The following is a 72,089-nucleotide window of genomic DNA, read 5'->3' on the forward strand; positions in this document are numbered from 1 at the left end:
ACCTAATGACGTATACCATCCAAAAGCCGGTCCTGTAAGTGATTGCGAGAAGAATCTTACTCGCAACGGATCCAATACGGAAATCATACCCAATTGTGCCAAATATCGGCTCACATGTTTGATAGAACTAGAACCTTCTGCCCCACTGAATTTGGTAAACTCGGGGAGCCGATATTTAGGCGGCAATGGGATTAGATCATAATCGCTTGGATACGGCTTACTATAGCCGATTGCTCTCCTTTTTGGTAATATGCCAAACTGATCCCTCAGGATGGCGCTGATTTGCTCCACTGTTTGTGACCCAGGGGCCGAGTGCATACTGTCGTGACTCGACCCGGTAGCATAAGTTGCCAACCACGCTTGTTTGTCCGCGTCGGCTCCAGAAACCCCTCCAACTACCTTCTGCGCAGCATGTACTGGGTTATTGCTGTCCGGTATGTATGCACACATGTAACCATGTGGGATTTCCTTGGGTGGCTCGCTGAAGAACTGGTGATCCATGGGATCACCTCCCACTTTATAAACCACATAAGCTGGAGCGCCATGTGATTCTGCAGCTGTAAGTGCATAAGGCAATGGAGGTCTGGTCTGGAACGGTAATTCTCCCTTATGACTGCCCAAAGTAGGCCCAGTTGGAGAATGCTGATGCTTCATAATTTCTTGGACGACTCGCAAAGCTACACACTCGAAAGCGTTGACCAAACTTTCAGAATGCCCGGTGCAATGAATGAGCCACCGCATAATTTACCTCCTGCGCAAAGCTCTGGTACGATCTTCAGAAGGGGTAGACAGATCTACTCCATCAATAGCACCCTCAGGTGAAAACCCTCTCCACCTGACACCATGGTTGCGAGTCCTTTCAAAAGAGCTGATGAGATCGGCTTCCAATTGAGTCTTGATTTTGTCGTATCTTTGCTTATGCTCGGCAGAGAGCTCTTCATAAGTGATTGGATCGTCTCTTGCCATCCTGCTGTCCGCAGTTGATGAAGTCAACGGTGATGATGATGTCAATGAAGATGGTGATGACGAAGTTGATGAAGATGGTGATGACGAAGTTGATAAAGATGGTCCCACCAGGCGTGCCAGAATGTGTTGTCGATCGAAACCCACCGGCGAGCAACGACAGGCAACACGAGGAGCCGGGAGGCTTCTGGGACGGCTGGTGGGCCCCGGTCCCTCAGTCAACGACCCAGCGATCTGGTGCACACCCTAGCTTGGAGTCGCTAGGCGTGCCACCTGATCCTGCACCCGATCAGGAAGGTGTGACGTGTTAAATTCCTGTAAGCACAGACACTTGTAAAGGTTAGTCCCGAGCCGTGATCGGCTCATCGCTCCTCCTCGGTATCGGCTATGAAGAGCCGATTGCATCAGTACCGGATCGGATCTTTGGGACAGGCCAATATATATATAATAATGAAACAAATCTTGCTTCATGAATATCAATCTAATCCAATCTACGATAACTAAGCCCTCACTGCACGATCGGAACATCCTACATGTGATTGAGCCTAACGAATACGCAAAAGCATCGAAACAAACAACCTAAACAGAGATCCTAAAAACAACCAAGAGCCGATTCCTAGAGAAACCTCTACTTAAGCTACGATCCGATACTAAACGTACTGCCGGAACTTTCAACTCGTTTGCAAGGCCTAATCGTGCACATATCGAGCTAAATCTCTAATAGATAGAAACTAGCCATAACAGATTGGATCTATTAATAAAAACAAAGCAAGATGCAACCATCGTATCCATGATCGAACATGATGATTGCGAAGCGCACATGAGCAACGAACAGAGCAGGATCGGGATATAAAGAGATTAATGTTACCCTATGCGCGCTATGATAACTAGTGCTACTCGCCATCTACAAGGCTTTAGAACGAGCAACACATGAAACAAATGAGCAAGGGTAATGCTGCCCCGATCACGCAGAGCATGATCGGGACCGCATGGCACTTACCCGATGAAAACCCTGGAACAGGGGACGCGATGCGCCGTAAGTGTTGATGAACGATCTCTCTTCCTTGTTTATTAGTGGTACATATTTATAGTCCGTAGACTTGTTCTCTTTAACTAACCCTAACCACGACATGAATCCTAACTGCCTATATCTAAATTTACAACGGCCTTTCTGGCCTCAACCACCCGCATAGGGTCCGATTCGCAAGCTTATCGTAATTGTCTTCTAGGCCCATCTTGCTCCATGGCCCACTTCCGGCCCGGTCAAATTATGGTGATAACAGCACTGTAGCTTCCGCACACACTGTAGTAGCGCATGCCTCAACTCTTGCGCAGCAGACCATAATTACCCCTGGCTCACGCGCACGGCGCGGGTGACGTGACTGCACACCTTCTGCCCGTGCGCAAAGCATAGTGGTGTGACGCGCCGCCTTGGTAACAGGGGGCTTACCGTGGTGTCAGCACACCTGCCCAACGTGTCAGTGGGCAGACCATGCCCTGTCTGGGCACGCGCAGCCCACCTACTCGCACTTAATGCGGTTGTTGGGCTGGCATCCCACGGAAGGCCATCTGCCACCGGACGTGTGGCAGAGTTCGCCTAGCTGCTGCTTCCTCAGTGGCACGTGGCGGCACCGGACCTCCTTCCCGGGGAGGGGAGGTCCGGGCCCCGAGGCTGGCCCAGGTGCTTAGGCCCATAGGGGCCTGGCTCCCACACGTGGCAGCACCGGACCCCCCCCCCTTCCGGGGGGTCCGGGCCCATGGAGGCCATTCCTGAGCACCTGTCCTCGAGGGGTACGTGGAGGCGCCAGACCTGTAAGAGGGGAGGCCCGGAGACCATGTCTCCAGCTGTTAGGCCCGGGCCAAGGACGCGGTCACAGATAACCTCATGCCCATCTGGTTGGACACTCTGTCAGATGAATCTCTAGCAGACAAGGCTCGCGACATGCAGATCTCGTCGTAGCGGACCACCACGGCCTTCTGCCTGTTGAGCCGCCCCTTGGCGACGATCGAGGAGAGGCGGCCGAACATGTGGTGGAGTGTGTCCACCACGATACGCTTGGCGCACACAGTGGAGCCGGACACCCTAGCAGGAGGTACCCCTGTCCGTATGTACCGACAGTCTCCCTATTATATTTGCATGAACCCAAGCATAACCATTGTTATAAATAAGATTTCTGATTAATTTCTTAGAAAATATATACCATTAATGATATCTAAAAATATTTGTGTTACATATGCTTGATAATTTTTGTTTGCTTAGTATTGTTAATGAAGTAACATTTCTCACTTTCGTTAATGAAGTAGCTAGTTTGAGAAAATGAGAGATGCTCGAAGTTGGATGTATGATGGTTGGAGAAGTAATGGAATGCCTACGAGAGAGTGGATGGTCAACACATCAGCTTTTGTTGATCATGTATTTCCTTGTCTCCTAGCGGTGATTTGGCAAAGTTTCCATGTAACAAGTGTCAGAATTGTTCTCATCAAGTCAAGATTGATATGGAGTGTCACCTCTGCAAGTTTGGTACGAGCATGGGGAGTCACAGGAGCAGGAGCCATACAACCTAGTTGATAGCTTTGAGGAAAACGAAGATAGGATGGATGCAATAATGGATGATTTTATCCAACAGGTTGAGAATGCTGCTGAGGTACTAGAATATTTTGGTCTGCTTGCATCATCAATAGAACCATTACATGGGGCCACTACTTTATCATATTATCATAGCTTTTTGCTGTGACATGGTTAATGGCTATTAAGTCGAAGTACAACTTTTCAGTAAGTTGTTACAATAAACTTGTTGACTTAATTTTGGACATGCTTCTGAAACCTCACAAGTTTCCAAAAGACTTTTACTACTCAAAGAAGATATTAGCTGGTTTAGGGATGCCGTATCAGAAAATCCATGTGTGTGATAACAATTGCATATTATTTTGGAAGAAAAATAAAAATCTCAAGTACTGTTCATTTCGTAAGAAGTGCAGATACAAGAAGATGGTGAACAAAGATGGAAATGTGCAGATAACAAGTGTGCCCATTAAGGTGTTACGGTACCTACCTTTGAAACCAAGGCTTCAATGGTTGTACCTATCTCAGAAGATTGCAAAACATATGAGATGGCACAAAGAGGGAATTCGTAATAATACAGGTCCTCGATCATTATGATCCAAGTTTTGCAAAAGACCCCCAGAATGTGCGTGTTGGGTTGGCCACTGATGGCTTCACTCCCTTTAACTCAAATGCTGCCCCCTACTCATGTTGGCTAGTGATTAGAGTTCCATACAATCTTCCACCATCATTATGCATGAAGGATGAGTATGTGTTCTTGACGCTCATTATACCTGGGCCTGACAATCCCGGTAAGCGTTTGAACATGTTCATGCAACCATTGATTGATGAGCTGCATGACTTGTGGAATAGAGTTAGGACATATGACAGCAGTAGGAAGGAATACTTCAATATGCGGGTAGCATTTCTTTGGTCTATTCATGATTTCCCTGCATATGGAATGTTCTCAAGATGGAGCACGCACGGTCGTCTATGTTCTCCGGTATGCATGGGTGATATAGATGCTTTTCGTTTGAAATATGGTGGCAAATTCTGCTTTTTTGACTATCAGCGTCGGTTCTTGTCTCATGATCACCCATTTAGGAGTCAAAGAGATGTCTTTCGCAAGGACACAATCATTACTAAGAGTCCACCCAAGCGTTTGACCAGTCAGGATATTGTAGCAAGCCATTGTCGATTAATTGCCACAGATGATGGGTTTGAAGGGGTCAAAGAGGAGCATAATTGGACTTATATAGATGCCATTTGGAGCCTTCCTTATGCTACTGCTCTAATAATCTAGATGTAATGCATCAGAGCGTAATGTTGCAGACAGTATAATTAGTATGGTTTTTATTTCAAAGATAAGACTAAAGATAATTTGAAAGCTCGGCAAAACTTAGCTGAAATATATATTCGGCCAACCCTTAATCTGAGAACCAATCAAGCTGGACATATGGGGAAGCCACGTGCTAAGTATTATCTTAAGCCTGCAGAGAGGAAAGAGGTTCTTTTCTGGCTCAAGAACCTAAAATTTCCGGATGGATATGCAGCTAATTTGAAACGGGCAGTGACCATTTTATCTGGAAAAATGAATGGTTTGAAGAGTCATGATTACCATATTATTATGGAAAGGTTGTTGCCTGTGATGCTGCGTGGGTACCTCCCTGAAGAAATTTGGATAATGTTGGCTGAGTGAAGTTTTTTCTACAGGCAATTATGTGCAAAAGAAATTAACAAAAATACAATGAGAAAACTGAGTAAGGAAATACTTGTCTTAGTATATAAGATGGAGAAGGTGTTCCCCCGGGTTTCATGAATGTAATGCAACACTTGTTAGTGCATTTGCCTTATGAAGCTAAGGTCGGTGGCCCCGTACAATACAGGTGGATGTACTTGTACAACGAGACTTAAAGAGGCTTAGAGCAACCACCGGAAATAAAACACGAGTGGAGGGATGCATTGCCGAGGCATTCTATCTCAAGGAGATCTCATACTACACGAGCACATATTTTGCAAAAGAAAATAACATTAATGCTCATATACCACGCTACCACACCTCGCATGAGATACCGCGGAGCAATCTCAAGTTGTTTCAGTGGACTGGTAAGGCCGTCAGTGCTAGTTTGGTAATTCTTTTGTATAACTAGCAATGCTCAAATTTTCTTATATATAAGGACTATATACATTTAACTTTGTCTATAATCAGGATTCGACGAGTAGTCATCCTTGAGGAGTTTCTGGCAGCCCGTCCACGCCACCATCGACAGCGCGTAACATTTCTGGAGGTGACGGCGGCAGCGGACATAATATTAACCCTCATTGATTTGTGCTTTTGCGTTTCGTTGACATATATATGTCATTTAGACTATGGATTTCATGATTGCATGTATTGGATGTATTTCATAATTGTGTGATGATGTATTTCATGATTGTGCTTATGGATGGCTATTTTTTTGTTAATTAACTGTTATTTGTAATTCTGGAAAACTATGAAAAATGTAGCAGTTATTTTTTTAGCAGGCGCCCAGTATTTTCGTCGGCCAGGTGGCCGACGAAAATACTAGAGCGTATCCAATATTTTCGTCGACTAGGGAAGCTGACGAAACTAACTACACTATTTTCGTCGGTTGTCGAGACCGATGAAAATACATATCTTTTTCATCGGCCAGTGCAGCTGACAAAAATATTGCGTCTATTTTCGTTGGCTTCATTGGCCGACAAAAAGATATGTATTTTCGTCGCTTGCCGACGAAAATGCGTTCATTTTCGTCGATTTTATTCTATCGGCCTATTTTCGTCGGCCGACCGACGAATATATATATTTTCGACGGCTTTCTGGCTATTTTCGACGGTTTCTGGTTGACAAAATTAAGCTATTTTCTTGTAGTGTTGTAGCAAATAAAAGAGCCAAAACCTTATGGCTACTGTACCTTGCAAATATTATATTATTTTCTACTACAAGTAGGATTTCCATCCATCTTATGGCTGCATGCAAACATCTTATGCATGGCTCCCGGCCCAGTACGTGTAGATCAGCTGCCGGCACCCTTATTGCGACATGAGCGCACTATTATATCAGTCAGGAGGTCCGCGAGCATGCTCTTGATGGCCTCCGAGATGGGGAAGAAGCTGAGGACACCGCTGACCACTCTACCCATTTCCTGCTCCTCCTGCTGCTTGTTGAAGCGATCTAGCACTACAGGAAAATAGTGTAATTTCGTCGGCCAGAAACTGACAAAAATAGCCCGAAAGCTGTGATATCCAGGTAGTTAGATAATTAGATGTTAAGTTTGGGTATAATATATGTAAGCAGGATATAATGTATACAAGTTGTATAAAGCAGTAAGGGTATATTTGTAAATTATGAATTTTATAAATTCTTATGTGCAAGTGTGTGAAAATGTGCATAAGTATCAAATTTCAGTTGGCTATAGAAAAGAAAGAACAAAGGTTAATAAAACATTAAGGAAAATAGACTTTTTATGAAATTAAGGACCTTTGTGTAATTAATACAAACATATAAGGATTTACATGTGAAATGGTAAAAAGATAAAAGTAAAACTTAGTTTTACCTAAGGACTAAAGTGTAAAAAGAACTAGTAATGATTGCTGCAGGAAAATTTGCAAAAGAGACCCTAAGCATTAAAGCATTAGGTTTGAATTACAAGACAAAGTTTATAATTTGAATGGTGCTCTAAAGTTTAAAATAAAACTATATTCCTTGAGATTTTGAACTTGAACCTTAAAGCAGTTTTGTAGGATTTAAAATTCTCTACAACTTTGCTTTAGACACCTTTTTCATTAGACTTTTCTATCAATGGGAAATCTTAGTTTACAGAGGGGTCCCTGGAATTTTTGGAATTCACAAACTAGTCCTCCTGACATCTCTCTGCTTCTTCCTCCTCTGGCCGCGCCGCTTCCCCCTTCTGCTCGCCCTGCCACCGCCGCTCACCGCCGGCACAGACCACCCGAGCGCCACCTCCAGCTGCCACAACCTCCCACGCGTCATCCCCTCCCGGTCTCGACTTCTTTCCCCTCCCCTCCTGGCCTCACGCGCGCCCGCCACGACGTCCCCGAGCCATCTCCGGCCGCCACCTCTTCGCCGTCGTGGACAGCTCGCTGCAATGCCTCAACTTCCTCTCTCTCGCGCGTAGCAGCACTACATCCACACCCACATGCTGTTCTGCTGTCTCCCGCGTCCAATTCCTAGTAATCGAGCTGTATTTCGTCGCCGTCATCTTCTTTCTCTCCGGCCGCGCACAACCCGCCCGTGGGCAGCCCACACCGGACCACCTTCGCCTCAATCACCACCTGCACAAGCTTTCCCACAGTCCACTGGTGCTCCTCGACCACTCGTGGCCCTCCAATTTCCATTGAAAACTCGTCGCCGACGAGCACCATCCGCCGCCGCCCTCGGCCTCACCGTGGGCAGCACCCCTCAAGCAATCCCGAGCCACCACATCACCCTAAACAGCACCACATCATCGCCCTGAAGCTATACGACCCATCCATTGATCCTCTGGTGCACCACAGTGCCTACCCGACGATCGCCGGCGTTCCCCCTCGTCGCCGCCGCCTCTGTCTCCGTCGGTCCCCTTTAATCCAGCACGATTTCTTCCAATTGTTTGCACGGACACGTTCCCCGGGACTCACTGGTTCTCGTGCACAGGTTGGCTGCCGACGTTCATCGCCGGAGCACCCTCGTCGCCGTTGACTCCTCCGCCGCCGCCTCGGGTCCTCATCGGGATCCCTCTTTCCGGCCGTTCCAACCCTCGACACGTGGTGCATAAGGACCCTCGTGAGCTCCTGTTCCTTTTCCTCTCCTTGGACCTCACCGCCGGTGACCGCCACCGCCGGAACACGGCCGTCCCTATCTCACTCTGTTCGGGTTCACGGCCAGGGACTTCGGGTTAGAAGAAATAGAAGTACAGGGGGTTTCTTGCAAAGCCCTAGACTCAGTTGAATAGTGCCGAGGGACCTCCTTATGTAATTTTTGCTGTCAACTTAGAAATACCATATCTCTTTAAGGAAAAATCGTAAAATGGTAAACTAAATTTTATTGGAATCTTTAGACAAAGATCTGTAACTTTTCTTTAAGGGTCGACTTCGGTTTTTGAATGATTAATGACTTAATTTAAATACCAAAGTTAATTGCTTGTAGACTTAAGAATTACATAGTAATTCATAGAAAAATGATAAATTAGTAAAACCAGTGTCAATAATTTTCTTTTAATATGTAGAATGGAAGAAAAATAATTAATCTTGTGCTCTAGTAATATTTTCTTATTGTATAGATTTTGTTAGAAATAATGTGTAGTTTACATAATATAATTAATAAACACACTTTCATATGTTCAAAAATCATGAAAAATATATTAATGTCCTATTTTGTTTTATTGCCACATATTATTAAATTTTTAACTAAAAATTAGGTGTTGATTAAAATAAAGATAATATGTTTGGTTTATAAAGTAATGGTAGCTTAAAATTCAAATAAATTGTGAGGTCAATATATAAAGCCTTTTAATATAAATGTTAGTAGGAACCACACCACCTGTTGCCCTATGATACTAATTGAACACTTAACCTAGCTAAATTTGTTGTTTAATGAATCTAAGTAAACTTATTAGTGCTCAATAAATGACTGCCCAGTACAGGGTAATTACGAAATATATCAAAATAGAATGTTATTTATATTGGATTGCAACTTTATCAGGAAGTAAAATAAAACTAAAGGCATTCCATAACTTATAATTTGCATCTCATGTAGACTCGACCACTCTCGCTGACGGGGATTATCAACTAATCCCGGAACAAGAAGAAATCTTTTCAGAAGACCCCGGGACTCTTGGCGCAGATTTTTCTGAAGCCCCGAACCAAGGTTCGGAAGATAATAGTTTGACTAACCCCAACCCTGCTAGCGAAGGCAAGCCCCGGACATAACCCTACTTTACTACACTGCAACCTATATTATTTACATATATTTATATGCATTAAGTTCTTAGGAGTTGTTTGGAAAACTTAGTTGCATTACTCCAGGAACCAATGTATTGAACACTAGAACTCGAGTCCGACTAGCTGCTCTGCTTATAGGACCGGTAGAAGTCGAGTGATTTCCTGTCACTCGCGCGATATAGGAATTGTAATGTTTACATTCCTGTTATCACTATAAGGATGCCGGACGGGAGTTTTATGAGGTATCATGGTCAAGATGATACCCCGTCTGAGTTGATGAATTGATAAGGTCGCAGTGTGTGGTAGTGGTGGTTAAGCGTTTGAAAGTACTAGCCACATGCCGTGAAATATGGTAAGCGGTAAGCCTAGTAACCGATCGGCCCGAGGAGTGGACATACCTCCCACCACATGTATTTGCTTCTTTTGGTTACTTTGTTCGACGTGTAGGCATATGTGTTGCTGGGCAACCAGGAGTACGGGTTTTGTAGTCGCGCTACAGACGTACGTCCTGCACTTTTGTAGTGTATATGACCTGCAGTCGCTTGTGGTGGATCTGATCCACGAGTCGGAATGAAAGGCAAACGGTTGCTTCAGAACAACCCTGTGGTGTTCCAAGCGTGTGTGTTAGGTTTACCTTGCAAGGGTTGAATCTCGATTCAGAATCGTCCGCCTCTCACGATGTATGAGACTGCTTATCCCCTTTATCACATAGAGTAATAAGAGCAATTATTTGATTATCAAAGATGATGTTTGAGTAAAGATTCTACCATGTTTGGATAGTTATAGGTGCTTACCTAGAATGGTTAATTCAACTAGAACCTGAAAACTAAAAATTGAAAATAAGGATCTACTCTTTGTTGCTTTTCAGCTGAAAACCCTACCCAAAGCTAAAAACCAGCATGAGTCTAGTTATGGGCTAAGATATACCCAATTCCGGGTAAGTCTTGCTGAGTATTAGTATACTCAGCCTTGCTTTGTTGATTTACTTCAGGTAACCCTTCTGATGAGCCAGCGTTCATTACACCGTGGCCTTACCCTATGCCTGATGGTTGGTCCGTGGAATGGGATCCGTCCCCGGCCAACATAGACCCCGCCGAGTGATATTATGCCAGGGCTAGCATAATATCTGTAATGACGCCGTGTATATTGACTCCGCTTTTCAAATTCCGCTGCTTTAACCAAAAACTCGAACTTGTGTTGTAATAAACTCTCCTTAGTAAGAACAAATGTTATTTTGTATATTTTTGTAATATAACTGCCTGTGGTGTAAATTATTTTGGCATTGTATCTCTGGACTCACCTTCGTGTGAGGTACCTTGTTGGATCCTGCGTTAGGTGGTTCATCGGGACGTTACCCGACAGACCAATAGTTTTATACCGTTTGAAGTGCGAGGTAGCCCTTTATTGAGGACTCGCGTACTTGAGCCGGTATAATTCAGGTTGGTTCTGCCACAGCTGGTATCAGAGCTAACAAGTGTACCCCGGAGATATAATTAGCCTTAAAGAGTAATTTTTAGTATAAAATTTCATTAATTAAGTATTTGCGAACTACGTTGGTTCGTTAAGGATTATGTATAGTACCTAAGCCCTAGGGTAATACTATTATGGGAATTAAAGGTGGCTGTGATATATATATATATGACTAACTTCCAGCATTACTTTTCAGTTGAAACTTACTTTCATGCATAATTCAACTTTACAATTATGTAACGACATCTTCGATCGGGAGGTAAGAAGGTAAGAATCCTCAGCCAACTGAGGGAGCTTGGCCTTCCTGTCGGTGATGCGAACCGAACGCTGTTTCTCAAGCAGTGGCCTACTTGAGATGCTGCCAATGTATCAATTTCGATTGATTACATTGGGAGTATATGGTTCGGCGCAGGGTATGGCGATCGCTGTTCATACCCCCGCATTTTGCGGTACCCCCGTGAATACGTTATCCAACAACGTATGTTAATGTTGTCTGTACGGCGGTAATTGTACAGATGCTGTTTCTATAGTGAACAGTAATGAATGGGGACGCTTTCATGACATGCTGGCATGAAAGGTTCATTGGATATATATACATGCATTGTGGTTTTCTGCAGGTACACTAACCACGATTCCGAAACTAGGACGGATAGGGTTTATCGACTAGTTAATAGGGAGAGACGTATTTATATTGTGCCACCGTAACTAATCACGTAAGACCAAGATTACTTGGCAGTTATTTTTAGTTGTGAGATCGCTTAGTACGTGCATGCATAAATCCTTTAATCAACTAAATTGAATGTTTAAATTAATGCTTCCTAAGGAATAGGCAACATGTTGGTATTTCTTAATTTGGGTAAGTAAGAATCCTTAGTTAGGTATCTTAGGCATCCATCTGATTTCCAGCCTTTGCTGTTATCAGAATTAGCTATCTTAATCCATTTTACCTTGTAAACTTTCTCAACAGGGTAAAAATATCTTACCATTTGCATTATTGTCGCAGATGGCTGCTCCTCCTAGTACCTTTTGGGATTAGGAGGGGCACTTTCACACCAATGGTTTACATTGGGAAGGATTTCCTCGCCTTTTGTGGGAATCCTTGAGTATGTTTCATTATACAGAGCCTCCTCTGTATGATGGGGTAGAGTATCGTGAAGAAGGAGTTCCCCGCTGCAGGGTTAAGATGATGATTCCTCAACACCCTTTCCGCTCCTTATGGCCTCCCATAGAAGTGGAAGTGGTTGGATATCGTCTAGTGGATACTCTTGAAACTGCTGCTTTAGAAGCTATCAAACTCTTTTGCAATCAGCATCCAATTGAAGTTGCCGCATATCCTATTGGGTTATTTCCTACCATAGACCAGGGTAATTCGGACTGGGATTTTCGGACAAATCATCTTGGTCATTTGCTAGGAGATATAGCTGAAGAAACCGTCCGTATTGTTACCAGGTTTATGGATGTGCAATACCGTTACCAGATGCTACTGCGTCATGGGGTAAGTCAGATAACTGGTGTGGCTCAAAGCCACTATCGGAATGCTGATCACCAAGTAACCCAAATAGAAGAGTTACAAGCTTTGGTAACGCAAAAGGATGAAATTATTGCAGCTAGAGATGAAACAATTCTTCATCGTGAAGATCAGATCATTGAGAGTGATCATCTTATCACTCAACGTGACGCTGTTATAGAATTTCTACAAGAGCATATTCATGATCTGATGCTCGAAGCGGATGATGCCCAGGCTCATATTGAAGAATTGCAGCAGCAACCCATATTCCCCGCTATACCTATAGTACCTGAAGAAGAAGAAGAAGAAGACCCAGAGGAGATTGAGGGTATCTCTGAGATTGACTCTGAGCATGGGGATCCAGTTCTTAGTCCCTATCACTCTTCTTCTGGCAGTCAATCTTCTGTAGGCAACTTTGACGATTTTTAGTTTAGTAAATCGTCGACTATCTAGATGTAACCTATGGGGAGTGTAATAACTTAAGGAGTGTGTAATTTAGCTAGATCTCATGCCAATTGTTGTAACATAGATGGCCTGCGTAGAGATCTTTCGGATGTACGATGCGGAAAACAAAAGAACCAATATTGTAATATAAGTTTCCTGTTTTATCATCTTGTTCATTATCCTTATGATTCTGAAATGAGATGATTGAATGGAGTATGTGATTTGTTTATATTTTCTGAAATCAGGAGTAAGGCTATATGGTTAATGATGGACATCTCCTTTGTTTCAGATGGTTGGAGCCACACGCGGAACACCGGAAGGTTTCCGGACTGATCAGGCCAGCGGTTCTCAACAACCGCCACCACCTCCTCCAAACCTTGCCGAAGTCATGGCTCGGCAAACGGAGCTGCTTAACCTGCTGGTACAAGCCCAGCAAAACCAGCAGCATCAATTCCGAGGAGGCCGTGATGATCGCAATCCTCCTGTGGCTAGTTACCAAGATTTCCTCAGTACCCAGCCGCCTTTCTTCAGTAAGGCCGAAGAACCATTGGATGCCGATGCCTGGCTCCACATTATTGAGTCGAAGTTCGCTCTCCTGACCATACCATGTGCGGATTCTAGCAAGGCTTCTTTTGCTGCTCAACAATTTCGTGGTGCTGCTAGAATCTGGTGGGACAATTTCTATGCCATGCAACCTGCAGGGCATGCCATCACATGGGATGAATTCCGGGTCGCCTTCCGAGCGCATTACATACCCGCAGGGTTATTGGAGCGAAAGCTTAACGAGTTCCTGGCTCTTACCCAAGGTGCCAATACAGTTTTGCAGTACGCACAGAATTTCAATCATCTGTGCCAGTATGCAGGGTATCATGCAGATAATGATACCAAGAAACAAGACCGTTTTCGCCGGGGCCTGAACACCAAACTCAAGGAACGCCTGAACCTTGTGAAGGCAAATACTTTCAGTGAGTTGGTCAACATGGCCTTAACTCAAGAAGACTGTATTGTGGCGCATTCTGCCGAGAAGAAGCGGAAAAACCCTGCTGGACCCTCGAGTACTCAACCACCGAGGTATCGGGTTGTTTCCAATACGCAGCCCAGGGCACCACAGCGCAATGCTCCTACGGGAAGATTGGTTTTTAGGCCGCCTCAGCAGCAAGGAAGGTTCAGACCTCCTGTACCCCCGCAACAAGCACAACAATCTGGCCAACGGCCAAATGTTCCGCAAGTGCCACAGAGGGGCAACAACTATCGCTGCTACAATTGCGGAAGTGCGGATCATCTCATCCGAGATTGCCCGCGGCCTAAGAAATCCAATCAAGGGCAAAGCTCCACCCAGGGGAACCAGAATAAGGGCAAGAAGCCGGTGATGCAAGTCCGTCAAGGACGGATTAACTTCACCACTCTTGCAGAACTTCCAGATGGAGCTCCTGTCATGTCGGGTACATTTTCTATTCACCACCAACCAGTTGTTACTTTATTCGATTCCGGAGCAACACATAGCTTTATTAGTAACAACTGTGGAACCCGACTAGGACTTGATTCTTGTCCTATCCAGGGGTCATATATGATTTCTACCCCTGGCGGAAATATTACTTCTAATCAAATAGTTAAAAGTGTGCCAATTCAACTGGGTAGTAAAGAGATTAAAACTGATTTAGTTTTATTAAGTTTGGAGGGTATCGATGTTATACTGGGGACAAACTGGATGACAGAACATCGAGTACGGTTGGATATATCTTCCCGATTTATCGAAGTTGATTCACCATATCGTGGGGCCGTTACTCTTTATCTGCCTCAGCCAGAATATTTGCATCCTTGTACTTATACTATCACGGATATCAAAGTCAAGGATATTCCTATAGTATGTGAATACCCCGATGTCTTTCCCGACGATCTGCCTGGAATGCCACCAGATCGAGACATCGAGTTTATCATTGAACTTCAACCTGGCACTGCTCCAATTTCAAAAAGGCCGTATCGTATGCCTCCAAACGAATTGGCAGAACTGAAAGTTCAGCTACAAGATCTTCTTGATAAGGGTTATATACGCCCCAGCGCTTCACCTTGGGGTTGTTCTGCTCTCTTTGTCAAGAAGAAAGACGATAGCCTGAGACTATGTGTCGACTACCGTCCACTCAATGCGGTTACTATTAAAAATAAGTATCCTCTTCCCCGCATTGATATCTTGTTCGATCAATTAGCTGGAGCAAAGGTCTTTTCCAAGATTGATTTACGCTCCGGTTATCATCAGATCAAGATCAGGCCTAGTGACATTCCAAAAACGGCCTTCTCAACCAGATATGGACTTTATGAATATCTGGTCATGTCATTTGGACTTACAAATGCACCGGCATATTTCATGTATCTCATGAACTCCGTATTTATGCCGGAGCTCGATAAATTTGTTGTGGTCTTCATCGATGATATTCTGATATACTCCAGAACCAAAGAAGACCATGTTAATCATTTGCGTGTCGTTCTTCAACGACTACGTGATCATCGCCTTTATGCCAAATTCTCAAAATGTGAATTCTGGCTGGATAGTGTGAAATTTTTGGGACATACTATTTCTAGTCAAGGCATATCGGTCGATCCAACCAAAGTTCAAGAAGTTATGGACTGGAATCCTCCCACTTCAGTCCATCAAATATGAAGTTTCCTTGGATTGGCAGGATATTATCGCCGATTCATTCCAGACTTCTCCAAGATAGCTAAACCCATGACTGAGCTACTTAAGAAAGAAGTTAAGTTCCGTTGGGATGATAAGTGTGAGGAAGCATTTCACACTTTGAGAAAACTTCTGACGACTGCTCCAGTACTAGCTCAACCAGATAGTACCCAGCCTTTTGATGTCTATTGTGACGCTTCTGGAATTGGCCTTGGTTGTGTTCTTATGCAAAACAACCGGGTTATTGCTTATGCTTCCCGAGCACTTCGGACTCATGAGCAAAATTATCCAACACATGATCTTGAATTAGCAGCAGTTATTCATGCTCTCAAGATCTGGCGACATCATCTTATGGGTGCTAAGTGTAACATTTACACTGACCATAAGAGCCTCAAGTATATTTTTACTCAGGCTGATTTAAATATGAGGCAAAGGCGCTGGTTGGAGTTAATCAAGGATTATGACCTTGAAGTACACTATCATCCAGGCAAAGCTAATGTGGTTGCGGATGCACTTAGCCGCAAGTCACATTGTCACTGTTTAACCGTATCCACTTTTAATGACACTCTTTGCCATCAAATGCGGAGACTAAATCTTGAGATTATTCCCCAAGGTAGTTTAAACTTGATCTCCGTTGAGTCTACTTTGCGGGATGAAATCGTCATGTCGCAGCTACATGATGAGGGTGTCAAAATCATTAAATCCAAACTATCCCAGGGAGAAGCTAAGTATCGGTGTTTTCACACTGATCGTCAAGGAGTCCTATGGTTCAACAATCGACTTGTTGTGCCCAAGGATCATCAACTTCGTAAGCGAATCCTCGACGAAGCACATTTGTCCAAATTCTCTATTCATCCTGGTAGCACCAAGATGTATCACGATCTTCGGCAACATTTTTGGTGGACCAGAATGAAGAGAGAAACTGCCAAATATGTGTCCGAATGTGATACATGCCAGAGAGTCAAAGCCAGTCATCTCAAGGCTTCTGGTACACTTCAGCCATTACCCATTCCATCATGGAAATGGGAAGACATTAGCATGGATTTCATTGTTGGTCTTCCCAACACGTCTCAAAAACACGACTCCATATGGGTAATCATTGATAGACTCACAAAAACAGCTCATTTTCTTCCGGTGCATACCACTTACTCAGCTAAGAAGTATGCCGAAGTCTATCTGGAACAAATCGTTCGATTACATGGGGTTCCGAAAACTATCATATCTGATCGTGGGTCCCAATTTATCGCACGATTCTGGGAGCAGTTACAATCAGCTCTAGGAACCAAATTGATTCGAAGCTCTGCATATCACCCCCAAACTGATGGGCAGACTGAACGAGTTAACCAAATTCTTGAAGACATGCTTCGAGCTTGTATTATTCATTATGGTACAAGTTGGGACAAGTGTCTTGGTCTAGCTGAATTTGCTTACAACAACAGTTACCAAGCTAGTCTTCAAATGGCTCCTTTCGAAGCGTTATATGGTCGTAGATGCCGAACTCCTTTGAGTTGGTCAGAGACCGGTGAACGCAAAGTCTTCGGACCAGACCTAGTTGTTGAAGCCGAAGATAAGGTTAAGATTATTCAATCTAATCTTAAAACCGCTCAGTCCAGACAAAAGAGTTATGCAGATAAAAGAAGGAAACCTCTGCAATTCCAGATAGGGGATTTTGTCTATCTCCGAGTATCACCTACCAAAGGCGTCCAACGCTTTGGCATAAAGGGGAAGTTAGCACCTCGATATGTCGGACCCTTTGAAATTCTCAACGTTTGTGGCCCAGTGGCTTACAAACTTCACCTTCCATCTCAATGGGCGGCTATTCACGATGTCTTTCACATCTCTCAACTTAAGAAGTGTGTCAAAGTACCCACAGAAATCGTTGAGACAGGTGCCCTTGAGATTGAACCTGATTTATCGTACATCGAACAACCTCTTCAAATTCTGGATACTAAGGAGAGATTCACCAGAAGAAGGGCAGTTAAGATGTACAAGATCTTGTGGGATCATCACACCGAAGAAGAAGCGACTTGGGAGACTGAGTCTTATCTTCAACGGAATTTTCCAGACTTCCTGCAAGCCAACCCCAAATCTAATTATCCATTTCTGCTCAGCTTCGGAATCTCGGGATGAGATTCTTTTAAGGGGGGAAGGCTGTGATATCCAGGTAGTTAGATAATTAGATGTTAAGTTTGGGTATAATATATGTAAGCAGGATATAATGTATACAAGTTGTATAAAGCAGTAAGGGTATATTTGTAAATTATGAATTTTATAAATTCTTATGTGCAAGTGTGTGAAAATGTGCATAAGTATCAAATTTCAGTTGGCTATAGAAAAGAAAAGAACAAAGGTTAATAAAACATTAAGGAAAATAGACTTTTTATGAAATTAAGGACCTTTGTGTAATTAATACAAACATATAAGGATTTACATGTGAAATGGTAAAAAGATAAAAGTAAAACTTAGTTTTACCTAAGGACTAAAGTGTAAAAAGAACTAGTAATGATTGCTGCAGGAAAATTTGCAAAAGAGACCCTAAGCATTAAAGCATTAGGTTTGAATTACAAGACAAAGTTTATAATTTGAATGGTGCTCTAAAGTTTAAAATAAAACTATATTCCTTGAGATTTTGAACTTGAACCTTAAAGCAGTTTTGTAGGATTTAAAATTCTCTACAACTTTGCTTTAGACACCTTTTTCATTAGACTTTTCTATCAATGGGAAATCTTAGTTTACAGAGGGGTCCCTGGAATTTTTGGAATTCACAAACTAGTCCTCCTGACATCTCTCTGCTTCTTCCTCCTCTGGCCGCGCCGCTTCCCCCTTCTGCTCGCCCTGCCACCGCCGCTCACCGCCGGCACAGACCACCCGAGTGCCACCTCCAGCTGCCACAACCTCCCACGTGTCATCCCCTCCCGGTCTCGACTTCTTTCCCCTCCCCTCCTGGCCTCACGCGCGCCCGCCACGACGTCCCCGAGCCATCTCCGGCCGCCACCTCTTCGCCGTCGTGGACAGCTCGCTGCAATGCCTCAACTTCCTCTCTCTCGCGCGTAGCAGCACTACATCCACACCCACATGCTGTTCTGCTGTCTCCCGCGTCCAATTCCTAGTAATCGAGCTGTATTCCGTCGCCGTCATCTTCTTCCTCTCCGGCCGCGCACAACCCGCCCGTGGGCAGCCCACACCGGACCACCTTCGCCTCAATCACCACCTGCACAAGCTTTCCCACAGTCCACTGGTGCTCCTCGACCACTCGTGGCCCTCCAATTTCCATTGAAAACTCGTCGCCGACGAGCACCATCCGCCGCCGCCCTCGGCCTCACCGTGGGCAGCACCCCTCAAGCAATCCCGAGCCACCACATCACCCTAAACAGCACCACATCATCGCCCTGAAGCTATACGACCCATCCATTGATCCTCTGGTGCACCACAGTGCCTTCCCGACGATCGCCGGCGTTCCCCCTCGTCGCCGCCGCCTCTGTCTCCGTCGGTCCCCTTTAATCCAGCACGATTTCTTCCAATTGTTTGCACGGACACGTTCCCCGGGACTCACTGGTTCTCGTGCACAGGTTGGCTGCCGACGTTCATCGCCGGAGCACCCTCGTCGCCGTTGACTCCTCCGCCGCCGCCTCGGGTCCTCATCGGGATCCCTCTTTCCGGCCGTTCCAACCCTCGACACGTGGTGCATAAGGACCCTCGTGAGCTCCTGTTCCTTTTCCTCTCCTTGGACCTCACCGCCGGTGACCGCCACCGCCGGAACACGGCCGTCCCTATCTCACTCTGTTCGGGTTCACAGCCAGGGACTTCGGGTTAGAAGAAATAGAAGTACAGGGGGTTTCTTGCAAAGCCCTAGACTCAGTTGAATAGTGCCGAGGGACCTCCTTATGTAATTTTTGCTGTCAACTTAGAAATACCATATCTCTTTAAGGAAAAATCGTAAAATGGTAAACTAAATTTTATTGGAATCTTTAGACAAAGATCTGTAACTTTTATTTAAGGGTCGACTTCGGTTTTTGAATGATTAATGACTTAATTTAAATACCAAAGTTAATTGCTTGTAGACTTAAGAATTACATAGTAATTCATAGAAAAATGATAAATTAGTAAAACCAGTGTCAATAATTTTCTTTTAATATGTAGAATGGAAGAAAAATAATTAATCTTGTGCTCTAGTAATATTTTCTTATTGTATAGATTTTGTTAGAAATAATGTGTAGTTTACATAATATAATTAATAAACACACTTTCATATGTTCAAAAATCATGAAAAATATATTAATGTCCTATTTTGTTTTATTGCCACATATTATTAAATTTTTAACTAAAAATTAGGTGTTGATTAAAATAAAGATAATATGTTTGGTTTATAAAGTAATGGTAGCTTAAAATTCAAATAAATTGTGAGGTCAATATATAAAGCCTTTTAATATAAATGTTAGTAGGAACCACACCACCTGTTGCCCTATGATACTAATTGAACACTTAACCTAGCTAAATTTGTTGTTTAATGAATCTAAGTAAACTTATTAGTGCTCAATAAATGACTGCCCAGTACAGGGTAATTAGGAAATATATCAAAATAGAATGTTATTTATATTGGATTGCAACTTTATCGGGAAGTAAAATAAAAGTAAAGGCATTCCATAACTTATAATTTGCATCTCATGTAGACTCGACCACTCTCGCTGACGGGGATTATCAACTAATCCCGGAACAAGAAGAAATCTTTGCAGAAGACCCCGGGACTCTTGGCGCAGACTTTTCTGAAGCCCCGAACCAAGGTTCGGAAGATAATAGTTTGACTAACCCCAACCCTGCTAGCGAAGGCAAGCCCCGGACATAACCCTACTTTACTACACTGCCACCTATATTATTTACATATATTTATATGCATTAAGTTCTTAGGAGTTGTTTGGAAAACTTAGTTGCATTACTCCAGGAACCAATGTATTGAACACTAGAACTCGAGTCCGACTAGCTGCTCTGCTTATAGGACCGGTAGAAGTCGAGTGATTTCCTGTCACTCGCGCGATATAGGAATTGTAATGTTTACATTCCTGTTATCACTATAAGGATGCCGGACGGGAGTTTTATGAGGTATCATGGTCAAGATGATACCCCGTCTGAGTTGATGAATTGATAAGGTCGCAGTGTGTGGTAGCGGTGGTTAAGCGTTTGAAAGTACTAGCCACATGCCGTGAAATATGGTAAGCGGTAAGCCTAGTAACCGATCGGCCCGAGGAGTGGACATACCTCCCACCACATGTATTTGCTTCTTTTGGTTACTTTGTTCGACGTGTAGGCATATGTGTTGCTGGGCAACCAGGAGTACGGGTTTTGTAGTCGCGCTACAGACGTACGTCCTGCACTTTTGTAGTGTATATGACCTGCAGTCGCTTGTGGTGGATCTGATCCACGAGTCGGAATGAAAGGCAAACGGTTGCTTCGGAACAACCCTGTGGTGTTCCAAGCGTGTGTGTTAGGTTTACCTTGCAAGGGTTGAATCTCGATTCAGAATCGTCCGCCTCTCACGATGTATGAGACTGCTTATCCCCTTTATCACATAGAGTAACAAGAGCAATTATTTGATTATCAAAGATGATGTTTGAGTAAAGATTCTACCATGTTTGGATAGTTATAGGTGCTTACCTAGAATGGTTAATTCAACTAGAACCTGAAAACTAAAAATTGAAAATAAGGATCTACTCTTTGTTGCTTTTCAGCTGAAAACCCTACCCAAAGCTAAAAACCAGCATGAGTCTAGTTATGGGCTAAGATATACCCAATTCCGGGTAAGTCTTGCTGAGTATTAGTATACTCAGCCTTGCTTTGTTGATTTACTTCAGGTAACCCTTCTGATGAGCCAGCGTTCATTACACCGTGGCCTTACCCTATGCCTGATGGTTGGTCCGTGGAATGGGATCCGTCCCCGGCCAACATAGACCCCGCCGAGTGATATTATGCCAGGGCTAGCATAATATCTGTAATGACGCCGTGTATATTGACTCCGCTTTTCAAATTCCGCTGCTTTAACCAAAAACTCGAACTTGTGTTGTAATAAACTCTCCTTAGTAAGAACAAATGTTATTTTGTATATTTTTGTAATATAACTGCCTGTGGTGTAAATTATTTTGGCATTGTATCTCTGGACTCACCTTCGTGTGAGGTACCTTGTTGGATCCTGCGTTCGGTGGTTCATCGGGACGTTACCCGACAGACCAATAGTTTTATACCGTTTGAAGTGCGAGGTAGCCCTTTATTGAGGACTCGCGTACTTGAGCCGGTATAATTCAGGTTGGTTCTGCCACATTACCCCCTCCTCTACTATTTATAGATTTGGACAGGGGGGTTTCGCCCGGTGAAGAAGCTTGGGGCACACCCAACCACCTTTTAGAGTTCACCATGAAGCGCCACGTGGAAGCTGAAGACGAGGGGGACAGGGCCAGTTCGGCCGACCCCTGGCCACCGCCTCTCGCAACCGCCTTTGTTTGAGTCACTAGTATGTGGGTCCTTACGTTAGTTCCGGGTGGCCTGGTCATTTTTGAGGCGGTTTAGTGCTGTTTGTGGGTCCATGGATCCTCGTGCTTGCGCCTGATTCGTCGGAAGGGTGTTGCCTTGGATTGAGAGTGTGTTTCCTTGCTCTTTAGGTGTGTTTTCTCCTTTAATGGACCTGCATACAAATATTCACCAACACTTGTGGAATTTATCAGTAATAACCCCTACCACTAATGTTGAAGCTTATCTTTCATCTTTTTATGCAGGAATTGACGGCATAGATTTGGTACTTAAGAGCCGTCAACATTTATGCTTTGGCTTCCATGGGTAGGTTGTAATTTGCGCTTTGGGGGTTCTCCCAGAGTCACATTGCTATAACCCTCTTCCTCTTAATGAAATACATGCTCAGCTAGCACGTTCGCGAAAAAAGAAAAGGAATTGAAGCCCGAGAAAACATTAGTTAATTATATTATAAACCACGCAAAGAACTGATCCTGGAACATAAGCTAATGGCATCAATATGTAGAGACAATGGACATGGTCTAAGATTTCTCATTCTCATGATCGGTATTGACACTTTAAAATCATAAGATAAATTAAGAGGAAAAACAATACCGGATGCAACTGGCTGATAAGTCAAGCTCATTATGAAAAACCCAAGTACAATGTGAAAGAAGCATACAGTAGTATTTGCTTTGTATAAACACTATGTAAGAAACCCTTTTTGGAGACATGGCTCAAAGATCATTGGAGACGAAAATTTTTTTCATCTCCAAATTTGTGTTACTGATGTGAGGCACATTGGAGCGCGGTTTAACTAAACCATGACTGTGAAGAACTATATCAGGGATGCGGTTTTTTATAGACACATCTCCTATAACTTCACATTAGAGACACGGTTCTTAAAACGCGTCTGCTAAAATGTGAATATCAGAGACAGGCTACTTAAACCGCATCTCCTATAACTGATAAAAAGACAGGCGCGTGATCTTGAAACGCGTCCGTGATCTGTGTTTTTTTAGCTCACAGCATCTAGCACAGGTAGATAGGCACAGGCACGGCAACAACATCAGAGGCAGAGGCACAACACTATATACAGAAGCAACATACAAGCAACACAGGCAGAGGCACAAGAACATATACACAGGTTCATCTTGCATAATAACACAGGCACAACAACATATACAACACAGACAGGGTTTCATCCTGCAGGGCTCTCAGGCATACAACATCACATCACAGCAACATAGGTTCATATCTTGCATAGTATAATTAACATTTGTTCAAAAGGAAACCCCTGGACTGTTGCAATGAAACTCTCCTTTCTTATTGATCACCTGGGACACTATGAAGGAGGCAATCAATTCTCGAATGTTGTCCAATGCATCTTGGTGGATGGGATTTGTCGTCACTTCAAATTCCTATGTAGTTGTTTAGTAAAATATAACAAATTAGAGTCAGCAACATGCAGATCACTAACACCATGGAACAAATAAGACATAATCTAAACTATCTACATGCATGAAAAAAATTTAGTGAGAATAGATCTATACCAAAGGATCCTCCACTTTTAGTATTTCCATATCTACCATCATGTGATGTGCTGTTAGAAACCATAGGTATTACCACAAGATTGCTAGTGGCACTGCCATAAAATTAGACAGAGAAATACAAATATAATTTAGTGGAGAATGAACAGGCCAAGGCAGAAATCACCAACACACTTAATCCTTATATATTTATGAAGCGTCCCCCCATCGGGGAAGACTTAAAAGTGATGCTTTATCAGTCTCAGGAGGCTGATAACACTTTTATTACATCAGATGGTACATCACCGTACAACTCTACGCGGTAATGGACAGTGAAGCGCCACTATCGCGAGGATTACAACTAAAACCCACACTACTACACTAGCTACGAAAAGAGGGTCATCAGAGTCTTGTGCCATGCGGAACTCCAGCGGTGGCCCTAACCACAAGCAAGACTGGGTGCAGGACGAAACCCTACTCGACGTCTTCGGGGAGGTAGTCTGGATCTTCTGCTGTAAAAAGTAAGAATGGGGTGAGTACAAACGTACTCAGCAAGTCCAATCACACCCACGGAGGGGGTATAACAGAAATCAATGCACAGGACAATCCAAGGATAAAGTTATGGTTCTTTTGCGGAAAACTCGGTTGTATGCAAAGGTTCGTTTAAAAACATTTTCAAAACAAGTTTTCTAGAACCAAGGAGCACATGATGTTGATCCACACAGGATCCAAGTTTTAAGCTGCTACCGGACTCCCCGTCCGCCGTAGCACACGGCACAATTGCCGGACACTTTCCAAACAACCCACACCAGTCCAACCATTCCCAGAGAGAAACACTAGTTATGTGACCACACCATAACTTGCCCAATACCGTGGGCACGGCTATTTGAATAGATTTTAACTCTGCAGAGGTGTGCAACTTTACCCACAGGTGGGGTACCACAGCACGATCACCTTAGTGTCGGTGCAGATCCCAACAAAGCCATTACCCACCTTAGCTAGACCTGACTAGCCACCACGGAATCCATCAAGGGGTCATTCGACCTATCTCCGAGGTTTAACCGGGGCATATGTCACACAGAGCATATCCCTTCTCCTTGATCACCCGTTGCTCTCAGCTCTCCTGATGGCTATCAGACTAACTAGTGGGATTTATGCTAAGCCGTTGCCCATACAATGGTCAAGTGGTTTGCACGACAGGAAGCTAGGTGAGACGACACATCAACTTGGTCCTTAGGGGTGACAAGATGGATATCTCCCTTCCTTGCTCAACCACACAGGTACGAGCACACCAACGGCAATTCACACAGAAATGCCATCCATCCCGTCTAACTCATCTTTCAAAACCACATTTTATCCCTTCCCACACACACTCACACACATTTTTTTATTTATAAAACAAGTGGTAAAGGAATAGTCATCACAAAACAAGGGGTGGTTATCACGAAACAAGAGTGGCTATCCTACCATGTTTTCTCAACCAAAACCATGCATTTTTATAAAACAGGCCAACGGGTTGTGTTTATAAAAACTAGGGCAGAAACATGCATCAAAGGGCGGGATTGAGCTTGCCATCTTCAAATCCTTGCGGGAGGTCCTGATCGAAGCACTGTCCCTCGGGTTCGGGGTCACAAAACTGGTCCTCATTCACTTGATCACAGTCGGGACCTTCCTCGTTCACTCCGTGTCCTACGACACAAACAAACAGGCACCCAATCAATCGAACGAACTAAAAACTTTTATCGTTGAGCTCGAGTCGGAAATAGATTAGTTATGGAGAGAGGGACGATATTTTTGGGTGGTTTCCTGATGGCATAGTCAAAACTATGCTAAGAAGGGTGTGGTAAAGTTTTGGGTTAATCGGAGGTCGTTTGGCGCATAAAATGACGAGTTAAAATAGGGTTCAGGGGTTAAACAGGGGTCCAGGGGCTTATTCGTAACTATCTGGAAGGGATAATGTAACACCCTAAGGTAAATTCCTTAAATTTTAATGAATTTATTTGGGCTTAAATAAATTTTCCAGGCTTTTCTTTAATTTTGTGGCATTTAAAGTAATTTATAACGCAAGAAAATAAAATTTATCATAGGATTAAAGTGTTTGTGCATTCATGTTGCAGCATTGTTTTATTTGTGTTGAGTGTATAGGTTTGAATTCAAATTGTATTTGAATTCAATTAGAATTGTTTGAATTAGTGAGTTAGAAAAACAAAAGAAGAAAAAGGAAAGAAGGAGGAAAGAAACCAGCCATCTCTCTCAGCCCGGCCCACTTCCCTCTCTCTCTCGGGCCCTTCCTCTCCTCACTCCCGCATGGGCCCCGTCGGCCCAACTCCCCTTCTCCCCTCAGCCAGCGCCTCTCTTCTCTCTTTTTTCCCCTGGGCCGCAGCGTCTCCCCGAGGCCCAACTCCTCCGATCTCCCTTCCTCCCCCGCGTGGGCCGCGCCCCGGCCCACTCTCTCCCAGCTGAGCCGGCCGCTCGCGCGCTTGCCCTCCCTCCTCTTTCCCTCTCTCGCTGACCGCCCGACCCCACCCGTCATCCCCCTCCTTCCCTTCTTCCTCCCCGGCGCAACGGCCTCCGAGGTTCCCGGCGAGCCCTTCCACCTCGGGCCCACGCGCCAGGACGCCGCAGCTGCCCTACAAAGCCCCGCCGCGCCTAGGGTTTCCCTAGCTGCCGCCGCCGTACCCCGCATCCCCTCCAACCCTAGCTTTTGGACGCGCCGCCGCCGAGCCACGGGCCGCCGCCGCGCCGTCTCCTCGCCGCCTTCCGCCGTCGCCCAAGCACCGTGGGTTCACCCCGGTGGGGTAAGGATCCTCCCCCGCCCCTCTTTCCCCTCGGCCTCGCTCCTCCGCGGCCGCGCGCACCCGCCGGCGTTCCCGAGCCGCTCGCCGCCGTCGCTCGGCCGCTACGGCCGATTTGGCCGCCTCCTCTTCCCCCAAACGAGTTCCCTGTGTCCTTCTCTCTCTCCCCGACCGGATCCCGTCACCTATCGCCCACGGAGTCGCCCCATCGCGTAGCGCCGGCGAGCTTCTCCGCCGCGCCCGCAGTCCCGCCGTCGCCGGAGCCGCCGGAGTTGCCCCACCGTTCGATCCGAGGGTAACGGTCTGGATTAGATCCAGACCGGTACTCAACCCGCGCCGCACGATTTCAAACCAACGGATCGGATTCGATCCCGATGAGCATTAGATCTCATCCACTCATTTTGAATCCGGTGGACCTCGTGAGTTTCAGCCGTAGATCTTACCTTGACCATCCGATCGAGATCCAAGCGTCCAGATCCGCGCGTACCCCTTCGCGTAGCAGATCTAATCCGAGCCACCCGATCAGGATCCAACGCTCCAGATTAAAACGTACCCTTTCAGCCGTGCCGTTTTTGCTAAAGAGTCCCTGTCCTTCTTGGAAATAAACCCGCAGTACACCGTAGTTCAAAACGTTTCGCAGACAGGTCCTTTTCCCCTCGTTTAGGCCCCTGGCTTTTCTGGAAATTGAACCCGCGGTCCAGGCCTCGTGTTTTCACGAGCTAGCCCCTGTGTCTAGGCTTTAATTACGTTTAAGTCCTCGGTTTTTGCGCAGAACCCCTTAGGACCTCCAGTTTTCTTACAAATAAGCCCCTGGATCCTGTTTTAAGCGTAGTTTTCGCGTTTTAGCTCCGTTTTAGGTGTTCTTTATATGCACGCGATCGTTGTAACGCGTAGAATAGCTTTAGACTAGTTTTGTGTGCTGTTTCTATGTAATGTTGTACTGTTTTCTTATAGTTTGCTCTTGTTATGCATGTGTGTATGTGTGGACTGTACTTGATGATCGTGAGTAGACGCGGAGCCTTTGGACCAGTACCAGGAGCAGACATCTTCCGAGCAGTTCGAGCAGCAGCCGGGAGAGTACGAGGAAGGCAAGTATAACATGAACCTCCTATCACTTTTAAATACAATTTCATACTGCATTTTAATTCTGTATGCCTATAAGGATTTCCTAGCCACCTTTATATCCCTATATATATCCTATGGGTTGCATGTTTGGTTAGTTGTGCTAGGTTGCTGCGCTATAACAAATCTTGGTCCTTTTAATTAATTTGATTAATGGTCTTATGCAACTTAATTCTGGAGCCGACCCTCTGTGCTGTGTGCTTGAGTGGTTTGTGCGTCCTTAAAAGCTGTTTTTGTTAGAAACATGGTTTAGGGGGCCAGCACGGTGCTTAGTGCTTGGTTGGCCACTCTCCCTAAGGACCGGTTCATAGAGCGACAACCTGGGACAACCGCGCAACCACAAGACTGGAATGGGACGGTCTTGGCTTACTAATTAGGTCGTGTTGGTTCGGGAGTAACTTACCTGCGTGGGCAAGAGGGGTGGTAAGCTTCAATGGTCCCTGCTCCTCCGGCTTGGTCTGTGCTGTGTGTCTTGTACCCCCGGAGGTGGGCCCCATCGTTGCTGATCCAGAATCCTTAGCGGTTACACCTTACCAACGTGATCCTTTGTAACGGTCTCGTAGTGTGCTTGCTAGCCATCTCACCTAAGGAAGTGTGATGAATAACTAGCGTAGCTCACGACTTGTGGGTAAAGTTGTGCAACCTCTTGAGAGTGTAAAACTGATATATCAGCTGTGCTCACAGTCATGAGCGGCCCAGATCCTCCGTCTGATTAGTGGGGTTATCAACCTTTGACGAGGGAGATTCCCCGGGTGGTTTTGGTTTGGATGGTTCTCAGTAGTTCTTAATTAATACTGATTAATTCTTATGCAATTTGGGTTATGGTAACTCATCCACTTGTAGTAATTAGCTTTAATAAAATTTGCCAAGACTAAAAGCTGATGCAGTTGAGTCAGCTAACCTTAGAGCCTCATACTCGTGTTATACTTGTTGAGTACGAGTTTGTACTCACACTTGCCTCTCTACTCTTCTGTTCTATTTTCGGATATCTTCGACTGCTGCTCAGTGCCCGGCAACGTGGAGGACTACGTCAGTGGCTTCGACGACTTCTAGGCGTTTGTCTCCCAGTCGACGTCCCTGTGGCGCCTAGCTCTTCATGTATTCCTTTTACGCTTCCGCAACTCTTGAACCGATTCTTGATTCGGTTGTAATAAAATAATTCATTTATGATTCATTTACGATTTATACTAATGTTATTCGTGACATGTGTTGTGATATCTTGATAATCTGTTGTATATATGCGTGACTTGATCCTGGCGCATATATGATTGCTCGATTTATGTTCTTATAAATCGGGTGTGACAGATTGGTATCAGAGCCGTGTTGACTGTAGGACGAAGCCTAGGTAGAATTGGTCGAGTTTAGGACTTCTCTTCCTTTGCCTTGTTTCCGCAAATCTTCCACCATCATGTTTCTGCCTCTATTCCTTGAGTCTTAAGCCCTAGATTTGCTATTTTCCCCGTCTTTTCTGAGAAGTAGCTTGAGTTTTCCGTAGATGTTGGCCTGAGTCGCCTAATCTTATAAGTTATAAGTTTAAGTTGTCCCGATAAAAAAATACGCTAGAACGAGTGTGTTGGTCGAGTAGTGTGGAAAACTCGACTAATTTGTGAATATTGAATGTTTGTTATTGTGCAAATGTTTGATTTGGATTTTTGGTTGATTGCATAGGCTAGTAGTTAAACTTGTTCATGCAAATCGACCTAACCCAACTTGAACTAAATAATAAAAAAATTGAATTGAGTTAGAACGTTGGGGGAAAACCTATATTCCTTTCTTTCTGTCATATCTTTCCGAAGTTTCGTTTCCGCAGCTGCACGATCTCTTATCCTTATAAATTTCGTTTGTTGCAATCACATGGTGAACACCAGGCGCACCGGTTCCGGTTCTGACCAGCAGGAGCAGAACAACCAGGGTACTGGTCAGCCGCTGCCGATGCCGCCACCACTGACCCCGGAGCAGTTCTTCCAGCTCCAGATGCAAATGATGGCTACCCTGAACAACACCGTTCAGGCTCTGCAGCAGATCCATGCTCAGCCACCGCCTCCTCCGCCGCCTCAGCCCCGTGACAGGCGTGCGGACTTCCTGAGAGGTCACCCGCTGACCTTCTCTCACGCCACGGACCCACTCCAGGCGGACGACTGGCTTCGCTCGGTGGAGCGCCAGTTGGTTGTTGCGCAGTGCGACGACCGTGAGCGAGTCCTTTACGCAGCCGGGCAGCTGCAGGCTCCGCTCTTGACTGGTGGGAGTCCTACCCAGCTCGAGATCGTGAGGCTCTCACGTGGGACCAGTTCCGTGAGCGTTTCAGGAACCATCACATTCCTGAGGGCATCATGAAGATGAAGCAGAAGGAGTTCCGTGCCCTTAAGCAGGAAAAAACGGATTTTTTTTTTTTTTTTTTTTTTTTTTTTTTTTTTTTTTTTTTTTTAGGACCGATGACGGTGACGGAGTATCGTGACCGTTTCCTTCAGCTTGCCCGCTACGCCCCTGCTGACGTCGCTCATGATAGCGACAAGCAGGAGTACTTCAAGGAGGGACTGGATGATCACATCCAGTATGCGCTGCTGAACCACCGCTTCGACAACTTCAACCAGCTGGTTGATGCGGCCCTCAACACCGAGCGTAAGCGCCGGGAGATTGAGGATAAGAAGAGGAAGATGGCTCCATCCTCTTCGGGCAGCAACATTCGTCCCCGCTATCAGCATCCACCACAGCAGCAGCAGAGGCCGCCCCAGCAGTACCAGCAGCGGCAGCAGTTTCCGCCTCGTCCTCAGCAGCAGCAGCAGGCGGGTCAGGGTCAGAGGCTTCCGGCGCCTCCGGCTCCACCAGCTTAGAGGCAGGGGGCGCCCACTCCTCCTCCTGGGCAGCAGGCCGCTGCATTTCCGCGAGTGTGCTTCCACTGCGGTGAGCCAGGGCACTACGCCAACGTCTGCCCTCGGAAGGCGCAGGCAGGGAGCAGGGCCGTGCAGCACCGCCCAAGGCCCCAGCTCAGGGCAGGGTGAACCACGTGACGGCCGAGTCAGCGGCCGAGGCTCCTAACGTGGTTATTGGTACGTTCATGGTTAATGCCCATCCTGCTACAGTGCTTTTTGATACTGGTGCTACACATTCTTTCATCACCCAGTCTTTTGTTGAGCATCATGGTATTCCTACTAGCACATTAAAGAGGTGCATGTTAGTATCTTCACCGGGAGGCAGTTGAGGTCTCATGTCTTCTGTCCCAGAGTCAGTGTGGCTATAAGGGGGGTAGATTTTAGTGCAAATCTGATGGTGCTAGACTCCAAGGGCATTGATGTGATCCTCGGAATGGAGACCCTTGCTAAGTGGGGAGTCCGGATCGATTGTGCTCAGAGGACTGTTCTTCTGTCAGCACCGGATGGCCAGGAGGTCACTGTTGGAGCTACAGAGCCTTCTGGATTTCTTCATCAGATGGAGGCTAGACCCACGGATGGTATTCGCGTGGTGTCTGAATTCCCGGATGTCTTCCGGATGATTTGCCAGGTATGCCGCCTGATCGCGACATTGAGTTTTCTATTGATCTCTTACCTGGCACAGCTCCTATTGCTAAGAGGCCCTATCGTATGGCTCCTGTCGAGCATGAGGAGGTTAAGAAGACTGTCGACGAGTTGCTAGCTAAGGGTTATATTCGTCGCAGTTTCTCTCCTTGGGCTTTTCCTGTATTGCTCGTAGAGAAGAAGGATGGCGCGAAGAGGATGTGCGTCGATTATCGGGATCTGAATGCAGTCACTATCAAGAACAAGCATCCATTGCCCCGTATTGAGGATCTTTTTGATCAGCTTCAGGGTGCTTGTGTATTCTCGAAGATTGATCTGCGTTCGGGTTATCATCAGCTGAAGATTCGTCCTGAGGATATTCAGAAGACGGCATTCACCTGCAAGTATGGGTTATACGAGTATACGGTCATGTCCTTCGGCTTGACTAATGCTCCGGCCTTCTTCATGCATCTGATGAACAAGGTTTTCATGGATTATCTGGACACCTTTGTGGTGATATTTATTGATGATATCCTGATATATTCCAAGTCAGAAGTGGAGCATGAGAAGCACCTGAGGCTTGTGTTGCAGAGGCTCAGAGAGCACAAGCTGTATGCCAAGCTCAGCAAGTGCGAGTTCTGGATTGACGAGGTTCCATTCCTCGGTCATGTTATCTCCAAGGGAGGTATTGCTGTGGACCCCGGAAAAGTGAAGGATGTACTAGACTGGGTTGTACCACAGACGGTGAAGGAAGTCCGCTCTTTTCTGGGCTTAGCAGGTTATTATCGAAGATTCATTGAGAATTTCTCCAAGATTGCGAAGCCTTTGACTTCCTTGCTGGAGAAGGGTGTGGATTTCTCTTGGACTGATGAGCGTCAGAAGGCCTTCGAGGAGCTGAAGAAGAGGCTGACTATGGCGCCAGTCCTTACTCTGCCAGACCAGAGCAAGAGGTTCACAGTGTATTGTGATGCTTCGAGGGATGGTCTTGGTTGCGTCCTGATGCAGGAAGGCAGAGTGATAGCTTATGCTTCGCGGCAGTTGCGCCGGCACGAGCTGAATTATCCCACTCATGATCTGGAGTTAGCCGCAGTTGTGCATGCTCTGAAGATATGGAGGCATTACTTGTTTGGGCAGAGGTGTGATATTTACACCGATCACAAGAGCCTCAAATATATTTTCACGCAGAGTGAGCTGAATATGCGGCAGAGAAGATGGCTAGAGTTGGTCAAGGACTATGACCTGGAGATTCACTATCATCCGGGCAAGGCTAATGTTGTAGCAGACGCTCTGAGCAGGAAGAGCTATGTTAACATGGCCGTGGCTTTTCAGATGCCTCAGGAGTTATGCGAGGAGTTTGAACAGTTGAGTCTGGGTTTCTTGCATCATACCTCGGGTACATCGTTCGAGGCAGAGCCCACTCTAGAGGCTGAGATCAGGCAGCATCAGAAGGAAGATCAGAAGTTGCAGGAGATTCGTGAGTTGCTCAAGATTGGCAAGGCTCCTCATTTCAGAGAGGATGATCAGGGTACCTTGTGGTACAAGGGTCGTATATGTGTGCCGGATGTAGCAGATCTCAGGAAGTTGATTCTGAGTGAGGCCCATGATACAGCATATTCTATCCATCCAGTCAGCACGAAGATGTATTACGACTGAAGGAACGATTCTGGTGGTATGGAATGAAGCGTTCCGTTGCGGAGTACGTGGCTATCTGTGACACTTGTCAGCGTGTCAAGGCAGAGCATCAGAGGCCAGCAGGGTTATTGCAGCCGCTGAAGATTCCAGAGTGGAAATGGGAGGAAATCACTATGGACTTCATTGTTGGCTTGCCTCGTACTCAGAAAGGGTACAACTCCATATGGGTAGTGGTGGACCGGTTGACGAAGGTTGCTCACTTCATTCCGGTAAACACTACTTACTCCGGTGCTAGACTCGCAGAGTTGTACATCTCCAGGATCGTCTGTCTGCATGGTGTGCCGAAGAAGATCATATCTGATCGAGGATCTCAGTTCACTTCACGGTTCTGGGAGCAGTTGCATGATTCGTTGGATACGAAGCTGCGCTTCAGTACCGCTTATCATCCTCAGACAGATGGGCAGACAGAGAGAACCAACCAAGTGTTGGAGGATATGCTTCGGGCCTGCGCTATTCAGTATGGTACCAGCTGGGATAAATGCCTGCCGTATGCAGAATTTTCATATAACAACAGTTATCAGGCCAGTCTGAAGAAGTCTCCTTTCGAGGCCCTGTATGGTCGAAAGTGCAGGACTCCGCTGTATTGGGATCAGATTGGTGAGAGGCAGGTGTTTGGTCCGGATATTGTTGAGGAGGCCGAACAGCTGGTACAGCAGGTGCGAGAGAATCTGAGGGTCGCTCAGACTCGTCAGAAGAGTTATGCGGATGTTCGTCGCCGAGATTTGACCTTTGCAGTGGGTGATCATGTATATCTGAAGGTCTCGCCGATGAGAGGAATCCGCAGGTTTAATGTACGAGGGAAGCTAGCTCCTCGATACATTGGTCCGTTCAAGGTGTTGGAACGGAAAGGTGAGGTGGCATATCATTTGGAGTTGCCACTCAATCTCTCAGGAGTGCACGATGTGTTCCACGTGTCTCAGCTGAAGAAGTGCTTGAGAGTGCCAGAAGAGCAAGTACCGATAGACGGGTTGGATGTGCAGGAGGATCTGACCTATATTGAGCATCCGGTGAAGATTCTGGAGACATCTGAGAGAATTACTAGAAACAAGAAGATCAAGATGTGCCGTGTTCAGTGGAGTCATCACACGGAGGATGAGGCTACTTGGGAGCGAGAGGACGAGCTGAGGAAGACATATCCCGATCTCTTTGCTAGCTAGCCTATCCGAATCTCGGGACGAGATTCCTGTAAGGGGGGTAGGTTTGTAACACCCTAAGGTAAATTCCTTAAATTTTAATGAATTTATTTGGGCTTAAATAAATTTTCCAGGCTTTTCTTTAATTTTTGTGGCATTTAAAGTAATTTATAACGCAAGAAAATAAAATTTATCATAGGATTAAAGTGTTTGTGCATTCATGCTGCAGCATTGTTTTATTTGTGTTGAGTGTATAGGTTTGAATTCAAATTGTATTTGAATTCAATTAGAATTGTTTGAATTAGTGAGTTAGAAAAACAAAAGAAGAAAAAGGAAAGAAGGAGGAAAGAAACCAGCCATCTCTCTCAGCCCGGCCCACTTCCCTCTCTCTCTCGGGCCCTTCCTCTCCTCACTCCCGCATGGGCCCCGTCGGCCCAACTCCCCTTCTCCCCTCAGCCAGCGCCTCTCTTCTCTCTTTTTTCCCCTGGGCCGCAGCGTCTCCCCGAGGCCCAGCTCCTCCGATCTCCCTTCCTCCCCCGCGTGGGCCGCGCCCCGGCCCACTCTCTCCCAGCTGAGCCGGCCGCTCGCGCGCTTGCCCTCCCTCCTCTTTCCCTCTCTCGCTGACCGCCCGACCCCACCCGTCATCCCCCTCCTTCCCTTCTTCCTCCCCGGCGCAACGGCCTCCGAGGTTCCCGGCGAGCCCTTCCACCTCGGGCCCGCGCGCCAGGACGCCGCAGCTGCCCTACAAAGCCCCGCCGCGCCTAGGGTTTCCCTAGCTGCCGCCGCCGTACCCCGCATCCCCTCCAACCCTAGCTTTTGGACGCGCCGCCGCCGAGCCACGGGCCGCCGCCGCGCCGTCTCCTCGCCGCCTTCCGCCGTCGCCCAAGCACCGTGGGTTCACCCCGGTGGGGTAAGGATCCTCCCCCGCCCCTCTTTCCCCTCGGCCTCGCTCCTCCGCGGCCGCGCGCACCCGCCGGCGTTCCCGAGCCGCTCGCCGCCGTCGCTCGGCCGCTACGGCCGATTTGGCCGCCTCCTCTTCCCCCAAACGAGTTCCCTGTGTCCTTCTCTCTCTCCCCGACCGGATCCCGTCGCCTATCGCCCACGGAGTCGCCCCATCGCGTAGCGCCGGCGAGCTTCTCCGCCGCGCCCGCAGTCCCGCCGTCGCCGGAGCCGCCGGAATTGCCCCACCGTTCGATCCGAGGGTAACGGTCTGGATTAGATCCAGACCGGTACTCAACCCGCGCCGCACGATTTCAAACCAACGGATCGGATTCGATCCCGATGAGCATTAGATCTCATCCACTCATTTTGAATCCGGTGGACCTCGTGAGTTTCAGCCGTAGATCTTACCTTGACCATCCGATCGAGATCCAAGCGTCCAGATCCGCGCGTACCCCTTCGCGTAGCAGATCTAATCCGAGCCACCCGATCAGGATCCAACGCTCCAGATTAAAACGTACCCTTTCAGCCGTGCCGTTTTTGCTAAAGAGTCCCTGTCCTTCTTGGAAATAAACCCGCAGTACACCGTAGTTCAAAACGTTTCGCAGACAGGTCCTTTTCCCCTCGTTTAGGCCCCTGGCTTTTCTGGAAATTGAACCCGCGGTCCAGGCCTCGTGTTTTCACGAGCTAGCCCCTGTGTCTAGGCTTTAATTACGTTTAAGTCCTCGGTTTTTGCGCAGAACCCCTTAGGACCTCCAGTTTTCTTACAAATAAGCCCCTGGATCCTGTTTTAAGCGCAGTTTTCGCGTTTTAGCTCCGTTTTAAGCGTTCTTTATATCCACGCGATTGTTGTAACGCGTAGAATAGCTTTAGACTAGTTTTGTGTGCTGTTTCTATGTAATGTTGTACTGTTTTCTTATAGTTTGCTCTTGTTATGCATGTGTGTATGTGTGGACTGTACTTGATGATCGTGAGTAGACGCGGAGCCTTTGGACCAGTACCAGGAGCAGACATCTTCCGAGCAGTTCGAGCAGCAGCCGGGAGAGTACGAGGAAGGCAAGTATAACATGAACCTCCTATCACTTTTAAATACAATTTCATACTGCATTTTAATTCTGTATGCCTATAAGGATTTCCTAGCCACCTTTATATCCCTATATATATCCTATGGGTTGCATGTTTGGTTAGTTGTGCTAGGTTGCTGCGCTATAACAAATCTTGGTCCTTTTAATTAATTTGATTAATGGTCTTATGCAACTTAATTCTGGAGCCGACCCTCTGTGCTGTGTGCTTGAGTGGTTCGTGCGTCCCTAAAAGATGTTTTTGTTAGAAACATGGTTTAGGGGGCCAGCACGGTGCTTAGTGCTTGGTTGGCCACTCTCCATAAGGACCGGTTCATAGAGCGACAACCTGGGACAACCGCGCAACCACAAGACTGGAATGGGACGGTCTTGACTTACTAATTAGGTCGTGTTGGTTCGGGAGTAACTTACCTGCGTGGGCAAGAGGGGTGGTAAGCTTCAATGGTCCCTGCTCCTCCGGCTTGGTCTGTGCTGTGTGTCTTGTACCCCCGGAGGTGGGCCCCATCGTCGCTGATCCAGAATCCTTAGCGGTTACACCTTACCAACGTGATCCTTTGTAACGGTCTCGTAGTGTGCTTGCTAGCCATCTCACCTAAGGAAGTGTGATGAATAACTAGCGTAGCTCACGACTTGTGGGTAAAGTTGTGCAACCTCTCGAGAGTGTAAAACTGATATATCAGCTGTGCTCACAGTCATGAGCGGCCCAGATCCTCCGTCTGATTAGTGGGGTTATCAACCTTTGACGAGGGAGATTCCCCGGGTGGTTTTGGTTTGGATGGTTCTCAGTAGTTCTTAATTAATACTGATTAATTCTTATGCAATTTGGGTTATGGTAACTCATCCACTTGTAGTAATTAGCTTTAATAAAATTTGCCAAGACTAAAAGCTGATGCAGTTGAGTCAGCTAACCTTAGAGCCTCATACTCGTGTTATACTTGTTGAGTACGAGTTTGTACTCACACTTGCCTCTCTACTCTTCTGTTCTATTTTCGGATATCTTCGACTGCTGCTCAGTGCCCGGCAACGTGGAGGACTACGTCAGTGGCTTCGACGACTTCTAGGCGTTTGTCTCCCAGTCGACGTCCCTGTGGCGCCCAGCTCTTCATGTATTCCTTTTACGCTTCCGCAACTCTTGAACCGATTCTTGATTCGGTTGTAATAAAATAATTCATTTATGATTCATTTACGATTTATACTAATGTTATTCGTGACATGTGTTGTGATATCTTGATAATCTGTTGTATATATGCGTGACTTGATCCTGGCGCATATATGATTGCTCGATTTATGTTCTTATAAATCGGGTGTGACAAAAAACTCAAAACTTATATCTTTACATGTTAAATTTTGAACAAAGGTTGGATTTGAATTAATTTTTTCCTAAAGAGTGTAATTTCATAACATTTAGGACCTAAATGCAAGCATTTATGACACATCATGATGTCGGGATAGACACGTCATAATGATTGGATAGACATGTCATGATGACTTGCACCTTTTTACACTTTAGCCCTGAGTAACTTTGAAAGTTACTTTTGTAATTCAACTACTTGCATAAAAGGACTTGTACTTTTATAAAATTACAAAAATACCCTTTTTACTTGCACTTTAAATTTTCAAAAGCTTTACATAAACATACAGAAGCTTTACACTAACAAGCACATACTTCACACTAACAAATAATGTGCCTAGCTTATAGGTACTTGAACTGTCACAGAGGCCCCTTCAGTAAACTTGCACGTAGTACCCGTCGTGAAAGATTAAATGGAATAGTACTGGAACTATGGGAGCAAGGGCCACGCAGTAAACTAAATGTAGTCCTAGTCATAAACTAGTAAACGGAGTGTTACTAGAAGTATGGGAGCGAGGCCCCTTGTGTAAATTTGCTCGTAGTACCACTCGTGAACCAGTAACAGAGTAGTACTAGAAGCATAGGAGCGAGTCAAATGCAGCAAACTACATGTGTTACTGAAAGTATTGGAGTGAGGCCCCTTTAGTAATCTTGCATGTAGTACTAGTTGTGAACGAGTAAACGGAGTACTATTGGAAGCATAGCAGTGAGGCCCATGCAGTAAACTATACATAGTACTAGTTGTGAAGCGGCAATCAGAGTAGTACTGGAAGTGTAGGAGTGAGGCCCCTTTAGTAAATTTGCATGTAGTACCAGTCGTGAACCAATAAATGGAGTAGTACTGAAAGTATTGGAGCGAGGTCCATGCAGTAAACTACATGTAGTACTAGTCGTGAACTAGTAAACAGAGTGTTACTGCAAATATGGGAGCGAGGCCCCTTCAATAAACTTGCACGTAGTACCCATCGCGAAAGAGTAAATGGAGTAGTACTGGAACTATAGGAGCAAGGGCCATGAAGTAAACTAAACGTAGTACTAGTCATAGACTAGTAAACCGAGTGTTACTGGAAGTATGGGAGCGAGGCTGCTTCAGTAAACTTGCACGTAGTACCAGTCGTGAATGAGTAAATGAAGTAGTACTGGAAGTATGTGAGCGAGGCCCATGCAGTAAACTACACATTGTACTAGTCATAAACAAGTAAACAAAGTGTTACTGGAAGTACGGGAGCGAGGCCGCTAAAGTAAACTTGCACATAGTGCTAGTCGCGAACCAGTAACAGAGTAGTACTGGAAGCATAGGAGTGAGTCAAATGCAGCAAACTACACGTGTTACTAAAAGTATTGGAGCGAGGCCCCTTCAGTAATCTTGCACTTAGTACATGTTGTGAACGAGTAAACGGAGTAGTATTGGAAGCATAGCAGTGAGGCCCATGCAGTAAACTGTACATAGTACTAGTTGTGAAGCAGCAATCGGAGTAGTATTGGAAGTGTGAGAGCGAGTTCCCTTCAGTAAACTACACGTAGTACTAGTCGTGAACTAGTAAACAGAGTGTTACATGAAGTATGGGAGCGAGTCCCCTTCAGTAAATTTGCACTTAGTACGAGTTATAAACCAGTAAATGGAGTAGTACTGAAAGTATGGGAGAGAGGCCCATGCAGTAAACTATACGTAGTGATAGGAGGATGAGTCCCAATCTTCCGAGAGGTACGGTAAGCTTGATTAATGGAGAACTCAACATTGACGAACCAAGGCTCCGAACGAATAAAACGTCGCAATCACTACACCACTGCTCCGTTGGTTATCACCCGTGTCACACGGATGACCTCGCTGAAACGAACCGGATTCCCGAATCGAGGAATCCGACTCCCTGTATCATCGTGATAGTCCTTGGATCAAGCGCTATCACATACAGAACTCATTTCAGGTATAATATCACAGTCATACTCAATATAAGGTCAAACACGGGTTTAATTATTACATAAATCCAAAGGATCTGTAGTACGGAATTTATTACAAGCCTCTCGGCTAGATCGAACAAGCAGAAGGCGCAAAACGGTAGCTAGGTCTTCGGCCGTTCATCATCTTCGGGAACCTCCTCCACAGGCGACAAGAGCGCAGCTCGGGCCTCAGTCGTACCATCCGTCGTCGTTGGGGTCGAACTCCGGATCGGATCCTGCATCGTACCAGGCTATCCCCAAGGATTGGGATAGGTTCACGTCACCATCTGCATGCAAGCTTTATCGTGGTCTATACTACGGATATAACAGAGTTCAAGAGGTAAAGCTGGGGTTTACCTATGCATGCAATATATATATATATATAAGGATACACATCTCCTTTCATTCCCGACTCAGGCCCTTCCGGCATCCCGAACTCCCGGTCACACACACCTTCCAAAACCACCAAGTCGATGCGAGGACTCCCTCTTCTCGCATCTCAACTGCCCCTAGCAAGAAGTTATTCTAGAGGGAGGTAGAAATCATGAGTAACACTATCTAATAAGAGCAACAGAGGAGTAGGGATGTCCATAACCGAGGACGCGGCTATACGTATAGTTTTCACCCTGCAGGGGTTGTACACCTGGACCCACTCGAATCGACACTAGCCGGAGATCAGCCGACTAGTATACGAAACACCGGTCTACTGAAACGGAATTAGGAGCCACGGCACCATCCGGCTTTCCCGGGTCTTGGGCGCATCCTCCCACGGGAGGTCGCCCCAGGACTGTGAAGCCTCCCTTGCATCTCGGGGAACGTGAGGTCAGCACCTCCTCCCCCCTGCACTGATACTCGATCCTCCTACCAGCTTGGTACCGCGCTTGCTAACCCCGGACCGAGCCCACCCTCATAATGGGTAAGTGGTGTGCACGCTTAACAGATTCCCACAAGTCATAGTTACTCTCACCCGGTCCTTAACTGCCGAAGCGGGCATCTTCGTCAAAAGCGTGTCCACCACGGTGGTTCGTGACTGCACCCTTAACGGGTGCCTCTAACACCTCAACTCGTAACCAAAGCTGTACCCGCCACAGGTACATCATAGGGTGTGCCAAGATACACACCCCAAGCCCTCGATCCATGATCGAGTTAGGTTGCCCACTCCCGGCTAAACCCTAGTCACCAACTCCTGAAGAGTACCACTTCACACACGCCAAGACTATCCACCCATTTCCCCCACATACACATTCAAGGATTTACAAGGCATTTCATATAATAAACAAGTAAGATAAGTTGGCAAGGAGCAAGGTACATGAAATGGGCCATGCAGGTTCATCTCGATATAAGTACACATATAGCGATAGCATATCTACAAGCAAATGCCTAATAGGAACTCAAATCATAGATGGGCGTGAACCTGGCGTCTCTTCAAAGTCCTCCTGGGTCTCCGGGTAGTCCTGGCCGTCGGTCAACTCCTCGCGGTCGGGTCCTATTCGTAAATACGAGTAAGAATAGGGACCAAAGTGCAAATATACACAAAACTCCACAATAAGATCCAAATCACCACAATGCCTACTCTAACGAGTGGGTCATGATTTTAGAAGAATTATGGAACTGGTTTCATAATTTTCGGAGGTCCGGTTGATTTATTATGAATTTTCTAAGGAAAAACCTATTTCTGAAATTAATAACATAATTTCGGAAAAGAAAATCATTGAACAGTGACACGTGGTAGCACCAGGGCGTGCCATGTGGCATGCTGACGTTACGTCATCAGGGGGGTCCGGGTCTGCTGATGTCAGCGGTGGGCCCTGCTGACGTCAGCGTTGACCGGTCAACGGTCAAGGTGGGTCCACGGTCAACGGGCCCCACTGGTCAACCTCGCCCTAAGGCTGGCAGGTGGGCCCCTCGGGTCAGGTCGGAAAAGGAAAAAGAAAAGGTCTCGGTTTGGTTCTGGGCCGATAGTGGTGATGGGCCGGCTCGAGGCCCAGCTAGGCTTGGCTAGGCTCGCGGTGTCAGTTCGGCTTGCGGCTCAGCAGGCCGGCTCGGGTAGTGGGCTGGCTGGGCGCGTCTTGGGCCGGCTCGGCTTAACTCCTTCGCAGGCCGGCTTCTTTCCCTCCGTGGGCTGGGCTCGCCGCTTCGCCTTCTCCTCCTCGCGGCCCGGCGGCTTGTGCTCTTCCCCTTCACGCTGACAGGGCGGTCCCACGTGGCGGCCTCGGCGGGATCTGGTGCGGCGGGGTTCGGATCCGGTGTGGTAGACGGATGCGCGCGTGAGCGTGTGGGCGACGTGAGTGCGTGCGTGGGTGAGTGCCCGGAGGGTGTTCGGAGGAAGGCCTCAACGGCTTGGCCGCGATGCGAACACGACGTCGCGGCCGCGTTGCGGGGGTGGACGTGCACGGCGAGGCCATGGCACAGGCAGGGTTGGGGTGCAGCCAGAAAGAAGGCAGGCACGGCCATGTTGGTCAGCGCGGGGGCGTGCGCGTGCGGCACGGTGAAGGTGGCGGCGGCGGCGGAGTGCGAAGGCGGTGCGTCGGGCTCCTGCACAAAAATGGCACGACGGCCGGAAGGGTAGGGGTGCCTAGGGTTTGCTACGGGAGGTTCATCGGCAATGCCGGCAGCAGAGGGGGAAGAGAAGGAGCGGCGGCGGCGATCCTCACCGGCGGGGCTGAAGGGGAAGACACTCGGTGCAGCGGAGAGGCGGTGCCGTGGCGAGGCGGTGCAGGGCCGAGCAGCGCGGGTACGCCGGTGTAGACGATCGGGGCGCCGGCTCGGTGAAGACGCTCCGGCGACAGCGGCGTTCTCCTCCTCCTCCTCGGGCTCTCCTCCTCCACCTCCTCCTCTCTCTCTCGGGTGCGGCGACGGCGGGAGGGAAAACAGGGGCGCGGGTGGCTAGGGTTTTTGGGCAGCGGCCAAGGGGTTCTTATGGGGGCGGCCCTAGGGCTTGCGGCGCGGGACCGGATGCCGAGGGCGGCGTGGCCCGGCGTCCGTGCCACGGCCACGCGGCACTCATCCGATGACTGTGGCGCGGGGAAAAGGGGCGCGCGCGGGCGGTTGCGCTGCGCTGTCGCGGAGCGGAGATAGGCGCGCGCGGCTGGCAGATGACGCGAGGGAGCGGGGCCGTGGCGGGGGGAAGAAAAGAGGAAAAAGGGAGGCGCGGCGGTTGGAGGCTCTGTCGCGGAGCGGGCGATGCGGCGGAGGCGAGCGGGCGGGAGAGAGCCGGGGTCGCGGGCGGTCGGAAGGAAGGGGAAAGCTGACGGGTGGGGCCCGCCCGTCAGCTGCCCCGGGCGGAAGGGAGGCGAAGGTGTGCGATATCTCACGAAGCTGGGCTGGGCCGGTGGTGCTGGGTCGGCTCGCGCGGGCTGGCTCGCGTGCGGGGAAGGAAAGGGGAGAGGAGAGGAGGGTCAGCTGGGCCTGGGGCTTCGTTGGCCAGTGGGCTGGTGGCCCATGAGGGGTGTTTAGAGGGTAGGGTTTGGATTTGAATTTGAGTAGCCCACTCAAATTCAGATCCCACTCAATTGAATCAAGCAATTTGAAAATTCAATCAAATAAAATCCAACAACAATCTCAAGTCAAGATGATTCGCAAAAGTTTTTGAAATTCACAATTCTTGCCCTCTAAACACACTATGGTACAAACATGGAATGTTACACTCACCATGAAGGCTTATCCCTGCAAGCGCAATCTAGAACATAACCAAAAACAGGAGATGCAATCAAACAAATTTGATTACGAGATGGGGTCTCACAAACCGATGAACACTGACACTATTCTATGACAGATTGAATCTAAGCAAAACCCAAAAACCTAATGTGGCGACGGCTACTGACTAAAAAGGAGTTGGGGTGTGCAAGTCCCCTGGACGCAACCCTAATGGGTTCCAACACGGTACACGGGCCAACGGTCCAACAGACGATGACACAGCACCCGGACAGATTCTGGACGCCCACTTATTTTGACAATTCCCGTCAACTCAGAAGGAATTTTGAGTGGAACCGGTGCCATTGGAAGCTCTATAAAATTCTAGTTCCAACCATATATAGAACGTCCAAATCCGACTCCGTATGTGGTCAGCGCGTCAATTTTGGTGAAGTCAGGTTCTGGAATCTGAGGTGGAGTCGAAGTCGAGTTGGACCTGTACTCCTCCTTGGTGTGGATGTCCTAGCTCCTCCTACTTGACTCCTTGGCCTTCTCCAAGTCCTTGCTGGTCCTCTCCATTGTTTCTAATCAATAAAACATGCATGGAACCAAGCGTAAGTTCTGAAAAATAATTGACAAGGTTAGAACGTACCTGGAGATCCAACTGTCGCGCACGTGCTCTAGTGATCGGTCCTTGCATTGTATGCAAAGGAGAGATGTCCTCATCATCCTCCCCCTCTTGAATTGGAGTCGTCCTCAACTCAAGCTCATCTTTCTCACCCAAGTGTGGCTTCAAATCTGAAATGTTAAATGTGGGACTAACCCCAAACTCGGGAGGCAACTCAAGTTTATATGCATTGTCATTTATCTTGTCAAGAACCTTAAAAGGTCCAGCGGCACGTGGCATGAGCTTGGACTTTCTCAAATCCGAAAACCTATCTTTTCTCAAATGAACCCACACCAAATCACCGGGTTCCAATTTTACCTCTTTCCTACATTTACTAGCAGCAATTCGATACCTTTCATTCATTTTTTTCAATTTGCAACTTAGTAGTTTCATGCAACTTAAGAATAAATTCAAGACATTGTTTAACATGTAAGTTCACAATTTTAGAAGGTGGTAAAGGTAGCAAATCAATTGGAGCATGAGGATTGAAACCATATACTACCATAAACGGACTTAACTTGGTTGTGGAGTGAATAGATCTGTTATAAGCAAACTCAATATGTGGCAAACACTCCTCCCACAATCTCAAATTATCTTTCAAAACAGCCAGCAACATAGTAGACAAGGTATGATTTACTATCTCCGTTTGCCCATCAGTTTGTGAATGACAAGCAGTAGAAAACAGCAACTTTGTTCCCAATTTATACCATAAAGTTCTCTAAAAATGGCTCAAAAACTTAGCATCTCTATCAGAAACAATAGTATTTGGTACACCATGCAAACACACAACCTCATTAAAGAACAAATCAGCAACATGTGAAGTATTGTCGGTCTTGTGATAGGGTATAAAATGTGCTATTTTAGAAAAACGATCAACAACCAGAAAGACACTATCCCTCCCCCTCTTTGTTCTAGGCGATCCTAAAACAAAGTCCATAGAAATATCCTCCCAAGGTGCACGAGGAACAGGAAGAGGCATATAAAGACCATGTGGATTAAGTCGAGACTTAGCTTTGTTGCATGTGGTGCAACGCGAGATGTAGCGCTCCACATCACGAAGCATCCGTGGCCAAAAGAAGTGAGCGGCCAGCACATCCTCCATCTTTTTAACACCAAAATGTCCCATCAAACCACCGCCATGCGCTTCCTGCAACAGCAAAAGACGAACGGAGCTAACTAGAACACACAACTTGTTAGCACGGTAGAGAAGGCCTTCACGTAGCAGAAATTTTTGCTACGTTCTTCCCTCTCTACAATTTTTAAAGGCATCTTTGAAGTCCAAATCAGTAGCATATAATCCCTTTATGGTCAAAGATTTTATGAGAAAGTTGGGACAGCATGGTCTAATGTCTAGATAAAGCATCGGCAATCACATTGTCTTTCCCTTTCTTATGTTTAATGATGTAAGGAGATGAATCTATGAACTCAATCCATTTAGCATGATGTTTGCTCAGAGTAGCTTGCCCTTTAAGGTACTTGAAAGATTCATGATCCGAATGTATGACAAATTCTTTAGACCATATGTAATGTTGCCAAGTTTGTAAGACTCAAACTAAAGCATAAAGTTCTTTGTCATATGTAGAATAATTCAGCGAAAGACCATGCAATTTTTCACTAAAGAAAGCAACAGGTTTACCTCCTTGTATGAGCACTCCTCCAATGCCAATCCGCTTGCATCACACTCAAGCTCGAAGGTCTTCTCAAAATTAGGAAGTTGCAGCAATGGTGCCTATGTGAGCTTCGACTTGAGAGCATCAAAAGCTTGTTGTTGTGCTGGTCCCCATCGAAACGGCACTTTGTTCTTTGTCAACCCGTGGAGAGGTGCTGCAATAGTGCTGAAATCCCGCACGAAACACCAGTAAAAACCTGCAAGACCAAGAAAACTTTGAACCTGCGTGACCATAGTCAGAAGTGGCCAGCTTGTGATGGCAAAAATCTTTGCCTCGTCCACCTCAATGCCCTGTGATGTAACAACATAACCAAGAAATGACACACGATCGGTGCAAAAGGTGCACTTCTCAAGGTTACCAAATAAATGTGCATCACGCAAGATATTAAAAATAGCACGCAAATGTTCTAGATGTGCATCATATGACTTGCTGTAAATAAGGATATCATCAAAATAAAATACCACAAATTTACCAACGAAAGCACATAAAACCTCGTTCATCAATCTCATTAAAGTGCTCGGCGCATTAGTTAAACCAAAAGGCATGACTAACCATTCATAAAGACCGAACTTAGTTTTAAAAGCAGTTTTCCATTCATCCCATAAAGCCATACGAATCTGATGATACTCACTACGTAAATCAATCTTGGAGAAAAGAATAGAACCACTCAACTCATCAAGATCAGATTTAGTTGCAAACAAAATAGGATTTTTTAACTTAATAGGTTGCTGGTTGCTGATTTTCAGAATTGAAAACACCTTTTTGCTTAGCATTATTCTTTTTCTCATTCTCAAAATGCGGTGTGCGAAAAACCAAATTACAAGTGGTGGGAGGTATGTCCACTCCTCGGGCCGATTGGTTACTAGGCTTACCGCTTACCAGATTTCGCGGGCATGTGGCTTGTACTTTCAAACGCTTAACCACCGCTACCACACACTGTGACCTTAGCCAAATTCATCAACACAGACGGGGTATCATCTCAACTATGATACTTCACATAAATCCTGTCCATCATCCTTATAGTGATTGCAGGGATGTAAATATTGCAACTCCTATATCGCGCGAGTGACAGGAAATCACCCGACTTCTACCAGTCCTATTAGCTAAGCATCTATGCGATAAGGACTCAGGCACAATACATAGGTTCCTAGGATGCAATACATCTAGGGTTCCATTTCATCTCCTAGACTTAATGCAAGATATAATATATAAGTATAAGATTGCATAATGTAGTAATTTGAAATACTGAGTTATGCACCGGGGCTTGCCTTCGTTGGTGGGGCTAGAGTCAGGGATGTTAGTATTATTATCTTCCGAACTTTGGTTCGGGGCTTCAGATAATCCCTTGGTGACGTTCACATGGTCTTCAGAAATATCCTCTGCAGACTCCTAGGAGATCTCGTAGGTACCGTCTACGGAAGTAATTGTATCTACATGCAATGCAACTTTACATTCAAAGTGTGCACATAAAACTATTTTACTTCACGATAAAGTTGCAATCCAACACTCATTTAACATATTACTCATATAACAACCAAAAAGATCTGAAACTAAACTTAGGTGGAGCTTTAGGTGGACAACTAATTAAAATTGACTATTTGTTGAGGATTACAACAGAGCTGATTGGAAACAACAGGGTTTTAGCCGATAGAATCGGCAAAGGAGGGAGTTATCTACATAGTTTTTAGGAAATCTGCTGATTTCTGTTTGGAAGAGAAATCGGCAGGAGCGGTCGCCGTGTATGATCAGAGGAGATTAGCCGATTTGGGTTCACCTGAGGTCAAATCGGCTGATATAGAGAGGAACGTTGAAGGTACACTACTCCAAGGATAGAAAAAGGAAAGATCTTGCCGATTGGATTATCAGCATGTTTCTGGCCTATCCGATTGGTTGGTGCATTGGCCTTGGCCTTAACCGATTCATGTGCATCAGGTCTAGCCGATTGGATGTCTACTGGTGCTAGCTGATTGGCTAAAGCTGTATCGGCCGTGCCTAACAGAGACTCTTACTGTGCTAACTTGCCGATCTGTGGTGGTGTGTTTCGGCAGGTGCAGCCGATATGTCATCTAAATCGGATGTCTAGCTGATCACTGCGCGCATCGGCTTAGCCAATTTGTGTTTTTAGCAAACTAGTCGATCTGTGAATATCGGCACGCTAGTCGATCAGTGTATGTAACTATTTAATATTGGAAGTAGTTGATTGTGCAACAACTACTCGACTCGTGTAGCATGTAACTATCCGATTGCGCATTGGTAAACTAGTCGAGAGTGTGAACATCAGCCGAGCTGATATGTGCGCATGTACTAGATTTGTGAATCGGTACAAGTAGTCGATTAGTGCATTTGCAAACTAGTTGATTAGTGAACATCGGCTGAGCCGATTTGTGTACGTGTACTAGTCGATCGGTGAATCGGCATACTAGTCGATTTAGTGCATCGGCACATTAGCCGATTTACACATCGGGTAGAACTAGTCGAGTGATGTATCAGCATAGCTAGTTGATTAATGCGAGTGACTAGCCGATGGTGCATTGGTAGACTAGTCGAACTATGCATCCGTACGGTCTATGTCTCGGTGTATTCAGTCAATTGGTGGGTTGGCTGTGTAGCTGGTTTTCACCCTTAATGTTCTCCTACAGCTATTGGGGTACATCAGCCGTGTAGCTGATTGTCTTACTCTGCACTAACTGTGCCTAACTGAGATGTGCTTAAGTGTTATCCTAGGTAACTAGGTGCGGTTGCATCGACTTGATTATGTCAGTACAACAATCGAGTGATGTACAGCCGATGGGTGTCCTACAGATGTGCAGCCAAAAGGCATGTGGCCGATAGGGGTGTGTTCTATGGGTGTATAGCTGAGGGGTGTGTGGCCAAATATCTTAGCCGATAAATTAGCCGATAGAAGTGTGTTGGCAGAGAGTGGTAATGAAGGAATTTGATAAAAGAAAGGGGCCCTAAAAGATTGCAGACTAGACACGGACAAGGTCGTGATAGAAGAGCACGAGCACTCGTGTGAAAGGGTTAACTAAACATCATACATGTCTATCACAAAAATATGAGCTAAGACTATCAAACTTATCAGCAATGCAAAATGAAAAACATGCTATGTACCAAACATATCATTCACTCTTCTACTGGGCAGTCATTTATCGAGTATAGACTAACTTAACTAGCTACACTTAAACAACATGTTTAATTTCATAAAATAACTAGGGCTGGTTTCATTTTAACCTAATAGATAGGGTTTATACACTATAAGCATCTGGTCTTAAGATTAAGATCTGATGCTACAAAAATTATAACAAACAGAACCAACAGAATCAAAATTACCCTAAAATTTTCAAAACATTTTATGCAGTAAATAAATCAGAAGAATTATTTCCAACTGTTAACACCTAGTACATGTTTTATATTTTAGAACAAACCACCTATAGTGCTGGAGCTATAAATTTAACTCAGCACTGGCCAAACATAAACATAGCTTCTGCAAATTTACCAGAATTTATCCTTAAAGAAATAGTGCTGATAAAATAAACATAAACAACACTATTATATCAAGATCTATTTATATCAAGAGTTTCAGACAAGATCACGTGCTGAAACTTTTGTGGAAAGGTTATAATACTCAGAAACATTATTTCAGAATATTTTCCTAATTTTTCACGAGCCAAAACTTTTATACATGAAATGACTTCAAACTCAAGCCCAATTTCATAGCTTGAGTCACACAGTGCTTCTGTTCCTAAGATTTTTATCATGGATTACATGTGCTAAGTAGAAGCTATGGGAATAGATTCAGCTATACACATCAACAAAATCATCCCTGAATAAATTCTAAAGATTCAATCAACATAGTACAAAGGTACTTAAACTGATAAAATTTATTACAAACCAGTTCAAAGTTTCAAGTTCACGGCAGCGGAGTTTAAAATATGACAACTATACACGTCGCCAGTACAGACATCATGTTAAGCCCTGCATGACATCACTCGGTATGATCAGTGTTGGCCGGGGACGGGTCCCATTCCACGGACCAACCATCAAACAGAGCATAAGGCCATGGTACAGGTAGAGCAGATTCCTCAGGTGGATTATGTGACACTCAGGTACTTGGTATTGACACACACTAGATTTTAGTACGGAGTTGTGTGCAAAATACCGTGAAAGTGTGATTAAAAATTTGAAGGATAAGGGAAAAGGGTTATTTATATAATTTTAATTTAATAAAGGTCCTTTCGTGCAAGTGTGCAAGAATGAGAGGTAAAGTCATGTTCTGCTTGGGTTGTTTTGAAAAAGTGCAAGAACTTGCTTTTAAACCATAGATAGAAGTGAAACCACCTCTAGGATTCATTTTGAGTGTGGTAGTTAAAAAGAGTTATTTTTGAAATTTACCTTTTGCTCAACTTTTAACTTACTTTTATATCCTTAACTCTTTTAAAGCTGAACCTTAAAAAAAGTTGTAGATCTTGATAAACTCTACACTTTTGCTTTTAGGCCCATTTCCATTTGAGCTCTGGTTTGAAAGTTACCAAGACATTACAGTGAGGTCCCTGCACTTTTTGAAAATCACAGCTCAGTCCTCGTCTTCTTCCCCCAGCCCCGGCTCCTCTGTTTCCTCTCTGCGCCACCCCGCCGCCCTCACCGGCCATTCTCCTGAGGCTCTACTGCCCCAGCGCCGCTCTCTTTCGTGCGACGTGTCGCCTGGCTACTCCTCCCACCGCCCGCGCCGCCTCTGCTGGCTCCCTCTCGCCCTGCCACGCCAGGCCGCCGTGTCGAGCGGTCGCCACGCATGCCCAAGGTGCACGATGGCGCCGCCCGTCGACCTGAGCCTAGCCCCGCATCTGCTCTTCCTCTCCCTCTCTTCTATAGCGTGATGTTCTCCTATAAAGCCCGATCCAAGCCCTTCCTTCTTGCTGTTTTTCCCTTCTTCCTCGCGACCACCAAGCCGACCACCGTGCCACCCGCCGAAATTCGCCGCAGCCGCTCCACCCCACCCAAATCCCAGCGCCCAGAAGCTTCCTCTCCCTCCCCGCCAGCCTTCCGACCCACTCTGGTCGAGCCTCTGACTCCCCTTGGCCGGAATCAACACAACCCCGTGCCACTGCTCGCCGGAGGAGTCCTAGGTCCACCTCACCGTTGACGATCACCTTCCGCCCCGTCTCCGACCAAATTGGGTACGGGAAACGCACCCCCACACTCCCACGATGCTTATTCGCACCTCCTCTGTCCATGTTCGCCGGCCCCTCACCGGGAACGCTGACGCGCCGCCACGGCCGCCGCCATCTCTCGTCGCCGGCCATCCTCCGCCACTGCTCCTCGAGCACATCACCCACCAACAGACACTACTTGCTCCGTAGATCATGATAGGCCTATCCTTCCCCGCCAGTGACCTCGTCGCCAGCGAGAACGTGCTGGACAGACATGCCGGCCGCTGTCGAGTGCTGGCAAGGGCACATCTGCGATTTCTTTTTCTGTTCTAAGGGCCCAGGTGCAAGAACCCGAGGGCCTCTCTACAAGTTTCTTGTTTAGTGTTAGCTGTCAACTTTTAAAATTCATAGGAATGTGTAGAAAAATGCAAAAATTACCAAACTGGTTTTGTTGGAATCTAGAAATATAAATCTACAACTTTTGTTAATAAAGTTTGGTTTGAAACTAAATGCTTTTTGATTTATTTTAAACTTAAAGTAAAAGGGTATCTTATGCATAACTTTTGCATATAAGCTTATCTTCTTATGATTTTTGGTGTGTAGCTTGTTCAGGTCATGAGCAAACTTGTGTAAAGATTTCATGCTTAGCACTACTTTGTAGTTTAAGTTCTTTTAAACTTTTACAAATCAAATGTATAGTAGTTTGCATTTATTTAAACATGTTTCTAAGACTTTTCTGTTTAGGTCTTTTTACCATAACCTAATTTGTTGATAATTAGTTCAGAATCAATTTTTCAAGAATTTATAGTTCTGTTTACTTAGGATTTAAATTTAAACCTGAAATTTGAATTCAAATTTAAATACTTTAATTTCTATTTTCAGAAAATTATGAAAAATTCACGATAAACTTAATTGTTGAAAATGAGCTTATCTACAAAAATTCAAGGTCAGAACCTTTATAATTTTTAAATAAAAATCAAACTTGTCCAATTATTTTAAAAAATAATTCCACTAATGTGACAAGGCATTAAATACCAATAGTAAAATTAAATCCCCCTTGTTTCATGAGTTTATGTTTGTTAATTTGTTGGATTGTAACTTTATCGTGAAATAAAATCTTTAAATCAAGCACCATCTCACTTAAATCATTACATATCATGTAGAGTCAGCAACACTCGACACGGGATCTACGAGCTTGGGTTTTCTGAAGATCCTGCGAGCGTCGCCGAGATATTAACTGAAGCCCCAAACCAAAGTTTGGAAGTCTCTAACACTCCTGACCCCAACCCCACTCAAGAAGGCAAGCCCCGGTGCATAACCCAGTATTTAATCTACTATAATTTTATACTTATATATATATTGTATCTTGCATCAAGTCTAGGAGTTGAAATGGAACCCTAGATGCAAAAATCCTAGGAATCCAATGTATTGTACCTGAGTCCTTATCGCATAGATGCTCTGCTAATAGGACCGGCAGAAGTCGGGTGATTTCCTGTCACTCGCGCGATATAGGAGTTGCATGTTTACTATTTTGCAATTATTATAAGGATAATGGACAGGGTCATGTGTAGTATCATGACCTGGAGGTTTACCCTGTCTATTTTGATAAAAGTTGTTAAGGTCGCAGTGTGTGGTAGTGGTGGCTAAGCGTTTGAAAGTACTAGCCACATGCCGTGAAATATGGTAAAGCGGTAAGCCTAGTAACCAATCGGCCCGAAGAGTGGACATACCTCCCACCACTCGTATTTTGGTTTCTCTCACGCACCAACGTGCGGGAGTACGTTCCGCGCAGCGGACAGGAGTACGGTCATGTAGTCGCGCTACAGACGTATGTCCTGCACAATTGGTGTGCGTACGGTCCTATAGTCGCTTGTGGTGGCCCTGTTCCACGAATCGGAATGAAAGGCAAACGGTTGCTTCGGAACTATTGTTGGATGTTCCAAGCGTGTGAGTTAGGTTTGCCTTGCAAGGTTATGAAATTCGATTCAGAATCGTCCGTTTCTCACGGAGATTGAGACTGCTTATTCCTTCTGCCACATAGAGTAAGAACAGTAATCATTATGGAATAATCTTGATGGATGTTAATCTCTACATTGATTGTAGAGTAAGAACAATAATCATTATGGAATAATCTGGATGGATGTTAATCTCTACATTGATTGTCTAGTATAGGTGCTAACCTAGAATGATTAATGAGACTAGAATTTGAAAGCTAAAACATGAAAATAGATCATACTCTTTGTTGCTTTTCAGCTGAAATTAAACACAGAACCATTACAAGCCAGCATGAGTCTAGCTACATGGCTAAGTATACCATGACCCAGTTAAGTCTTGCTGAGTATTACTATACTCAGTCTTGCTAGTCTACTTTTCAGGTATGACCTTTGAAAACCCCCCAGATGGTTCCGCATGGCCAACTTCTGTTCCGTTTGGCTGGTCCGTGGAGTGGGATCTGTCACCGGCTGGCAGTGACCCTCCTGAATGACTCCATACTTCAGGCTGAGTGTGGTGTTCACCTCCGCAACGTGCGTAGTCGCGTGTTAATTTTACTTCCGCTGTGAACCTGGACGAGCATGTTTAGCTTGACATTTTAAACAATGTTTGTATAAGTTGACCTTAATTTGAAATGGTTTGTAATAATATTTAATATTCTGTAATTAAAAGCTGGTGAGCTGTATGTGATTGTGAACTCGCCTTCGTGCGAGGTAAACCTGCTTCGATCCTGTTGAACCGTGGTTGCATCGGGCGGAGACCCAACACACCAATGGGTTGTTCCGTTTGAAGTGCATTGAGTTAGTATCGGCTATATAGTGATAACGAGTGCACTTGAGCTGGAATAATTCAGGCGGTTCTGCCACAGATTACCTGAACAAAAGTCACAATATAAGACTGAGTATTCTAATACTTAGCAAGGTTTACCCATTTTATGGTATACTTAGCCATGTAACTAGACTTATGAAGGCTTTAATGGTTATGGGTAAAGTTTTCAACTGAAAAGCAACAAAGAGTAGATCCTTAATTTCAAATTTTAGCTTTCAAGTTCTATGTGATTATCCATTCTAGATAAGCACTTATAACTATTCAAGCATGGTAGAATTTTTAGCCAAACATCATCTTTGATAATCATAAAGTTTCTCTTGTTACTCTATGGCAAAGGGATCAAGCAGTCTCAATCTCCGTGAGAAACGGACGATTCCTGAATCGAATTTCAGCCTTGCAAGGGTAAACCTAACTCACACGCTTGGAACATCTAGAGATCGTTCCGAAGCAACCGTTTGCCTTTCATTCTGACTCATGGATCAGATCCACCACAAGCGACTGTAGGACCATACGCACTACCAAAGTGCAGGACGTATGTCTGTTGCGCAACTACATGACCATACTCCTGTCCGCCTGTGCGAAACGTACGCCTACAGTGTGCGTGACTGTAGGATGTACTCACATCCGCTGCGGAATGTACTCCCGCATGTCGGTGCGTGTGCGAAAAACCAAATTACGAGTGGTGGGAGGTATGTCCACTCCTCGGGCCGATAGGTTACTAGGCTTACCGCTTACCATATTTCGCGGGCATATGGCTAGTACTTTCAAACGCTTAACCACCACTACCACACACTGTGACCTTAGCCAAATTCATCAACACAGACGGGGTATCATCTCAACCATGATACTTCACATAAATCCTGTCCGTCATCCTTATAGTGATTGCAGGGATGTAAATATTGCAACTCCTATATCGCGCGAGTGACAGGAAATCACCCGACTTCTACCGGTCCTATTAGCAGAGCATCTATGCGATAAGGACTCAGGCACAATACATAGGTTCCTAGGATGCAATGCATCTAGGGTTCCATTTCATCTCCTAGACTTAATGCAAGATATAATATATAAGTATAAGATTGCATAATGTAGTAATTTGAAATACTGGGTTATGCACCGGGGCTTGCCTTCGTTGGTGGGGCTAGAGTCAGGGATGTTAGTATTATTATCTTCCGAACTTTGGTTCAGGGCTTCAGAAAATCCCTTGGTGACGTTCACTTGGTCTTCAGAAATATCCTCTGCAGACTCCTGGGACATCTCGTAGGTACCGTCTACGGAAGTAATTGTATCTACATGCAATGCAACTTTACATTCAAAGTGTGCACATAAAACTATTTTACTTCATGATAAAGTTGCAATCCAACACTCATTTAACATATTACTCATATAACAACCAAAAAGATCTGAAACTAAACTTAGGTGGAGCTTTAGGTGGACAACTAATTAAAATTGACTATTTGTTGAGGATTACAACAGAGCTGATTGGAAACAATAGGGTTTTAGCCGATAGAATCGGCAAAGGAGGGAGTTATCTACATAGGTTTTAGGAAATCTGCAGATTTCTGTTTGGAAGAGAAATCGGCATGAGCGGTCGCCGTGTATGATCAGAGGGGATTAGCCGATTTGGGTTCACCTGAGGTCAAATCGGCTGATAAAGATCTTGCCGATTGGATTATCAGCATGTTTCTGGTCTATCCGATTGGTTGGTGCATTGGCCTTGGCCTTAACCGATTCATGTGCATCAGGTCTAGCCGATTGGATGTCTACTGGTGCTAGCTGATTGGCTAAAGCTGTATCGGCCGTGCCTAACAGAGACTCTTACTGTGCTAACTTGCCGATCTGTGGTGGTGTGTTTCGGCAGGTGCAGCCGATGTGTCATCTAAATCGGATGTCTAGCTGATCACTGCGCGCATCGGCTTAGCCGATTTGTGTTTTTAGCAAACTAGTCGATCTGTGAATATCGGCACGCTAGTCGATCAGTGTATGTAACTATTCAATATTGGAAGTAGTCGATTGTGCAACAATTACTCGACTCGTGTAGCATGTAACTATCCGATTGCGCATTGGTAAACTAGTTGAGAGTGTGAACATCAGCCGAGCTGATATGTGCGCATGTACTAGATTTGTGAATCGGTACAAGTAGTCGATCAGTGCATTTGCAAACTAGTTGATTAGTGAACATCGGCTGAGCCGATTTGTGTACGTGTACTAGTCTATCGGTGAATCGGCATACTAGTCGATTTAGTGCATCGGCACATTAGCCGATTTAAACTAGTTGAGTGATGTATCGGCATAGCTAGTTGATTAATGCGAGTGACTAGCCGATGGTGCATTGGTAGACTAGTCGAACTATGCATCCGTACGGTCTATGTCTCGGTGTATTCAGTCGATTGGTGAGTTGGCTGTGTAGCTGGTTTTCACCCTTAATGTTCTCCTACAGCTATGGGGGTACATCAGCCGTGTAGCTGATTGTCTTACTCTGCACTAACTGTGCCTAACTGAGATGTGCTTAAGTGTTATCCTAGGTAACTAGGTGCGGTTGCATCGACTTGATTATGTCAGTACAACAATCGAGTGACGTACAGCCGATGGGTGTCCTACAGATGTGCAGCCAAAAGGCATGTGGCCGATAGGGGTGTGTTCTATGGGTGTATAGCTGAGGGGTGTGTGGCCAAATATCTTAGCCGATAAATCGGCCAATAGAAGTGTGTTGGCAGAGAGGGGTAATGAAGGAATTTGGTACAGAAAGGGGCCCTAAACATCATACATGTCTATCACAAAAATATGAGCTAAGACTATTAAACTTATCGGCAATGCAAAACGAAAAACATGCTATGTACCAAACATATCAGTCACTCTTCTACTGGGCAGTCATTTATTGAGTATAGACTAACTTAACTGGCTACACTTAAACAACATGTTTAATTTCATAAAATAACTAGGGCTGGTTTCATTTTAACCTAATAGATAGGGTTTATACACTATAAGCATCTCATCTTAAGATTAAGATCTGATGCTACAAAAATTATAACAAACAGAACCAACAGAATCAAAATTACCCTAAAATTTTTAAAACATTTTATGCAGTAAATAAATCAGAAGAATTATTTCCAACTGTTAACACCTAGAACATGTTTTATATTTTAGAACAAACCACCTATAGTCCTGGAGCTATAAATTTAACTCAGCACTGGCCAAACATAAACATAGCTTCTGCAAATTTACCAGAATTTATCCTTAAAGAAATAGTGCTGATAAAATAAACATAAACAACACTATTATATCAAGATCTATTTATATGAAGAGTTTCAGACAAGATCACGTGCTGAAACTTTTGTGGACAAGTTATAATACTCAGAAACATTATTTCAGAATATTTTCCTAATTTTTCATGAACCAAAACTTTTATACATGAAATAACTTCAAACTCAAGCCCAATTTCACAGCTTGAGTCACACAGTGCTTCTGTTCCTAAGATTTTTATCATGGATTACATGTGCTAAGTAGAAGCTATGGTAATAGATTCAGCTATACACATCAACAGAATCATCCCTGAATAAATTCTAAAGATTCAATCAACATAGTACAAAGGTACTTAAAATCTTTGGTTAATGATCAATATTTGGTCTACAATTTTTACACAGATCTACACATGGTATGTACATCTCATGTTCCAAAAATCATAGGCAGCACAAGCATAGATCATGAGATACAATTAAATCACTCATTTCCTAACAATTAATCTAGAGTACAAAATAAACAGAACTAACTTAAGTGCATAACAGAAAACTTGTAGATATTGACTAGTATAACTTAGAACAATTGAGTTTGCTATTTTTAGAGTTTTTTACAAATTTCTAGGAATTTTCAAAGTTCACTAAAATAGATTTGAAAGACCCAGACTACTCTGCAGAAAGGACCCTAGAACTTTTCAAATCAAGGCAATCAAGTCCTTGGCCGTACTTGATAGAGGATAGGGGAAAGGCGGCGGCGTTCTGGCGAGGGGAGCCGCCGGCGGCGAGGGGCCAGGGGTGGAGGAGAACAAGGAAGTAGAGAGGGACCTCGGGCGGCGTTTCGGTAGAGCTGGGGTGGTCGGAGGCGGGCCGGCCACGGAGCTCCGCTCCGGGCAGCAGCGGCAGGTGGCGGCGGTGGCGCTCCGGCGGTCGTGAGCGGCGGGGAAGGGGTTGGGGAGCTTCAGTGCGCTGTGGGGAAGCTAGCTGCGGGGTCGATTGGAGCCGAGGAAGGTTGGGGAGGGGTGCTCCACGGTGAGCAGGGGGCGGCGGCGGCCATGGCATGCGGTGGCGCCTCTGGCGCGCGGGTAGGAACTCGGCCTGGCTCAAGGAGAAGCGGAGCAGGTGCGGGTTGAGGCGAGGCAGCCTGGAACGCAAAGAATCACAGCGGGACGGTGGAGGATGGCCGAAGATTAGGGCTCGACGTGGAGGTTCGAGCATCGCGGCGAAGGGCACTCCAGCGGCTGACAGCTCTGTTTGAAGTAGAAAGGAGAAGAGAAGCCGAATGCGGAAGAGAAAGGAGAATACGTTGGCAACTTGCTCACTGGCTTAAGTAGAAGGATGAGGAAGCAAGGGCACGGTACAGCAGGCGGCGGCAAACAGCGGCTAGCCGGGCACGGCCGAGCCGCAAGACCGCGTGGCGGCCGCGAAGTAAACCAGAGGGGAGGGCTAAGGCGGTGACCTAGTGCCGAGGCGACGCGTGGAACGGCGTAGAGGCTGGCACATGCGAGGTAGAGCGGCGGCACGACGGTGGCAGGGGCGGCGCAGAGCCCGCAGAGAAGAAGCAGAGGAGGAAGAAAAGGCGGATGAATCCAGGGACTGGTTTGCAAAATAGAGAAATCCTAAGGGCTTATCTGTAAACCATAATTTTCCATAAATCTAGGGCTCAAATGAGAAAATGGTAAAAACAAAAGTTGCAGTACTTTTCAAAAGCTACAACTTTTCTTTAAGGTTCAAATTCAAAAACTCAAATTATCAGGTGTTATTTTGAACCTTGGACTAAATTCAAAACTATAAAGTTTTCTTATCCTCATGAGTGTAAAATTCATAAAGTTCAGGACCTATTTGCAAGTTTTCATGTAATGTCATGATGACTTACATTATTACACTTTAACCCCTAGTAACTTTGAAAGTTACTTTTGTAATTCAAATACTTGCATAAAAGAGCTCATACTTTTGAATAATTACAACTAGGTCCTTATCTTCACAAACTTCACTCAATTTCACACAATTCAACACATACATTTCAAATGAAACTTTTGGGTAAATACACATTTTTTTACAGGGGGTAAGGTAAGAAAAATGTGTTTGCAAAACCACCCTTCACCTGTTTTGAAGTTACCCCCCCATCCAAATACATTTTGCAAAAATAACCCTAGTTTTTCCATAATTATAAAAAATACCCCTTATACTTGCATTTAAGTTTTTAAAAGCTTCACATAAACACACACAAGCTTTACACTAACAAGCACATACTTCACACTAACAAATAATGTGCCTAGTTTACAAGTACTTGAAATGTCACACAACCAACTCAACCTAGGACACGAACTCAGAACTACGGACTCCGAAACTAAATTGTGCAAAAGGGTGAGTGAGGGTTGTAGGTCGAAAAGAGTAAAAATTTTTTGTGGCTTCTTTTGGACTATAGGGTGGAAACAAAATGAATCTAAAAGCACACGAGTATACCTCACAGGCAACCTAATAACTGATACCACTTGATAGGAGGAAGAGTCCCGATCTTTCGAGAGGTACGGTAAACTTGATTGGTGGAGAACTCGACGTTGATGAACCAAGGCTCTGAACGAACAGAACCTCGCAATCACTACACCACTGCTCCATTGGTTATCACCTATGTCACAAGAATGACCTCGCCACGAAGGCTTATCCCTGCAAGCGCATTCAAGAACACAAGCAAGAACAGGAGATGCAACCAAACAAACTTGATTACAAGATAGGGTCTCACAAACCGATGAACGGCGACACTGTTCTATGATAGGTTGAATCTAAGCAAAACCCAAAACCCTAATGTGGCAATGGCTACTGAATTAAAAGGAGTTAGGGGCATGCAAATCCCCTGGACGCAACCCTAATCAATGATTCAACCTGTTTCAATGATTCAACCTGGACGGCCCAACAGACGGTGACATAACACCTTGACAGATTCTGGATACCCACTTGTTTCAATGATTCGCGTTGACTCAGAAAGAATTTTGAGTGGAACTAGTGCCATTGGAAGCTCTATGAAATTCTACTTCCAACCATATACAGAATGTCCAAATCCGACTCCGTATGTAGCCAGGGCGTCAATTTTGGTGAAGTCAAGCTCTGGAATCCGAGGTGGAGTTGAAGTCGAGTTGGACCTGGACTCCTCCTTCGTGTGGACGTCCTAGCCCCTCCTCCTTGCATCCTTGGCCTTCTCCAAGTCCTTGCTGGTCCTCTCAATTGTTCCTAATCAATAACACATGCATGAAACCAAGCGTAAGTTCTAAAAAACAATTGACAAGGTTAGAACATACCTGGAGATCCAACTGTCGCGCACATGCTCTAGTGATCGATCCTTGCATTGTATGCAAAGGATAGATGTCCTCATCACGTAGTACTAGTTGTAAACTAGTAAATGGAGTGTTAATGGAAGTATGAGAGCGAGGTCCCTTCAATAAACTTGCACGTAGTACCAGTCGTGAACCAGTAAACGGAGTAGTACTGGAAGCACGGGAGCGAGGCCCATGCAGTAAAATACACATAGTACTAGTCGTGAACCAACAATCGGAGTAGTACGGGAAGTGTAGGAGTGTGTCCCCTTTAGTAAACTACACGTAGTACTAGTCCTGAACTAGTAAACGGAGTGTTACTGGAAGTATGGGAGTGAGGCCCCTTCAGTAAATTTGCACGTAGTACCAGTTGTGAACCAGTAAGCAGAGTAGTACTAGAAGTATAGGAGCGAGGCCCATGCAGTAAACTACATGTAGTACCAGTCATAAACTAGTAAATGGAGTGTTACTCGAAGTATGGGAGCGAGACCCCTTCAGTAACTTGCATGGAGTACCAGTCGTGAATGAGTAAATGGAGTAGTACTGGAAGTATGGGAGCGAGGCCCATGTAGTAAACTACATGTAGTACTAGTCGTAAACTCGTACATGGAGTGTTACTGAAAGAATGGAAGCGAGGCCCCTTCAATAAACTTGCAGGAAGTACCAATCGTGAACCAGTAAATGGAGTAGTACTGGAAGTATGGGAGTGAGGCCCATGCAGTAAACTACACATAGTACTAGTCATAAACTAGTAAACGGAGTGTTACTGGAAGTATGGGAGCGAGGCCTGTTCAGTAAACTTGCACATAGTATCAGTCACGAACCAGTAAATGGAGTAGTACTGGAAGTATGGGAGCGAAGCCCATGTAGTAAACTACACTTAGTACTAGTCGTAAACTAGTAAACGGAGTGTTATTTGAAGTATGCGAGCGAGGCCCCTTCAGTAAATGGCACACCCGGTTTTAAAGACAAAACCGAATGCATAACTATATGTATGATAGGATCAAGTTCCATACATATAGTGACTTCATCAGTGAATAATCAGCAACAGTATCACGAAAAGAGAATTAAAAAACTATAAAGATTATCATAGTTATATAGTTTATCCTGGAAACGAAGACTCCAAACTTCACAGGCAATCGACCGTGGGTTGCGTAGGCCTAGAACTCAGCATCATCTTCAAAAGATTTCACATCACTTTCTCCTCTGAGTAGCAATTATAACAAGCGTGAGTACACTTATGGTTGGTGGTCAGCAAGTGTTGGGAATTATATGACATGAGGGCAAAAATCAAGGAAAGGCTGACTGGCTTACTGCGATAAGCAATTTTAGTTGGTCAAGTTTTATTAGCACCTGATTACTAAGGTATAAGTTCATACCAAAACCCACGTTAAAAGAGAGAGAAGAGATACAGCATAAGCATATCCAAAACCATATACATGTTCATGATTTAATTCATCTTCAAGTGCATTAATCATGTGAGGGTCCAAGCCGCTCTTAACCGTGAGCACAACTGATATATCAGTTTTCACTCTACAGATGTTGTACACTTTACCCACAATTCGTGTCTCCCAATTTGCCCAAGTTAGCTAGCCTTAAATACTTCCAAGGTGAGTGGCAAGGGATTCATTACGAGGCCTTTACAAAGATTCCCTAACTTATGACAATCCGCTAAGGTTTTAGGCCGCAGTGGTCATAACCCTCCCTAATAAGGAAGATGCCTTAACCAGAATCATATCTAAGCCTCACGAGGACCGAGCTATACCCCATCAACGCACTCCCCTCTAGCCCTTTCGGTAAGATCATCACAAGCTAGAGTTTCTAATTAATTAGCCAAGATAAGAGCCATATAGTATTGTGGTTGCACTGTTTTCCTGGGTGGTTCTCCATGTTCCGAATCAAACATATGATCTTGTGATTAACAACACAAATTATCCAAGAACATGAAGTAAAATAGGTATATCATTGTTTAGGTAACCAACCATATCCCAAGAGTATAAGCAACTAGCATAGCTACCCAACAAACAGATAAAACCCAGGTTGACAAGGAATGATCATAAAGACTAGCATATCCTTAATTAGGATCCATCAAAATTAGGACACATGCATGCATAAAGAAAAGTTGTATTTATTATGATTATTAGGATAAAAGAATGATCAAGGAAACACTTCCCTTTCTTTTAGAGAATAGCTTCTCAGAGTCTTCAACTCTTGTTCTTGAAACTCTTAATCTTCAAAAGTCTTCGATCGCGCTCCTTCTAACGTCACACAAACATCGGGCCCAAGCATACAAGCAAGCAAACAAACAAGAACAACTAAGAACAGATATACCAAACAAAACAAATGCTTTAAAAGAGCATACAAAAGGATAGGGCTCGCTGCTACGTTCACAAGAATGAAAGAAACGTGGAAAACGGAGCTACGATAGAAAAGAAAGAGCTATCAGAAGGTTTATGCTATAAAAGAGAAGAAATAAACTATAAGCTTCATTTATTTTAATTTGGAAAACTAATATAAAAGATATTCAAAAGAGAATATCCCTGATTATAATAACTAATTATATTTGCATTTATAAAGATGAGGTACAACTTAGTTAAATTTTATATATAATTGTCTATGTACAAATTATCCTCATTAAACAATTAATTTGAAAAGAAACCGATGAGACCATCTAAACATCGAACTTTATGGTTCGTGTTGAAGTAAACAAATTATAACTAAAACACATTTAAGTTGATATTAATCAAATCAACACTAATTAAGAAAACCGTAGTAAGAACTTAATTGGATTTTAATTGGAAGAACTAGATGAGAGGTCATTAATCAAATTAAATCTATATTTAATTTTAAAAATAGGAACTATGGTACAATAGCACTACTAAATGATAGCTTAGGGTTTTAGAAGACTAATACAAAAAGAATGGATCAAAACGGATCTAAAACTCGGAAACTACGCATGAAACAAGGTTGCAAGGACCTATATGTGATTAACTATAGATTTTAGGGGCTAGCAGGGAAGATCTGCAAGACACAGAAATAGTGCTCGCAAATTAGGAAAAGTTTTGGGTTAGATCTGAAAAAGACCACGGGTGGGGCTGGGTTGAAAAGTTGCAATAGATCTAGGGGTTTCTGCGAAATTTGCAAGACACATGAAAAACTGCAGGAATTACAAGATTTTTAAGGGGCTAAATTGCAAAAGCTTGGGAACAGCTCCTATGGTGGGTGGCGGATACTGTTTTCCGAATTCCCATCATTCTACAACACGGGAGATCGCGAGGAGCGGGGCAAGAAAGAGGACGACGAGGGGATTCGATTCAATACCTTACTTACCGCGGGGATGCATCGTGGTGGCCTGATTTTGCCGGAGAAGAGGGCGGCGGTGCACTGCTCCGCGTGGTGGCGCTTTTGTTCCTGGGCGTCAGGGGATGCATAGGGCAGTGCAGGAGGAGGCGGGCAAGGGGCAAGGCGAGGCACGGCGCAGGGAGAAGGGCTGGCAGCGGTAGGGCAGGGGCACTGGTGGCGGCGGTCTGGTTGGAGGCGCTATGCAGGGGCGGCGCCGGGATGGGGGCACCAGGATAGCAGGGGGCGACGCAGGCGGCATGGGGCTTGCGGGCGGGTCACGCGGGACGCACATGAGGTGACGCAGGGGAGGGCGACAGCGGCGCTCTGGCGGTGGCGCAAGAGCTGAGGCGAAAGCCACGGCCAGAAGGAGGAGCGGAGCAGGGAGATGACAATGCAGGGAGTGTGCGGCGGTGCTGGCTATAGCAGCACGGACGCGAGGGCTCAGGCAGAAGGGGCAGCACTGGGCAAGACGCAGAGCCAAGGGCTTTGCGAGCAGGAGGGCGAGATGCGACGCGGTGGTGAAGGAGGAAGTACGAGCAAGAGGAGATGAGGGCCTAGGGTTGCGTGCAGGATTTATAGGGGCGCGGAGGCTTGGGGTTTGGCAAGCAGGGATGAGGCGGTGCATCGGGCTGGGACTCGTCCTTGAATCCAGATTGCCCACGAGGAAACGAGATTGGGCTGACCAGCAGGACCCATAAATTAGCGAGCAAAGAAAGGAAGGAATAGGTAAAGGAAGGACGAAACGACCTCGCGTCGAGACTTGAGTGGCGAGCGAGTTCGGTTATGCGCCGAAACAGGTTCGGGTGCAGGCTGAACATGAAAACGTGCTGACAGTGCTGGTTGAATGTGAACGGGTTATTCGAGAGCTCAAAAAAGAGAAGGGAGAGATCAGGCCGAGTTGTTGGAAGTTATGACAGCAGAGCACCATCAAAAAAGAGCGTTGAAATTGAGCTACGGTTGTGTCTCAAGCAAGGTTTGATCGAGAAGAAAGGTTAGAGGATGGGTACCACGATGGGGCATCTTATGGTCTCGGATAGGGTAGAGGAAAAACAACGGATACTGAAGAAACGAATTGGTCCGACTACAATGAGATATTAGGAACTATATAGAGTAGAAAAGAAAGGGCAAACGGAAAGGCTTCTAGATAACTCCAGCTTGGCGAAGAAAATGATCGACGGCAAGTGGCGGTCAGCTAACTTCGATGAACTACTAAGCTTCAGATATGAAAGGCAAAGGGTGAAAACAAGGAGGTTTTCTTCTGTACATCAAAGAGAAACTTTTGATTTAGTTTTTGTCAATAAAAAAGCAACAAACGACGAGATCAGGGTGGTGGCTGAACTCAAGCTTTTGCATGGTACAGTTCTAGGATCTGAGGCGGACTAGACCCAAAATGAGTTGAATCCAGCTCAAGATGAAAAGAAAATGAATTCACGAACTATGGCCGCTTTAGTAAACTTGCACGTAGTACTAGTCCTGAACTAGTAAACGGAGTAGTACTGGAAGTATGGGAGCGAGGCCCATGTAGTAAACTACATGTAGTACTAGTCGTAAACTAGTAACGGAGTGTTATTGGAAGTATGAGAGTGAGGCTCCTTCAATAAACTTGCACGTAGCACCAATCGTGATCCAGTAAACGGAGTACTACTGGAAGTATAGGAGCGAGACCCATGCAGTAAACTACACGTAGTACTAGTCATAAACTAGTAAAGGGAGTGTTACTGAAAGTATGGGAGCAAGGCCCCTTCAGTAAACTTGCACGTATCACTAGTCGTGAACCCGTAGATGGAGTAGTACTGGAAGCATGGGAACAAGGCCCATGCAGTAAACTACACATAGTACTAGCCGTGAACCAACAATGGGAGTAGTATGGGAAGTCTGGGTGCGAGTCCCCTTCAGTAAACTACACGTAGTACTAGTCGTGAACTAGTAAACAGAGCGTTACTGGAAGTATGAGAGCGAGGCCCCTTCAGTAAGTTTGCATGTAGTACCAGTTGTGAACCAATAAACGAAGTAGTTCTGGAAGTATGGGAGCGAGGTGTCGGTGTTTTACTGCCTGCCCACCGAGGGGTATACCTGAGGTGGTGAGTTTTAGGTAGGGTGTCACCGAGATTAGGAACTCGAAGGTGCAAGCAACACAAGGTTTAGACAGGTTCGGGCCACGATGTGCGTAATACACTACGTCCTGTTTGGTGGTTTGTATTGCCTTGGCTGTTGCTGTGTTTTGAGGGGGTCCCTGCTCGCCCTTCTATATCCGGGAGGACAGGGTTACATGAATCCTAGTCTGACACTAGCTTAGGAATCTTACTCGAGTACAACTTGAGTAGCTTCCTTCTGTATCAACTAGTTCTACTTTGCATGAGAGTAGAGTACAACACAGATAAGGTATAGGACATGTCCTATCCCCTATTCCTGTATGAACTATGTTATGTACACAGTCCCGTAGTCCCGGGTCGGCAAAGCACATTTGAATTGCGCGTTGATAGGTTGCACCTGCGTTTTTCAACCTGAAAGACATAGTTTTGTAGGCATATGTCCCGAACGCTGTGATAAACGCGGTCTTTATTTGATCTTCTTCCTTGAGCGCAATCTGGTGGTACCCCAAATAGCAGTCGAGGAAACAGAGGAGTACACAACCCGCTGTCAAGTTGACGACTTGATCGATGCGCGGTAGCCCGAAGTGGTCCTTTTGGCAATGCTTATTGAGGTCACTGTAGTCAACGCACATTCTCCATTGATTGTTCTTTTTCTTTACAAGGACAGGATTAGCTACCCACTCTGGATGGATTACTTCTTTAATGGAGCCAGCCGCAAGGAGTTTAGCTATTTCCCTTTTGATTGCCTCTCATTTGTCTTGAGCAAACCTGCGAAGACATTGCTTTTTGGGCACAGCTTGTGCGTGTACATTTAGGCTATGCTCGATCAGTTCCTTGGGCACCCCTAGCATATCTGCTGGTTTCCACGCGAATATGTCTCGGTTAGCCCGAAGGAAACTAACGAGCACGATTTCCTATTTCTCATCTAAGCCTGCACCGATGACAGCGGTCTTATATGAGTCACCCTCCTGGAGCTGGATTGTCTTGAGGGCCACATCGCCAATCGACTGGATGCTCGACTGGCTTGCCTTGCTTGTTGGGATTTCTAGCCCGGCTTGGGAGAGTTGTTGTGCAGCCGCGAGTACTTCTCCTAAAGCATCTGGTACACGCGTAGTCAAAGTGTACTGGATGGCCTCCTGGTTGCAGTCATACGACTTCTTCAAGTCGCCTCGGAGAGTGAGTACCCCACTTCGTCCTGGCATCTTGAGAAGTAGATAAACATAGTGCGGCATTGCCATGAATTTGGCCAGTGCCGGCCTGCCCAGTATGGCATGATATGAAGATTCAAAGTTGGCAACTTCAAATTTGATGAACTCGGTATGGTAGTTCTCCCTCGTGCCGAAGGTGACTGGAAGGACCACCGTGCCAAGTGGATGCACTGCGTTGCCTGGGACAATGCCGTAGAAGGGAGACTTGCTTGAGATGAGCATGTCCATTAGGTCTAAACCCATCTTTCTTAACGTGCTAGCGAAGATGAGGTTGAGACCGCTTCCACCGTCGATGAGTACTCTAGTGAGCTTGACCTCTGCCACCACCGAGTCCACGACCAGGGGAAATTTGCCAGGCTCCGAGAAGCTGGTCCACTAATCAGCTCGTGAGAACGAGATGGGGACCTCCAACCATCGGAGTGGTCGTGGTACCGCCGGCTCGACGGACATGATTTCTCGGCGTAGTAGTTTCTGTTCCCTCCTGGAACCGAACTCTTCGTCACCTCTGAAGAGGACGTTGATGGTTTTCGAGGCATCTTGGAACTTCGCATTGCGTGATTTGTCCCCTTGGTCATCCTCTTCGGGCTCTTTATCCATTGACTTGTTCTTCTTGTCATTGCTATGATTGCTGAATGTCCTCCGAAGGTTGTAGCAATCGATTGCCGCATGATTGGCACCTGGATGCCATGGGCATTTCTTCTGCAAGAGCTTTTCGAATTGCTCCTGCGTCGTTGTTTTCCTGCCTCGTAGAGGATGATCCACAGCTGCAATGAGGCCGTCTGGCTTACGCTTTCAGGATGAATCTGAGTAGTCCCGCTGGCTCTTGTCAGTACAGTTGTCATTTGTGCGCCTCAGGTTGTTGTCGTTGCGCCTCGGGAACTGTTCACGCATCTTCTCCTCTTGCTCGGACCAATCGTGCATCATGTCACGTAGTCCTACAATAGTTTTTGGTCTGTTCCGCCCAAAGTCTCTATAGGTGCCTGGGTCGGTGAGGCCATTGTAGAAGCAGTCGATGATGTCCTCTTCCGAGATGTTCGCAATGGTGGCTCGTACGTCGAAGAAACAGCGTGTGTATGATCGTAGGAGCTCCTGTTTACACTGAGCAAGGTCATGACAAGTACCTGCGCGGGCGATCGCCCCCTGGAAGTTGTCAATGAAGACTTTCTTGAGCCCCTCCTAGGAGTCGATCGAGTTGTTGCTGAGTCTCTCCAGCCATGTGAGCGGTGCAGGGTCCAAAGCCATCGGGAAGTGGACGACCTTGGTGTTGTTGGAGTCTCCTACGACTTCTATGGCGGTAGAGTAACATTGTAGCCATTGCTGAGGAGCTTGTTTGCCGTCATACTTGGTGATCCCAATTGGCTTGAAGCCCTCAGGGTACTTGTAACTGTTGAACCGTGCTGTGAATGCTAGAAAGCAATCACTGCAATCAGTACCTTCTGGATCGGCTACTTCATGCTCTCTAGGTCTGGAATCAATTATGGATCACGCATCGCGTCCTTCATTGATTTTCTGGCGCAGGTCTTCAATGGGTAAGTCTTGAGGATTCCGATGGTTAGGATGATTAGGTTGTCACGGGTTGCCTCCTGGAGGTGGCTGCTGCCTCCCGCCAGTGGCCTGACTTCCACGAGCGTTGTCGTTGTTATTGCTTCGTTGATGTCGAAGACGGCCGCCTGCTATTCAACTATTAGCCTGGCTGCGACTTTTGCCCATGTGTTCTTCTCCGATGGCTGACGCCAGGTTTTGTCGATCGAGCTGGATCCATGCTCTCTATGCGTAGCGAAGTGCTTGGCACAGGTTTGGATCGTTGCTATATTCAAGTATGGCGGTTACCCTAGCGATGTTAGCCATGGGGGTTCTAAAGCCCCGCTCGCTCATGACAGCGAATTCGGCGTCCAGTTCACGATGCGTAGATCGTATGCGCTCGTTGACCCTCCTTCGCCGGGCTGCATGGGCTCTGTTCCTGGCCCTTCGTGCCTCATGCTCGGTGTCGTTTTCGTCGTCGGTGTTGGCTGTGGCCTCATCTTCGAATATCATGTCAAGTGTTTCGTTGGGTGAGAGGCCATCGTCCTCCCCCTCTTCTGCCATCAACACTTGGCATGATATGAGTTCGTCGGAGCTTGCTTCGACTAGCTCGGTCGATTCTTCTACCGTGGTGGCTAATGGCTTGCCCTCCTGAAAAGGCAAGGGCTCAAGGTGTGCCATGAGTCGGTCTTCATCTTCGAGAAGATCGGAGAGTTTTATGCCCTTCCAATGCACGAAACGACCTTCTGGGGTGGAGGTGATCACCAGACCATCGTCACCAAGGCGACCCGCAGCCTCCCGACGGGCCGTGGCTTCGGGTTTCCTGATTTGGAGTAAAAGGTCCAAGTCCTTTTCTGATGCGGAGAGGGACTCGGAATTGTTGGCCTCCTGAGGTTCAGTGGCTGAATTGCGTGGACCGAGTCGTGATCGGCTACGCAAGTCCTTAGATTGGAGTGAGTCCGATCCGAGCGTGGTCGTTGCAGCATGGGGTGGAGCCGCGTTGAAAACAGACTCCTCCTCGATCTTCCTGGCGGAGCCATGGTTCAACAAGTTGTTGAGATTGTCGACAAACTCGTCGAGCTCGCTGTGAAAACTTGCTGCGAGAGTTTTCGGCTTCATGACGTTGATGGTGAGTTGATGGAAATCGCCCGCGCCGTCTGCGACGCAGACCCATGAGCCGAAAACGAGCATCGTGCCCTCGGGGAGCATGGAACTGGTGAACTTTAATGATGCCATCAAGTTCACCGGTGGATCTTCGATGCGCAGCCCTACCTGGCGCTCCAGCTGTCGGTGTTTTACCGCCTGCCCGCCGAGGGGTATACTGTGGCAGAACCGCCTGAATTATTCCGGTTCAAGTGCGCAGACCATCGCTATACAAGCGATAGAATCTCAACGCACTTCAAACGGAACAAATCATTGGTCTATTGGGTCACCGCCCGATTCAACCACGGTTACACAGGATCGACGTAGGTTTACCTCACACGAAGGCGAGTCCAGCCTTACAATAGCTCGCATGTTTTATGCCACAGGATAATTAAACATTATTACACAGGGGTTTTATTTCATCCTAGCTAATACAAATTTATACCAGCATTATTCGAAACTTCAAGTTTTAAATGACATTATTTAGAGGGGCAGCGGAAAAGATACAATAACGCGACTACTCGTCGCAAAGCAGGCACCATACTTACCCCAAAGCATGGTGTCATTCCGATGAGTCATTGCCGGCCGAGAACGGATCCCATTCCACGGACCAGCCAGGCGGTAAAGCGTAGGTTCAAGGAGAACTAGCCACTGAGTCCTCGAATGGCATACCTGAAAATCATATTACTAGCAAGACCGAGTATACTAATACTCAGCAAGGCTTACCCGACCTTTGGGTGTACTTAGCCCATAACTAGACCATGATAGGTTGAACGACTCTAGTTTTGTTTTGCTAAAAAGCAACAAAGAGTCTGTCCTTACTTTCATATTTTAGCTTTTAGATTCTAGTTTCTTTTAACCATTCTAGGTAAGCACCTATACTAGTCAAGCAAGGTAGATATTAAACATACCTCAAAATTATTCCATTAAATGTTACTGTTGTTACTCTATGTGGCAGAAGTATCAAGTAGTCTCAATCTCCGCGAGAAACGGATGATTCTGAATCGAATTTCATAACCTTGCAAGGGATCCTAACTCACACAATCGGACACTTTCCTTTCCGGGCAACCATTCCCATCTTATTCTGGGGCATGGATCAGGGCCACCACAAGTGACTGCAGGACCATACGCACATCCAATGTGCAGGACGTACGTCTACGGTGCGACTGTATGACCGTACTCCTATCTGCTATGCAGAACGTATTCCCACACGTCGGTGCGTGTGTGCAACAACACCAAAAATTCGAGTGGTGGGGTAAGTCCACTAGCCGGGCCAATCAGGTATTAGGCTTACCGCATACCATATTTACGGTATGTAGCTAGTGCTTTCAAACACTTGACCACCACTACCACACACTGCGACCTTATCAAACTTAAACCAACACAGGCGGGTACCATTCCAAATCATGGTACTGCACATAATCCCGTCCGTGATCCTTATAGTGATTGCAAATTAGTAAACAATCAACTCCTATATCGCGCGAGTGACAGGAAATCACTCGACTTCTGCCGGTCCTATTAGCAGAGCATCTACTCGATAAAGACTCGAAAATATTACATAGGTTTCTAAGTTTCATGCATCTAGGGTTTCATTACAACTATTAAAAGTTAATGCACAAAATAGATATACAACATAATAAGTGCATAATTTGAAAAACTGGGTTATGCACCGGGGTTTGCCTTCTTAGGTGGGGCTGGGGTCAGGAATGTCAATAACTTCCGAACTTTGATTTGGGGCTTCAGTAAGATCTTCAGCGATATTCACTTGGTCTTCAGATATACCCTACTCGGGTTCCAGGACCAACTCGTAGGTTCCGTCTTCAAGCGTCGTCGATTCTACATGATATACAATGATTTAAATTAAGGGGTTATTAAGTCAATAATTTTCCTTTATGATAAAGTTGCAATCCAAAAATTCTCATTCAATACACCACAAATTAAAGGATTTGAATTCCAAGAATTCAAACTTACCCATTATAAATTACACTAACTAACTCTACTAACACCATAACTAATTTCTATAATTTTAAGCATAAGAATACTAAGGTTAAGAATTTAACCACACACACTTGAAGTTGATACAATGCTCCTGTTAATTTTTCATATTTTTAAACCTATCAGAAAAGTGGTACAAAAATGAACAAATTAAAGCTTAAGATGACAATTTTGGTACATGTGTTCACCTCTATCAGATGAGATTGCCATAAATTTTTCATAAATTTTTGAAGACAGAAACTAAGGTATTTTAATTAAATTCAAACTTCAAGTTTAAATCAAAACCTTAGGCTAAACAGTGCTATAAAATTATTCAAAATTTACTATGAATCACTCAACATCAGAACAACATATAGTAAAAAGATCTAAGCATGAAAGCATCAGTAACATGCTTGAACAAATTTACTTTATTTCAAGCTTACTTTGCACAAATTTAAGTGAGTTCAAGTTAGTGTTCAGTACTGATGGTGAAATTTGCACACAAGTTCACTCATATCACATACAAGTTGCATACGAAAAATCACATGAAATAAAGCTAGCATGCAAAAGATACATACAAGATTCCCTTTTGTTAAACTTTAAAATAACACATAAAGCATTAAGTTTCAAACTAAACTTTAGTAACAAAAGTTGTAGAACTGGACTTCTAGAGTATAACTGAACTGGTTTGACAATTTTTGGATTTTTCTATGAATTTCTATAGATTTTCAAAGCTGCTGATTTGAATTGAGGGGGGTACTGAAATTTTGCAGAGAAGACCCTAGAAAGAAAAGAATGTCTGCAATTGGGTCCCTGGCCGGTTTGAACCGAGGGACAGCAGCGGCGGCGGTCAAATTCTGGCGAGGAGGATCACAAGCGGCGAGAGGGAAGTGGGGGAAAAGGTTCAGGAGCTCACGACGGGCTTGGGGGTGGCCGGAATCGAAGAAGAAAGGTGCGGAGACGGCGGTTCGACGGAGGACCGAGCCGGCGCGGCGAGGTCCTGAGGAGGCGGCGGCGTTCCAGCAGCCGGAGTGCAGGAAGGCGGTGAAGCAGTAGCTAGGAAGCTTCCACACGTAGATGTGGTGCTGGTGGTGAGCTCGGTGAGGGCCGAGAGGGGGCGGAGTGTCGGGACGACGGTGAGGCCGAGCGGCGGCGGTGGACAGGATGGCCGGCGCGGTGTTCTGGTGACGTGAGCGCGAGTGGATGGA

The sequence above is a fragment of the Panicum hallii genome, chromosome 4, assembly GCF_002211085.1.
Source record: "Panicum hallii strain FIL2 chromosome 4, PHallii_v3.1, whole genome shotgun sequence".
Taxonomy (NCBI): domain Eukaryota; kingdom Viridiplantae; phylum Streptophyta; class Magnoliopsida; order Poales; family Poaceae; genus Panicum; species Panicum hallii.